The sequence below is a fragment of the Cnephaeus nilssonii genome (genome assembly GCF_951640355.1).
Source record: "Cnephaeus nilssonii genome assembly, chromosome: 1".
Lineage (NCBI taxonomy): Eukaryota > Metazoa > Chordata > Mammalia > Chiroptera > Vespertilionidae > Cnephaeus > Cnephaeus nilssonii.
In genome coordinates, this window is record NC_137072.1 from 36333022 (window position 1) to 36404952 (window position 71931).

General features: G+C 45.3%; 2 protein-coding genes across 2 annotated transcripts; one reads left to right on the top strand and one right to left on the bottom strand.

Annotated features, from left to right (window-relative positions):
* Positions 1–8836: 8836 nt before the first annotated feature.
* Positions 8837–34079, top strand: LOC307097921 (aldo-keto reductase family 1 member C3-like; the record flags this gene model as incomplete). Its single annotated transcript, XM_079768207.1, has 10 exons — positions 8837–8880; positions 21064–21163; positions 24054–24221; positions 25702–25818; positions 26424–26501; positions 27363–27485; positions 29223–29332; positions 30934–31099; positions 31673–31755; positions 34037–34079. Exons 2-10 carry the CDS (start codon positions 21077–21079, stop codon positions 34077–34079), a joined length of 975 nt encoding a protein of 324 aa, XP_079624333.1. The 5' UTR covers positions 8837–8880; positions 21064–21076.
* Positions 34080–41312: 7233 nt separating this feature from the next.
* On the bottom strand, positions 41313–62450 carry AKR1E2 (aldo-keto reductase family 1 member E2). Its single transcript, XM_079768184.1, has 10 exons — positions 62326–62450; positions 60998–61165; positions 58836–58952; positions 56850–56927; positions 48521–48643; positions 45916–46013; positions 43990–44062; positions 43359–43443; positions 41773–41854; positions 41313–41502 (listed from the first exon to the last, which is right to left on the bottom strand). Exons 1-10 carry the CDS (start codon positions 62362–62364, stop codon positions 41460–41462), a joined length of 906 nt encoding a protein of 301 aa, XP_079624310.1. The 5' UTR covers positions 62365–62450; the 3' UTR covers positions 41313–41459.
* Positions 62451–71931: the final 9481 nt, after the last annotated feature.

Genomic DNA, 71931 nt, shown 5'->3' on the forward strand with positions numbered 1-71931 from the left:
CACCATAACCAAGTGGGATTTATGCTGGGGATACTAGGTTGGTTCAATATTCACAAATCAATAAACATGATACATCATGTAAACAAAATGAAACATAAAAATCACATGATCTTATCGATAGATGCAAAAATATATTTAACAAAATTCAGCATTCATTTATGATGAAAACTCTTAGCAAACTGGAAATAAAGATATCATACTTCAACATACTAAAGACCATATATGACAAACGTACAGTGAACATCATACTCAATGGGCAAAAACTTCCTTAAGAATAGGAAGAGGACAAGGACATCCTACTTCACCACTCTTACTCAACATAGTACTCGAAGTCTTAGTCACAGTGATAAGATAAGAAGAAGACATAAAAAGTTTCCAAATTGGAAAGGAGGAAGTAAAACTCTCATTATTCTCAGATGACATGATATTGTACATAGAAAACCCTAAAGACTCCACCAAAAAACTGCTAGATTTAATAAGTAAATTAGGCAAAATAGCAGGATACAAAATTGGCATCTGGAAATAGATGGTATTTTTATACACCAATATTCAACTCTCAGAAAGTGAAACTAAAAAACAGTCCACTTTATCATCACAATAAAAAAAATAAGATAGCTGAGAATAACCTTAATCAAAAAGGTATAAGATTTGTACTAAGAAGAAACTCACTATAGACTGATTCATTTGCCTCTCAGCATAACCATTATTGCTTGTCTCATTTTCGGTTCTTATAAGTGTATTTCTAGTATCACATGAGCTCACTCATCTAGGGGAAATGATGAACAACATAGACTGATGAACAAGAACAGCATCATTCAGACTTTCAGACCTCAGAGGGAAGGTAGGGGAGGGTGGGGATAGGGAAGATAGATCAACCAAAGGACTTGTGTGCTTGCATATGAGCCTAACCAGTGATCACGGACAACAGGGGGGTGGGGGCATGCGTGGGGAGGGGTTTGGGATAAGAATGGGGGGGGGGGGGATGAGGACAAATATGTGATACCTTAATCAATAAAGAAATTAAAAAAAAAAGATTTGTAGTAAGAAAAGTATAGGATGAATTTTTTTAAACTTAATTTAAAAATTTCTATTGCCATTTATACCCTTCATGACCTCTTCCATCTCCACCCAACCCTTCCACCCCCACAATCACTACACTTTTATCCATGTCCATGAGTACTTTCTACTTTTCCCCCCCTATTTTGCTCAATCCCTCCACTCCCCTAATACCTCCACCCCCAAGCTGTCTGCCTGCTCTCTATTTTTAAAAACAGGCTCCCATTCAACTGGATATATCTTTTTTGATGTGATGTCTGAAATTGCTGTTCTATCTTCACAGAGCCCAATGATATTGCTGATACACAGAAGGGAGGGCCAAGGTAATATCAGAGATGGTCTTGACCTCCCATGGATGACACCCAGAGGTAGCTAGCCCTTCCTAAGGACTTCTTCTTGAGCTTAAACCAGTTTGAGATAGCTTTTCGTGGTCTGGTTATATCCTAACCAATGAAGCTACCAAAGTTAGCAATTTTCTTTTTACAACTCCCCTGTACTTTGCACCTAGCTAGGTATTTCAGAGTTTGTGAAAATTGCTGATTCATTCTCTAAGCATGAGCTCCAGTGGATTCTAAGAATTTGATGATAGTATTGGGTGCTATTAAAATTTTTTAAAAATTATACAGAAAAGGCAGAGATCCCCCAGCTAGCCTCAGCTTTCTCCTTCCCTCACTTGAGGACACATTTGGAACATATATTGGTCTTCAAACAGAATTCTCTCCATGACACAATAGTGAATGTACTGAATTTTACTCAAAATTTCCTGGGTTATGAATGCCTTCAAACATCATAATTAAAACTTCACAAATATCTATTTAAACATCTCTGTTCTTTTCTACCCAAGTTCCTCCCAGGACAACAACAGTGTTTCATATCTTCTCTTTACACCCTACTCCCTTTCCTGTCCTTCCTATAATACAGATCTACTATCTGCTCTATTTCCCAAAGCAATGCAATACCTACCTTTTGGCCTCCACAGCCGCTCAGCACCCTCACTCCCCACCCCTTCACACAAAGGCCCACAATAACCCCAATATCACCATAGACGTTTCATTACATAAAATAGGTCACTTCCTAGGGACAAATACTGTTGCCAACATATTTTATTTTTTAACCATATCAAATATTTGCTGAGCAAATATTTGTTGTTCTCTACACTGGCAATTCTCGTCTAGGAACTAAGGAAGGAGAGAATAAAACCAATTATACACTTGTTGAATGTAAGCATATATATATATATATATATATATATATATATATATATATATATATATAACTCAAGGAAGCCCTTTCCTCTCCCTCCCTCCCTCCCTTCCTTCCTCCCTCCCTCCCTCCCTCCCTCCTTCCCTCTCTTCCCCAGTCTGTCATTCCTGCCTTCCTACTTTCTGCCTTCTCCCTTCCCTAATCCCTTCTCTCTGTTTGTTATAGGACTGGAAACCCTGAGGTCTCTTGACACACAGTTTTCTTGTTCAGCCTGATGTGTACAACTGGAGAAAGTTTGAATCCCCACCAACTCTATTAACCCAGAGTAGTCATGCAAAACCCCCCATAGACCAGATAGTTTCTCTAGTGAACCTTGGGGGAAAGGGTGCCACTTTCAAACAGAGCTAGCCAATCCTAAGCCTGCTTACCCTGCCTTTCCCAATCGTTCTCATGGAAGTCACACTAAAGTCACTTGCCTGTAGTTCTGCTCTCTACCTCATGTGACTGGCCCTGGTGTGTCTCCTGAGTGGCCATGTAAGGCATGTTGTGTTGCCCCAGTAAACTGTAACTACAAATGACCTTTCAATTTTCCAGCTCTCTCTTTCTTGATCTGTGCCTGATCTTATTATAACTCACTCAAGGTAATATGTTTAAAACATTGGCAATCATTGGCCTAAATGAACTAGAAACCTAAATGCCTCTTTTGAGGCAGAAGAGAGCAGTGAATGGTGAGAGGGCTAACTAATGGGTGGGAGGGGGCAGATGAGGCCATGTGTCCTCAAAGAGCTGTAAGGAAATTGCATGGTGAGTTCCTGATCACTCACTGCAGTTCTCAGTCTCATAAGATGATGGATTCTTCTATGAGAGCCAGCTCCAAGGAGAGAACCCAAAGCCCAGCACATTTCAGGAATCCACCTGGACTCAGATCAGGCCCCTGCACTGTGAATGCTCACCAGCACAGTGCTCTTCAACAGGCGTGCTGACACTCTGGTCCACGGCAGTCAGGTTTGGGGAACACGATAGCACTGAAGCTAGAATATGAGAACCCTGGCACCTGTAGACATATGGTGCCTGTGCTTTAGCCCAACACTAAATTCTGGGCATATTCATGGGAGTGTTGCACATGTGAATATGACATACCATTGAAAAAGTCTGGGAATTACCAGTGCTTTAGCCATATCTTTTATAAAGAAATTGGTGAAAGAACAAATCTAACACAGGCTGAGTCACTGATACTTCTACTTAGTCTCCCATAGTATTTCAAAGTGTGGGGAATCCAACCACCCCCAATCCAAGCTGCTACAACTCATTGCTATAGATATGGAAGGAAGAACGAGAAGAAGAAGGAAGGGATGAAGGCTCTTCAGGAGGTCAGGGATGAATCATTAACTGTGGAAATAACTTATTTTTCTCACTATTCATGCACCTGATTCACATCATGATATCCATAGTTTTTATTTTATAAATTACAGCCTTATTGTATCTGTATTAGACAGTCAACATTCTCCAACTGGATACCTTGCCTGGATAAATTCTGAATTTCCAAATCAGACTCAGACCTCTTTCTGAAAGACACACTGCCGAGTTTTCCCATCTTTAAAAGTATTAGTGTTTGTCATGAGGAACAGCAGAGGTGGTTTTGTTTCCTTTTTCTAATGTTTAAAATTGTTTTGACCATTTCTTCTTTGATTACAGTACATAATGTGCTCTATGACTTTAATTGTATCATAAGACAGAAGTGTACAAAATAGTACCCTGGCAATCAACACCTATTTGTTTTGCAAATTTCACAATGCAAATATTGAATGGCAGGTTGGGATAATAATAATAATAATAATCCCAGGATCTATTGGGCAATTGTCATCTCTGCTTTTACTTGTGCTTTTCATATTCACAATTGGACATGTCCTAGGTATGCACTTTACATATAGGAAATCATCCTTAATGTCAGGTTTCTCCCTTTTTCACTATGGGAGCATTCCCAGTAACTCAGTGATAAATTATAATGCGCCCATCCTGGTCTTTTAAGGGGTCATATTGAGTGCTGTATCATTTGCTGTCTCTGTAAGTTGATATTTCTTAATTTAACCTCTTTACATGTAAAGAAAACTTATAAATATATAATTTTAAATGAATACATGCTTTCTGGTTGAAATTTTCCTGTTTGCTTGGGTTCACCTATAACCTCTCTTCTTCACTCTTTTCAGCAACTCCTCAAAACAAAAAGGCAACCAACTGTTAATGAATATTAACAGCTTAATGTGGACTTTCTAGATGCTCATATGTATATTATGTGGAAGTATTTGTTGTGGTTTAAAACTGGATCCTGATACAGTAGACCCCCCCCCCCTTATCCACAGTTTTTCTTTCTGCAGTTTCAGCTACTGGCAATCAACTGTGGTCCAAATATATTAAATAAAACATTCCAGGAATAAACAAGTCATAAGTTTTAAATTGCACACTATTCTGAGTAGCCTGATGAACTCTTGCATCATCCTGCTGTATCCTTCCCAGAATGTGAATCATCCTAGCGTATCCACCTCACTTCATCTCATCATGTAAGCACTGTATCATCTCACATTATCACAAGAAGGGTGAATACAGTACAGTATAACTTTTAAAAAATATATTTTTTATTGATTTCAGAGAGTAAGGGAGAGAGATAGAGAAATAGAAACATCAATGATGAGAGAGAATCATTTATTATCTGCCTCCTGCATGTCCCCTACTGGGGATTGAACCTGCAATGTGCCCTTTACTGGACTCCAACTTTGGACCCTTCAGTCTGCAGGACGATGCTCTATCCATTGAGCCAAACCAGGTAGGGCCAGTATGATGTTGAGAGGGGAGAGAGAGAGACCACATTCACAGAACTTTTATTGCAGTATATTGCTATAATTGTTCTATTTTACTATTAGTTATTATTATTAATCTTTGACTGTGCCTAATTTATGAATAAAGCTATCATAGATATGTATGTATAGGAAAAAACATAGTATATATAAAGTTTGGTACTATCTTCAATTTCAGGAATTCACTGCGGGTCTTCAAATGGATCCCCCTTGAATGAGGGGGGATGACTGTGCACACTTTCCTATGTTCAGCACATGGAAATTCCTCCAAGTGCACTACTGAAGCAAATCCTACATGGAGTGAATGCACCATAATTATTCAGTGACTTTTGACTGTTCACTTGGTTACCAGGGTTGGCACTAAGCATCCTATATAATAAAGAGGTAATATCCAAATTGACCATCACTCCAACACACAAGATGTCCCCCATGTGGCCAAAGATGGCCACCCCCATGTGGACACAAGATGGCCACCACAAGATGGCCAGCAGGGGAGGGCAGTTGGGGGCAACCAGGTCTTCAGGGGAGGACAGTTAGGGGTGACCAGGCCAGCAGGGGAGGGCAGTTGGGGGAGATTGGGCCAGCAAGGGAGCAGTTAGGTGTCGATCAGGCTGGCAGGGGAGTGGTTAGAGGGTGATCAGGCTGGCAGGCAGAAGCACTTAGGGGCAATCAGGCAGGCAGGCAGGTGAGCAGTTGGGAGCCAGCAGTCCTGGATTGTGAGAGGGATCCCAAATTGGAGAGGGTGCAGGCTGGGCTGAGGGACACACAACCCTCATGCATGAATTTCATGCACCAGGCCGCTAGTGTTAATATAAAATAGTAGTTTTATACATGTACCATTACACAGGAACTTTTATTCTGTGGAATCAGGATCCATTAGTTAAAGGGTATATGAACTTTTAGTTTCAATAGTTGTTACCAGATTCCTTTTCAAATTCAGTTTCACACAACTAGCTGCAATATATGAGATTACTTTCTTATCCACACTCTTACCCCCAAGAGATAATATGACTTAAATTTTTGCCAGTCAGGTGGCTATAAATGTAAATATCTTTGTTACTCTAATTTGCTTTCTTTTAACTATTAGTGAATCTAAATGTCTTGTACTATGCTTGTGGCATTGGAATTGTTCTTCTGTGTATTGTTTCCTCATAATCATAGTCTAATTTTTACAACTTATTAGTCTATTTTTTGGTCAATTTTTAAGAGCTTTTTTAGGTTATAATATCAGCTGCTTTCATCTGGTTTATAAATATTTTCTAAATTTTCATTTGTATACTAACTCTAACCACACAAAAGTTTAAGTACTCAAATATATTTATTTATTCTTTCATAGCATTTAATTTTCTGCTCTATTTATTTCAAGGTTTTCTCTCACACATGATTGTGCATTGTTGTTTCTTGTATTTTTCTCTTCCCTTTTCACACTTTATATTACTTACATATGTGGAATTTATTTACATATAATATGTGAGAGGGGAAATCCAATTCTATTTTCTTTGTGGTGGATAGCCATTTTGTTCCAGCAACATGCATGGAATAATTCATTATTTTTCTCTGAATTAAATGCCCTTTTAAACATATCTTAAATTCTCATATAAATAAAAACTAATCCTAAATTTTCTATTCTGTTCCATTGGTATTTTTGTGTAACCTGATGCCATTGCTATTGTTTAGATTATATTGGCTTTGTAATAAGTTCTAAGGTCCAGTAAAGAAAGTCTCCTTCATAAATGTTCTCTTCACATTGATATTTTTATATACAATTTTTATCTAATTTAAAAAATTCTGTTGAAATTTTAAGTAGAATTGCTTGGAAGTGTATATTATTTTATAAGAATTTAAATTCTAATGTACTATCCAAAAATTTATATACATTTTTACTTATTCAGATATTATTTTATGCCTTCAATAATATTTTATAGTTTTCTCCCTATAGAAGCTGTATAATTGTTGTGAAATTGATTCCTAAGTATTTTGAATTTTTTATCATTAGAAAAAAGGTGATATTTTACCTGTTTCCATTTCAAGGAGCTTTGGCACAAGTTTTGAGAATTTGTCTTGTATCCAGTCAATGACAAAAGTTCTAGTATATGCTAGTATTTTTTTTTTTTTACTAGAAACTCTTGTGCTTTCTAGTTGTTTCAACATTTCCAAGGTTTCACCAGATTGTTCTTTTTTGGCCCACTTCCTGCCAATGGAAGTCACAGTCCTTCCTATACGTGGTACACTTTCCAAGTGCTCGGCTTACACTCAATTTCCTGCTTATATAAGCAGAGAAGTACATAACTTTATTTTATAACATGATATCAACATAGAAGAAGAATTATTCATATACATTTACCTTCCCTATTAAAATCAGTGAGAATTAAATGTATTTTATTTTTGTTCATTCTTTTTAAAATAAAACACATTTTAACTGTCTTTGCCTAAACTCATCTTAATTTTATTTTTTTCAGTATAATTATGAATGCATAGCTTTTCACAGACTCAACTTTTTCCAATTAACAACGTAGCATGACTTGCATTTTCCAGTTGTCAGGGCTTGTCTGGCAGGATTCTCTCAGTAAGTACCTTTGTTTTTTCAGAGTTGTTCTGGCAGACACGGAATTGGCCTTGGTTTCTGGCAACAATATTTAGTTCTGTCTTAAATTTCCTAATGCAAGATAAAAATAGTTACTCTCTAAGAAGATAGATTTTTTTTTCTTTTTCATCTCATATTTAATATTTATTTACTAAGGCCTGCCTGTTGGGTACTACGGTGAGCAAAGAAAAATGAAACTGGGAGTTTTCAAAACTGTCAAATCATGTCTTGATGTGCTATCCTTTCTAACTCCAGCTGTAAAGTGTACATAATTGATTTTTCTGAAATACCATTTTGTTGTCCTCTGGTGGACTTTCAGTGATCCTTCATCATCTACATATTGTCCAGACTGCGTCCATCTCTTAATCTCACCCTTCCCAGCACTAGGCAGGGATTCCTAAAGGTTTGGTGCTACATTTTGTGACCTCAGGGAGTTGTGCCAGGTGCTGTTCCTGAGCACCCTCTCAGAGCCTGTTCTGCCTCAGCTGGATTTCTTTTAGAATGAAATAGGGTTAGGGACCAACTTCTGGTCACTAGTATTGCCTATGAAAATTGGTGATAGGTAACTGTGCTCCTAGATACCATTTACCTACTTTAGGAGAGGCAGAGTTAGACACATTATATTAAGGGTATGACTTCACATAATTTTTCAATTTAATATATTTTGTCTCTTCCAGTGTAACATATTGTCAACCACTAACATTTTCTACTATGTCGATAGTGACTTTATTTTAAGGAAGTTGTTTAAAGGAAATGAAAAGAAAATGGAGGCATCAGCAGACAAATAGGAACTCAAGTTTGAAGAATGTTGAGAATAAGTATTGAGGGGGGAATTGCAGAAGGAAGGTATCAAGCTGGCAGTTTGTATTGATGAGTGCAAAGTATCAAAAGTTGTTTCAAATTTCACAAGCCCTGATGTTATTGGTACCACTTGCCTAGGTGGCTTTGTGCCAGCTCAAAGTTCTCAGAAGTATTTCTAAATCAACAAGACAGAGACGGAAGCAGCAGTCCTAGCCAGGGGGGCCAAGATCAGATGCCCAACTGAGAGGGCAGAAAAAGGCCTGAACAGAGGTCAGTGGCAAACAAGCTGGGAAGGTGGCATTTTAGGAATCTAAATACACGGAGGCTGAGCACATGCTGAGAAGTTCTTTGTGGCAAATTGTGCAATAAAGACTGCAAATCCAGGTAACTTTAAAATAAATTGTAATTTGTTTTTTCAAAAGTAATATATTTTCACTTAGAAATCTCAACAATTGGTTTATAGATAAGAAAACAAAATCACAATGAAGCAAGTATTGTAGCAATTGTCAACATTTTGGAGTTTTACACTCCTTGTATGCATTGTTTACATAGTTAAATCTGCTTCATTCACATCTCTGTACTCCATACTTTTATGTAATTAACAATGTAATAATTTCCCATTTAATTATAAAATCTGCATAAACACCATTTGTATGTATTTTTTTTTTACTCTTTGTACATTATTCTATCATTATGCTATAATATATTATCCATGCATTATAATTGATGTACTGAATTATGGTGATTTTTAAGTCCTTGGTCATTAAACTACTCTCCAGCTTTCTCTATTATTGGTAATGCTGCAATAAATATCTTGGTATATAAAAAGTTAGATAGTTTAATTAGGATAGAATTGCAGAAATTAGATTGTTTTGTATCAAAGGTATGTTATATTTTTTCCATTTTTTTATTAAAGTATTATATCTGTACATATCTTACCATTGCCCCCCCACCCCACTCCCATATATGCCCTCACCCCCCAGTGTTTTGCATCCATTGGTTATGCTTTATATGCATGCATACAAGTCCTTCGGTTGATCTCTTATCTCCCCCAACTCTCCCTAACCTTCCCACTGTAATTTGACAGTCTGATAGATGCTTTACTGCCTCTGTATCTATCTTTTTGTTTATCAGTTTATAATGTTCTGTATTATCCACAAATGAGTGAGATCATGTGGTATTTTTCTTTCATTGACTGGCTTATTTCACTTAGCATAATGTTCTCCAGTTCCATCCAGGTTGCTGAAAATGGTAAGAATTCCTTCTTTTTTATGGCAGCATAGTATTCCATTGTGTAGATGTACCACAGTTTTCTGATCCAGTCATCTACTGAAGGGCACCTAGGCTGTTTCCAAATCTTAGCTATAGTAAATTGTGCTGCTATGAACATAGGGGTGCATATATCTTTTCTGATTGGTGTTTCTAGTTTCTTAGGATATATTCCTAAGAGTGGGATTACTGGGTCAAATGGGAGTTTCATTTTTAGTTTTTTGAGAAAACTCCATACTGTTCTCCACAGTGGCTGCACCAGTCTGCATTCCCACCAGCAGTGCACAAGGGTTCCTTTTTCTCTGCATCCTCGCCAACACTTGTCGTTTCTTGATTTGTTGATGATAGCCATTCTGACAGGTGTGAGATGGTACCGCATTGTCATTTGGATTTGCATCTCTCGGATAATTAGTGACTTTGAGCATGTTTTCATGTGTCTCTTAGCCTTCCTTCTGTCTTCTTTCAAAAAGTATCTCTTTAGGTCCGTTGCTCATTTTTTTATTGGATCATTTGTCTTTCTTTTATTAAGTTGTATAAGTTGCCTGTAGATGTTGGATATTAAACCTTTATCAGTGATAAGATTTGCAAATATGTTCTCCCATAGAGTGGGCTTTCTTGTTGTTTTGTTGATGGTTTCTTTTGCTGTAAAAAAGCTTTTTATTTTGATGTATTCCCATTTCTTTATTTTCTCTGTAGCTTCCATTGCCCTAGGAGCAGTATCAGTGAAGAAGTTCTTTCGGCATATGTCTGAGATTTTGCTGCCTGTGGATTCCTCTAGTATTTTTATGGTTTCCCATCTTACGTTTAAGTCCTGTATCCATTTTGAGTTTATTTTTCTGTATGGTGTAAGTTGGTGATCTAGTTTCATTTTTTTGCATGTATCTGTCCAATTTTCCCAGCACCATTTATTGAAGAGACTGTCTTGACTCCATTGTATGTTCATGCCTCCTTTGTCAAATATTAATTGAGCATAGTGGTTTGGGTAAATATCTGGATTCTCTATTCTATTCCATTGGTCTGTATGTCTGTTCTTGTGCCAGTACCATGCTGTTTTGAGAACAGTGGCTTTGTAATACAGCTTGAGGTCTGGTATTGAGATCCCACCTACTTTACTCTTCTTTCTCAGGATTGCTGTGGGTATTCGGGGTCTTTTTTTATTCCAGATGAATTTTTGGAGAGTTCTTTCTAGGTCTGTGAAATATGCCGTTGGTATTTTAATGGGAAGTGAATTGAATCTATAGATTGCTTTGGGTAGTATGGACATTTTAATGATGTTGATTCTACCAATCCATGAATATGGTATGTTCTTCCATCTGCTTACATCTTCCTCTATCTCTTTTTTTAGTGTCCTGTAGTTTTCTGCATATAGGTCTTTTACCTCCTCAGTTAAGTTTATTTCTAGGTATCTTAATTTTTTTTGGTGTGATGGTTAATGGGATTGTTTTTTTAGTCTCTCTTTCTGTAAGTTCACTATTGGTGTATAGAAAGGCCATAGATTACTTGGCGTTAATTTTGTATCCTGCTACATTGCCGAATTCATTTATTAAGTCTATTAGTTTTTTGATGGAGTCTTTCGGGTTTTTTATGTACAATATCATGTCATCTGCAAATAAGGACAGCTTTACTTCTTCTTTTCCAATTTGGATGCTTTTTATTTCTTCTTCTTGTCTAATTGCAATGGCTAATACTTCCAATACTATGTCAAACAGGAGTGGTGAGAGTGGGCATCCCTGTCTTGTTCCTGTTCTTAGGGGAAATGGTTTTAGTTTTTGCCCATTGAGTATGATGTTAAATGTGGATTTATTATATATTTTTTATTATGTTGAGATATGATCCTTCTATTCCCACTTGTTGAGAGTTTTTATCAAGAAAGGGTATTGGATTTTGTCAAACGCTTTTTCTGCATCAATTGATATGACTGTGATTATTATCTCTCAATTTGTTTATTTGATATATCATGTTTATTGATTTGCAGATATTGTACCATCCTTGCATTCCTGGGATAAATCCTACTTGGTCATGGTGTATGATCTTTCTGATGTACTGCTGGATCCGGTTTGCTAGAATTTTTGTTGTGGATTTTGGCATCTATGTTCATGAGGGATATTGGTCTGTAATTCTCTTTCATTGTGTTGTCTTTATCTGGTTTTGGTATTAGGGTGATGCTGTCTTCATACAAGAAGCTTGGAAGTGTTCCTTCCTCTTGAATTTTTTGGAATAGTCTGAGGAGGGTAGGTTGTAGTTCTTCCTTGAATGTTTGGCAAAACTCCCCTGTGAAGCCATCTGGCCCAGGGCTTTGGTTTACCAGAAGCTTTTTGATGACTGCTTCAATTTTTTCCATAGTTATTGGCCTATTGAGCTATTTAGATTCTTCCTGATTGAATTTTGGAAGGTTATATTTTTCTAGGAATATGTCCATTTCCTCCAGGTTGTCCAGTTTGTTGGAATAAAGTTTTTCATAGTATTTTTTAACAAATCTTTGTATTTCTGTGGGGTCTGTTGTTATTTCACCTCTTTCATTTTTGAATTTGTTTATTTGGGTCCTCTCTCTTTGCTTCTTGGTGAGCCTGGCTAGAGGTTCATCAATCTTGTTTATCCTTTCAAAGAACCAGCTCTTGGTTTTTTTGATATTTTGTATTGTTTCTTTGGTCTCTATGTCGTTTATCTCCGCTCTGATCTTTATTATTTCCTTCCTTCCGCTTTCACTGGGCTTTTCTTGTTGCTCTTTTTCTAACTCTTTGAGTTGTACGGTTAGGTAATTTATTACCATTGTTTCTTGTTTTTTTGCAGTAGGCTTGTAGAGCTATGAAATTTCCTCTCAAGACTGCTTTGGCTGTGTCCCATAGATTTTGGATTGTTGTGTTTTCATTGTCATTTGTTGCCATGATGTTTTTTATTTCTTCCTTGATCTCTCTGGTAACCCAGTCATTGTTTAATAGCATGCTGTTTAGTCTCCATGTGTTTGATTTCTTTGGGTTGTTTTTATTGTGGTTGATTTCCAGTTTTATGCCACTGTGTTCTGAGAAGATGCTTAATATGATTTCTATCTTCTTGAATTTGAAGAGACTTTGCCTATGTCCCAGCATATGGTCTATCTTTGAAAATGACCCATGTGCACTTGAGAAGAATATATATTCTGTGGCTTTGGGGTGAAATGTTCTGAAGATGTCAATTAATTCCATGTGATCTAGTGAGTCATTTTGTATTGATGTTTCTTTACTTATTTTTTATTTCGAGGATTTGTCCAATGGTGATAGTGGGTTGTTAAAGTTTCCTACTATGAGTGTATTGCTGTCAATCTCTCCCTTGATATCCTCCAGGAGTTTTTTTTTGTTGTTGTTGTTGTTTTTATGTACTTGAGTGCTCCTGTATTGGGTGCATATATGTTTACCAGAGTTATTTCTTCTTGTTGGATTGCTCCCTTTAGTATTATAAAGTGGCCTTCCTTATCTCTTTTTATGTCCTTCACTTTGAGATCTAATTTGTCAGATATAAGTATTGCTACCCCAGCTTTTTTTTTCATTTCCATTTGCCTGAAAACCTTTTTCCATTCCTACACTCTCAGTCTGTGTGCATCTTTTTTTCTGAGGTGGGTTTCTTGTAGACAGCAGATATATGGGTCTTATTTTCTTATCCAATTTGTTACCGTATTTATTTTGATTGGGGATTTAATCCATTTACATTTAAAGTTATTATTGATAAGTACTTATTTGACGCCATTTTTATTCTTTGCCCCTTTTTTCCTTATTCGCTTCCTTTTGTGTGTTTTTTTTTTTACAGCAGACTCTTTAACATTTCTTGCATTGCTGGTTTGGTGGTAATAAATTCCCTTAGGCTTTTTTTTTTGTCTGTGAAGCTCCTGATTTCACCTTCAATTTTGAATGATAGCCTTGCTGGGTACAGTGTTCTTGGATTCAGACCCTTCCTTTGCATGACTTTGTATATTTCATTCCATTCCCTTCTGGCCTAATGAGTTTCTGTTGAGAAATCGGTTGCTAGTCTGATGGGGGTTCTTTTGTATTTAACTTTCTGTCTCTCTATGGTTGCTTTTAAGATTCTTACTTTGTCATTGGTGTTTGCCAATTTAATTATAATGTGCCTTGGCATTGTTCTTTTGGGGTTCATTTTGCTTGGGACTTTGTGAGCTTTTTGGGTTTGTGTGGGGTTTTTCTTCCCTATATCAGGGAAGTTTTCTGTCAGTATTTCTTCAAACAGGTTTTCTATTCCTTGCTCAGTTTCTTCTCCTTCTGGAACCCCTATTATGCGGATGTTATTTTGTTTTCTGTTGTCCCAAAGTTCCCTTAGGCTCTCCTCCTGCTTTTTAATTTTTTTTTTCTAGAAGCTGCTCTACTTGTCTTCTAGCACACTGATGCAGTCCTCTGCTTCTTCTAGTGTACTCTTGATGCTTTCTATTGAGTTTTTTACAGCAGCGATGTCATTTTTCATTTCTTCTTGGTTCTTCTTCATTTCCTCTTGGTTCTTACTCATATTGTCGAATTTGTCTTCCATCCTTTTCATCCACCTTATGACCATTTTTCTGAATTCTTTCTCTGACAGGTTGCTTGCCTCTATTTTGTTTATTTCCTTTTCTGGTGATGCCTGCTTTTTTTTCATATGTGGGCTGTTTCTTTGTCTCCCCATGGTCTCTCTTCTCAGGATGTCTGGTTATGTGGTTCTCTCTCTCCTTCGTTGATTTAAAGGCACAAAATACAACACAACTAGGTACAACACTCAAGGCACTGAACAAAAATTTATTCATGATATTAATAACCCCCAATAAAGGTGATCACCAGAGAAAGGCAACTTAGGGGATAGGAGAGAAAGAAGAAGAGGAAAAAGAAAAAAATAGGAGTGTCAAAATGAAATTGGGAAAAGCAAAAAAAAAAAAGTGAGAGAAAAGAAAGAGACTAAGAAAGAAAAGGGGAGCAAACTATGTATATGGGGAGAAAACTCCAAGAGAACAGCCACTAATCCCAGCAAATGCCAGCAACAAGTACCTGGAGATTAATACAAACTACAACAATAACTAATATCAATTGAGGTGAGGGAAAACAGAAGCAAAAAACAAAGCAAACAAAACAAACAAAAAAAGAATAAGCAAAACAATCTCACCAAAAAAGCATAAAGAATCAATATAATCAACATTCAAGCAAACAACAACATAAGGACAGAGTGAAAGACAATTTTTTGGATAGTTAAGACAGAGGAGAGAGAGGTGTGTATGGACTTGGAGCAGGGGATTGAAAATTAGATATATAAGTAGGGTGAAATTTTAACAAGGGTAAACAGAAAAAATAAAGAAAATCTAAAGCAGGAAAAAGGTAAGAGAAACAGGACAACAAAAAGGGAAAAGTTAGGAAGAGAGTGATGGCATAAAGGTAGAGTTGAGATAGAGTAAAACAATGCTAAAGAAAAGATGAAAATAGAATGTAGAACACTAATCCCAAAGTAAAATAAAGAAAAAATGAAATGACACTTTAAAAAAAGGTAAAATAGTAGTAGTAATAATACTGATTGAAAATAAAAATGCAATAATTAAAAAGGTAAAATCAAGTGAGGAAAAAAGAAAAAAATTAGTTTCTTAAGTAAAAGATGAAAAAAATAAAAATAAAAAATAAAATAAAATGTGCAGTAGTGAAGGTCATTCACTTCCTCTATTGTTCTGTTTGGCACGCCTGTTTCCCAGTCAGGACAATATTGCAGATCCCTCATTCCACTGCTCCTCAGTATTGTAAGCCAATCCTGATTTTTAAGCAGGTAGTGTCTTAATTTCTCGTATTCCTTTATTTTTGATTACTCAAGAGTCAATTTGTGATTCAGTCCCTGGGTGGCAGTGTTTCTGGATTGACCTCCAGGTCTATTGGTCATCTCTAGCCTGTACTTAGATCCTGCTTTCCCTGTGGCACTCAATACTGGTTTGTGGGAGTGGGCTGCCCCAGAGCTGGCTCTCCAACGGTCACTCCCCGCTCCTATCCCCAGGTTCCAGGAAAACAACTTTCCCCTGCAGTCTCCCAGGGTGTCCCCAACTGGGTGATCCTATGTATTGGGCTTAGTAATCAGAAACAAGGATTTGAAGAGGAAAAAGCCTAAGTGTGCGAACAACGGGGCTGCAGACAAGTCTGCACAGTCTGCCTTTCCCCCTCGGGTCTAAACAGCCGGCACACTTTTAAAATTTTTAGTCTGTCTTTTTGCGTCAGATCAAAATGGGTTGCTTTTTAGAGATCCCTTCTGTTAGCAGCTTTGAGGACCCCCTTCCATATTCACGGATCACGCCAGCCCCAACTGCCACTGATTTTTCTAGGCACAGACTTCCCCGGGTCCTCCAACTCCCGCAGTGCACATATTTCTCTGTCCTGCCGGGACCAGAGACCTCACCTTATCCCACGCAATATCTGACCTTTCCGTGGTGGAGTGTAGAGCTCCTCTGAATCTGCGTGTTTGCACCAATTGAGGACCAGTGTTCTGGGGCTCGCAGCTGTTCAGTGGTTGCCGCAGTTGTAGATTTTCAAGCTTCCAATAAGATCCACTTTCCCCTTCAAGATGGCGCGGTCTCTGTGTCTGAGCCCATAGCTCTGGGAGGGGACTCAGCAGCAGTGGGGGCTTCCCGGTCAGGGGAACCCCGTCCAGAAGTCCCCCACCTTCTCCTGGAGTATAGCTGTCCCTTAACTCGCCAACAAATACTCCCCATGCAATCCTCAGCTGTTCTTTTTTTCTGCTCTGGGACAAGGCTTGGGACCTGTCTGTCTATTCCGCCACCATTTTCTATACCTGCTGTTTTTTTCAGTTCCTTCTTAAATAATCATAAATACTAATGGGATGAGTAGGCTCTAGGCAGCTGCTCATACCTTGGAATTCGATTGTGTGTCACCACCTTTGTTTACTGTCCACACTATTTTTGCATGATACTTGGTTTTTATCAGAACTGCCATAACCCAGTTTCACAAAGTTGTGACATCTTTCTACACATGCAACTGCATCTTTCACACATCAATGTTTCTCTCTGCCTCTCCCTTAGACTCTCTAAAAATCAATGGAAAAAAATATCCTTGTGTGAGGATTAAAAACAAAACAAAACAAAACAAAAACTCTGTAAATTAACCAAAGTCAAAATCCAAGGAGTACTCATTCAAGAAAAATCACTAAACCTTATTAAGAGTGAGTTGTGTGGCGTTTTAAGTTGCCCTATCCCTGACATTCTATCTCCAGCTCATCAAATTCTCCAGAACTTCCCAAAGAACTAGCAGTTCCTCACCAGGAGCTCTGATGGGTCTGCCACAGTCTAGCCACCCAGGGTACACAGAGATGGTGGCTTGGGCTAGCAGATACCATAGATCCTCCCTCTGCTCAGCACAGAGCAGAGCAAGATGATACAAAGCCCCAGCTCTCAGCTCCCCATAGGGAAGAACAGAATTAATATATGCATCCTGCTCCATCTTCACTGTGGCTGACCAAAGAACTAGCATCTTCCTCACCAGTCTTGAAATTCTGATGGATTTAGCACAGTTGAAATAACAATATTGTATGTAAGCTCCAAGGTTATCACACACACACACACACACACACACACACACACACACACACACACACACAATACATATAGAAGTTACACAAAAGAAAAAGAACTCAAAGGATATCCACTACAAAAAAATCTACAAAACATGAGGAAGACATCAAGAGAGGAAAAGACAGATGCTTGAAACTAATACAAAATAATAATAAATGTAAATTATCATTGAAATATATTTTTTAAAAAGAGAGATGGAAGAACAAGATTAACAGAAGACAACTATCAAAGTGATATAGTAGAACCTTCCCTATCAGTAATTACTTAAATGTAAATGGTTAAGCTCTCCAATCAAAAGACAGAATGGGACTAATTGAATTAAAACAAACTAACAAACAAATAACAAATGATTCCAAGACTTAACTATATGCTGACTATAAAAGAATCACTTTAGATTCCAGAAAGCAAAGTACACATGGGCTGAAAGTGAAGGGAGAGAAAAAGTGTGCAAATAATAACCAAAAGAGAGCAAGGGAGGCTATACATATATCAGTCAAAATATATTTTAAGTAAAAGACTATCCCAAGAGACAAAGAGGAGAATTATAAAACAACAAAAGGGCCAATCCACCAGGAAAGCATAACAATTATAAATATACTAGAGGCCCAGTGCATAAATATACTAGAGGCACAGACTTCCTCCGGTCCTCCAGCTCCCGCAGTGCGCGTGTTTCTCTCTCCCGCCGGGACCAGAGACCTCACCTTATCCCAGGCAAAATGTGACCTTGCCATGGTGGAGTGTAGAGCTCCTCTGAATCCGCGTGTTTGCGCCAATTGGGGACCGGTGTTCTGGGGCTCACAGCTGTTCGGTGGTTGCCGCAGTTGTAGATTTTCAAGCTTCCAATAAGATCCACTTTCCCCTTCAAGATGGTGCGGTCTCCGTGTCCGAGCCTGTAGCTCTGGGAGGGGACCCAGCTACAGGGTCTCCTCCCAGAGCTACAGGCTCGGACACGGAGCCTGTAGCTTTCGATCGCGGGGCAGCTGGGTGGCTGTCCGCTGGTGCACCAGGCCTTTCAGAAGCCTCCGGCTCAGCGGAGGCTTCTGAAAGGCCTGGTGCCGGAGCAGACAGGCACCCAGCTCCCCCGCTTTTGATGGTCCGTGGCGGGACGTGAGCCCCTTCTGTTCCGCAGCACAGCCATGGCGCAGATGCTGAGCTCGCGCTGCCACTGGCGACGCGAGCTCAGCGTCCTGCAGGCCCAATCAGCTACCCCGGCCACCCCGAGTTCCGCCCCCTGCGCCTCCCTCTGGCCCAATCGTGGGCGTAGCGGAGTGATGGTAATTTACATATTACCATTTTATTGGGTAGGATACTGACCCAACACCAAAACACCTAAATATATAAAGCAAATGTAGGCAGAATTGAGGGGAGACATAAATAGTATCTGTATTTGGAAGAAGACAAGGATGCCCACTCTTGCCAATTCTATTCAATATAGTAGTGGAAGTCTTAAAGCAAGAAAAAGAAATAAAAGTAATCTAAATCAACAATCATTTGTGTTTTTATACACTAACAGTAAACTGTCTGAAAAAGAAATTAGGAAAACAATCACATTTATAATAGCACCAAAAAGAATAAATTATTTAGGAATAAATTTAACTAAGGAGGTGAAAATCCTGTATACTAAAAACTACAAAATGATGAAAGAAATTGAAGACACAAATAGAGGGAAAGCTTTATGTACTGTAAGAACTGGAAATGTATGTCCGCAGGAAAACTTGTACATAAATGTGTACAGAAGTGTCCTATATAATCCTATATAATAAAGAGGTAATATGCATATTTACCCTCACACCCTAACAAGATGGCTGCCTACAACCAGGCTGGCAGGGGGGTTAGTGAGGGACGACCAAACGACTGAACAAGCAGGCTGCGTGTGGTGACCAGGCTAGCTGTGGGGGGTGACCAGGACAGCAGGAGTGCAGTTGGGGGCGACCAGGCCAGTGGGGGGGCAGTTAGGGGCAATTAGGCTGGCATGCAGAAGCAGTGAGGGGCGATCAGGCCAGCAGTGGCGGGTAGTTAGGAGTGACCAGGCAGGCAGGTGAGCAATTAGGAACCAACAGTCCAGGATTGTGAAAGGGATCAGGCCTCAACCGGCAGTCGGACATCTCCCAAGGGATCCCAGATTGGAGAGGGTGCAGGCTGGGCTGAGGAGAACGTGCCCTCCCTGACCCCCACCCCTTGCACAGATTTCATGCACTGGGCCTCTAGTTATTCATAACAGTCAAAAAGTAGAAAAAGCCAAATGTTCATCAACTGATGAATGGATAAACAAAATGTGGTATATCCATACAAAGGGATGATATCCTACATAATAAAAGGGTAATATGTAAATTACCATCACTCCGCTACGCACACGATTGGGCCAGCGGGAGACGTAGGGGGTGGGACTCGGGGTGGCTGGGGTGGCCGACGGGATGCTGAGATCAGCGTCTGCACCATGGCTGTGCTGCGCCACAGAAGGGGCCTCTGGGGCAGCGAGCCCACGTCCTGCTGCGGACCATCAAAAGCAGGGAGCGAAAGCAGGGGAGCTGGCTGTCTGTCCACTCCGGCACCAGCGGACAGACAGCCAGCTCCCCCGCGATCAAAAGCGGGGAGCTGTGTGTCCACTCCAGCACCAGCGGACCCCCTGCCATCAAAAGCGGGGAGCAGGCTGCTAGCAGTGTCCACGGAGCATGCTAGGCTTTGCGGGGCAGTGGATATGGCCTGGATGGCAGATTAGGCCTAGGGGACCCTACACGTGCATGATTTAATCATGTACTGGGCCTCTAGTCTATATATAAAAGCCAAGCGACCAGAATGACAGAACAACTAGAATGACCAGAAGGACCGGTCGCTATGACACACACTGGGGATGCCAACCGGACTTATCAGGGCCCCAATCAGACCCCTCAACTGCCTGTGGCCCCTCCCCTGGCCAGCCCCCTCAACAATCAGCCCCCCTAACCCTGATCGGGAGCAGGGCCAGCCAGCCAACTGCCAGGGGCCCCTCCCCTCAGCTGACTCCACCCCAGATTGACTCCCCCACCAATTGGGGGTGGGGGTGGCCAACTGGTGGAGGTCCCTCCCCCAGGCTGGCCCCATCCCTGATAGGCCCCCACCCACCCCAATCAGGGGCGAGGCCGGCTGGCCAACCTCCCTCAGCCCCTTCTCCAGGCTGGCCCTGCCCCTGATTGGCCCCACCCACCCTGATTGGGGCAGGGCTGGCCAGCCAACCTCCTGTGTCCCCTCCCCCCACCAGCTGGTTCAATTGACCCCCATTGGGGAGGGCCGGCTGGACCCCTCCTGTACACTAATTCATGCACTGAGCCTCTGGTTAGGCATAAAAAGGAATGAAATACTAATAAGTGAAGTATAACACAGCTGGGCCTTAACATGCTAAGTGAAAAAAGGTAACTACAAAATGCTACAAAGTGTATGAATACATTTACATAAAATTTCCAAAATAGACAAATCTATGGAGATAGGAAGTAGTTACCAGGGGTTGGAGGGAAAGAGAAATGGGAATTGTTTCTAAAGAGAGCGAGGTATATTTGGGGATGATAAAAATGCTCCAAAGTTGTATAGTGGTAGCAATCCTATGAATATACTAAAAGCTGCTGAATTGTGTAATTAAAAAGGGGTGATTTTATTATATTAGACTTTTACTTCATTAAAGCTGTTAAAAATAGCAATTATACTGTTTTTTTCTCTCTTCAAATGACTTTTAATAAAGAAAATCTGTTTGTTTAACCGAGAGAGTGAAAGGAGATGCGTGCAATGAGACACTTTTCTGTGAAGCTGAATGATGGGCACTCCATGCCTATTCTGGGATTTGGCACCTCAGCTCCTACTAAGGTAATCATAATGGCCTTGGAGATGGAGGGGCAGCAGATAGGGTCCTGACCAGAACTAGTCACTGCTTGAATTTGGGGAATTCAGATGGGCATCTTATTCTTCATTGGTAGGACACTTTCTCTCCAGGTTAGGTTACTTTGTGCAGTAAGTCAGTGCTTTTCAAATTTTAATAGGCATAAAATATCTAAGGATCTTGTTAGAAATGCAGATTTAGATGCTCTACGCACAAAGTTTCTGATTGAATGGATCTTGGAGAAGGCTCAAAGTTCATATTTCTAATGAGCTACCAAGTGATTCTGCTGCTGCTTGTCCAAAGATCTCAGAGTAGCACTGTATCAAGGGAGATGAAGATTGTCACCTTTCAGCCGTTCAGGGGTCGATAAGTCTGTTTCTCACCTGTTGTCCAGTTGTAGCCATTTCGCAGTATATTGGAATAAATGGAGCACAGTTATCATGTTACCACAGGTCAGAGACTTCGCAGCAAGCTTGCTTGTGATGAAGTTTCTCTGTAATTTCTAATGTCCAAGTTGCCCCTGTCCTTCACTACGTAGAATATTGAGAAATCTCAGTTACAGAAAGACCTGGAGGAAGAGAGACAAGATTCATGGTAGAGTTTTGGTGGTCTGGGTGGAAATAGTCTCTTAAAGCCAGGTTGTTAGTACTGTGCCAAGGGGAGGGCCAAGTGGCACTTGGAAATTCTCTCTCTTTTCGGAAGACTATTTTTTTTTAATTGAATTTATTGGGGTGACATCTATATATATAAAAACCAAATGACCAGAATGCTGTAACGACTGAACCACCGGTTGCTATGATGTGCACTGTGGCTGGCCAACCAACCCAATCAGGAGGCAGCCCCTCCCCCTGCCTCCCCCCTTGATTGGGGGCAGGGCCAGCTGGCCAACCTCCTGCTTCCCCTCCCCCTGGCTGGCCTGGCCCAATTGGTCCCAATTGGGGTGGGCTGGCAGGACCCCACCTGTGCATAAATCCATGCACCACGCCTCTAGTCCTATATAATAAAGAGGTAATATGCAAATTAACCATCACACCCTTGCAAAAGATGGCCACCCCCATGTGGTCACAAGATGGCCACCACAAGATGGCTGGCAGGGGAGGGCAGTTGGGGGTGACCAGGCCTGCAGGGGTGGGAGGGCAATTGGGGGTAACCAGGCCAGCAGGGGAGGGCAGTTGGGGGCAATCGGGCTGGCAGGGGACCAGTTAGGCATTGATCAGGCTGGCAGGGGAGTGATTAGGGGGTGATCAGGCTGGCAGGCAGAAGTGGTTAGGGGCAACCAGGCAGGCAGGCAGGTGAGCAGTTGGGAGCCAACAGTCCCGGATTGTGAGAAGGATGTCTGACTGCCAGTTTAAACCTGCAGTTGGACATCCCCCGAGAGGTCCCAGATTGGAGAGGGTGCAGGCTGGACTAAGGGACACCACCCCCACAGTGCACGAATTTCATGCACTGGGTCTCTAGTTGGTTAATAAAATTATACAGGTTTCAGATATACAATTCTACACTGCATCATCTGTATATTGTATTGTGTGTTCACCACCCCAAGTCAAGTCTCAGTCCATCACCATTTATCCTCTTCTTACCCATATCTAACCTCTCTTCCCTCTGGAAATCACCATATTGTTGTCTGTGTCCATGAGTCTTTTTTTTTTTTTCTTTGCTTAATCCCTTTATTCTTTCTACTCTATTCCTAACCCCTCCCCTCTGACAGCTGTCCATCTCTACTCTGTATCCATGAGTCTGTCTCCATTTCTTAGTTTATTTTATTCATTAGATTCTACATATAAGTAAAATCATATGGTACTTATCTTTCTCTGACTGGCTTATTTCACTTAGCATAATACTTTCCAGGTCCATCAAACACCTTGCATGTTTCTGGTTCAAGCACTACAACCTGACAATAACTCAGCTTCACTGTTTCCTGGTTAAGTTTATGGTGGTTTTAGGAAAGTTGTAGGATAGGTTCTCGAGTGTGAGAGCCATGTGGTGTGAATGTTGAGGACTGCAGCAGGGACACTGGTATGTATTGCTTTTCCTTTGATTTAGCTCTTCAATCTATCCATAGCCAGTTAATCTCCATGGAGATAATTAACTCATCAGGAGTTGAACATTTTAAACTATACCCCAGACCTTTTCATTATAAAATGAGGTAGAAGGGGGTAATGGAGAGGGAATAATTACAGGTAATTTAATAGGTTCAGCCAGATGGGCCAGGAGAAAAGTAGGCAGCTGTGAACAAAGCTGTGAATCAAAAATTATCACCAAAAAATAATTATGAAGTATTTTTGAGTGAAAAGGGAGTTTATTTTCTTTTACAGTTTTGTCATACCTCAGATGTTGTCTGAAGTGTTTCTCCAAGTTTACATAGATAAATCACTAATGTATTCCATCTAAAGTTACATCTTCATTGCATTGATAGATAATTTTTAGCATTGGATTTCTGGGCTGAAACCAACTTCATAATCTCTTATTGAGTGAATTAATTTAGGAATGTAAATCTAAAGGTTGTGTAAATCTACAGATCACATAAAGTATAAATCCAGAAGTAGGGGGTTAAACACAGCAATGTGCTAGGGCCAGCTCATGACTCACAAGATTCACTTGTGAGCATCTTTCCCCCTTATTGGTAGCTTGAAATTAGCCATGGTGGGGGGAGGGAGGCGGGAGTATTTGCACCATAGAAATTATCAAATACTAGAAATCAAGACTTTTCTTTAGACAGTTGTTAAGCATTTATCACATGTTATAAGTCAACAGTTAGCTTTGTCACCTCTAGCTCCTAGACCTTAGAAAAGCAAGAGGTTCTGTCAACTAGCTCTGCTCATGGAATTGGTCATGTGCTTTTCAGTAAGCGAGTCTTTATTTTTTATGCTCTTCTAGGTTGCTAAGAGTAAGGTGGAAGAGGCCCTCGAGAGAGCAATTGATATAGGCTATCGCCATATTGATTCAGCTTATATTTACCTAAATGAAGAAGAGATTGGGAGGGCCATCCGGAAGAAAATTGCCAGTGGCACTGTGAAGAGAGATGACATATTCTACACTTCAAAGGTGCTCTGTAGAGTTGCATATGTACCTGAGGGAAGCTCATTCTTAACTGAATAATTTCTTGGCAACCCTCTCATTGGTTTCATTTTGACTCACTCTCCGACTATGGAAGACTGGTTAGGAACATGCTGGTTGGGAATGTGAGTTCTCTTCAGACTTCCTATATTTGAATCTTTCTCAATGTGTGACCTTGGACTTAAACCTATTTAAATTCCATACCTCAGCTTCCCGAGTTGTAAAATAAAAATGATATTATTTATGTCACAGAATTTTTATGGGTGTTATATAATAAGTACATATAAAGGTTTTAGAAAAACATTTTATATGTATATATATATATATATACACACACACATACATATATATACATACACATATATACATATATACATATATGTACATATATACACACACATATATATATACATGTACTGTATGTGTATACACACACACACACACATACTAGTGCCTTGGTGCACAGATTCATGCACATTGAAAGAAAATTAATTAGAAGATGGCTGGCGGGATGGGACTAGGCAAGAAGGCTGAAGATGCCCTGGAGCCAATCTCCCATGGTACCTCCCCGGTGGCCAGCCACACCTGGGGTGGCACTGCAGCTCAAAGGGTGTCTGTGGAGTGAGCGGGCTCCCCCTGGCAGGTGGGGTCCCTCGGCCTGGCCTGCAGGAATCAGGCCGAAACCAGCTCTCTGACATCCCCCAAGGGGTCCCGGATTGTGAAAGGGTGGTTCTTGGGTGACGCACCCCAGAATTGGGCTCCCTCTTCTCTGGTTCTGGGGTGTATCAACCGAGAACTGCCACTGTCAAGTCACCACAGCTTGGCAGCTCCTGCGTTGAGCATCTGCCCCTGGTGGTCAGTGACCATCATAGCTATCAGTCAGAAGGTCAGACGGTCACTTAGCATTATATATATATCCTTACCAGAGGACATGCTTAGAGAGAGGAAAGGAGAGAGAGAGAGAGAGAGAGAGAGAGAGAGAGAGAGAGAGAGAGAGAGAGAGAATGATTAGTTGCCTTCTGTACATGTCCCCTGACTGAGAATTGAACCAGGAAACTTTTGGTGCACAGGACAAAGCTCAACCAATTGAGCCACTCTAGCCAGTTTCTCCTACAGACCCTTTTTTGTTGTTGTTGTTAATCCCTAAAGAATTTTTTTTTTTTTGGTTGTTGTTGTTAATCCTCACCTGAGGATATTTTTCCATTGATTTTTAGAGAGAGTAGAAGGGAGGGGGAGAGACACAAAGAGAGAAACATCATTGGTTGCCTCCCACATGCGCACCAACCAGGGCCAGGATGGAGACCAGGGCCAGGATGAAACCTGCAACCAAGTACAAGCACTTGAATGGAGTTGAACCCAAGGACCCTTCAGTCCATGGGCTGATGCTCTATCCACTGGGCAAAATAGGCTAGGGCTGAAAGACTCTTAAAGAAATAATCTCACATGCCTTCTCTTTCAACCATTGCAGCTGTGGAGCACCTTTTCCCGTCCAGAATTGGTCCAAACTAGCCTGGAAATGTCACTGAAGAAACTTCAGCTGAGCTATGTGGATCTTTTTCTTATTCATTTCCCAATAGCTTTGAAGGTTAGCAAAAGTTATTTACTTTGGTTATCAATATAAACATTGTAGCTGAGTGCAAGACAGGAGATAGTTTGTAAAATGAGAAGAAACATACATAATACTTTAAGATTCCCTATTCTTTTGGCTGCACCTATCTCCATCTCAGTTCATTATTTCAGCTCCAGAGAGACAACCCCTGTGCTCCTGAATCTGAACCCAGTGCCCACCTGTGACTGGGAATGTCCTGATGTGGAGGTCAGTTGAGGTCCAGGAAATTCAAAGAGGATGAGACTCAGCCCTTGAAAGGCTGACAGGTTGATCTCTCATATGACCACCTCCTGGTAGAAAGTGAGGTGGGAGAGCTCAGGAGAAAGGAGCTTGCTGAGCCATGCTCCATGCCAGGCTCTCTCTAGAATGGTGTCCTGGGTGTCTCAAACTGTCCTTGACACAAATGATATTTATTAAACCTTTAACAGCTAAAAACAATTCTAGGAGGTGTACTTCCTTTCCCTTTATCCTAACTTTAAAATTCCTTTAAAAAGTGAGGATAGATTATTCCATTAGCCTCAACAGCTTGGGTAAAGTCAGACATGGCTTTATACACCTTCTCCTTCTTGCCTGTATTCCAGCCTGGGGAGGAGATTTTACCAAAGGACACAGATGGGAAACTCATTTCTGACACAGTGGATCTCTGTACCACCTGGGAGGTGAGTATAGCTGCCCCTGTGGGGAGAGAGGACAGATGAGAATTCAGGAAAGGTAGATCTAGTCCAGTTCTGCCACCTGTGTAGACTCAAGGAAGTCCCTGAATGCCCCTCTGCCTCAATGTTCTCAATTCATCCACTTAATAATTCAATAAATACTTATTGAGTGCCTATGACGTACTCAGACAACATCAGTGAATAACACCAAGGTCTCTGGCCCCATGGGAACTGAGAGTGCAGGGGTTGGGACACAGATAGGCAATTAAACACAGAATGGGTGGGGTAGGCCTCTTTGAGAAGATGACATTTGATCAAAGACTTGCAGGAAGTGAGAAAATTGATTATATGAATATCTGGACAAAGAGTGATACAGGCCAAAAGAAGACCAAGGCAGAGTTTTTAAGATGGGAGAGAACTTACCATGTTCCAGAAACAGCAAGAGGACATGTGTGACTAGAACAGAGGGAGTTTGAAGGGCAATAATAGGAAATGGGGTCATAGAGAAAAGAGGGGCCACCTTCTTGTTCCCCGTGCTCAGCTGCTCCACTTCCTGCAGATGATTTTGCCATCGTTCAATCAAATTTTACCTGGTGTTCAGCTAAAGACCATCTGGCTCCTTTAGCTCTGTCTTGCCCACTTGCATTCTTTTCTTACTCTTATGTTCTTACCCATTTTTTTCTATTATTTTTTATTCTCCTCCTTTGGCCAATTCCTGTTTTGTTGATTGACACTTGAATCTTTCAAGACTTTCTCTCCTGCTCTGGCTCATATTCTCTCCCATCCCCACCCCCTACTCTCATTGTGCTTCCATTAGGCTTCTCTAGCCAGTTACACACATGACCTCTCACAACCCTTCCTCCCCAGGCCCTGGAGAAGTGTAAGGAGGCAGGATTGGCCAAGTCCATTGGTGTATCCAACTTTAACGTCAAGCAGCTGGAGATGATCCTGAACAAACCAGGACTCAAATACAAGCCTGTATGCAACCAGGTGAGCCCCATCAATGCACCACTGACTTCCTCTCCCTCCTCTTCAGCTTACTTTTTTCTCATTTCCACCAAGTTTCCAAGGGCACTCCCTCTAGTGTATTGTAACTTTGGACATCAGCTGCTTCAAGAGAACAGAATGTATTTCAAGTTGTTGAAGACAGTTGCCAAGACCATGTCACTTTATTAAAAAACAACAACAACATCTAAGGGTCAGGTTGGAGTATATCTACTAGGTGTTATGGGGATTGGTCCTAAAAATTTAGAACTAACACACTACTAAGTTTTCTTATCTCATAAAAGGTTGACAAAGTTGGAACACTCGAGAATAAAAGAAAGTGGGTGATTCATCTTTAAGTCTAACATCTCTTGAGTTCTGTGCATGAGAACCATTGAGCCCCTTGATAGTACAAAATCACTGACAAACAATGTGAATGCACTTAATACCATTGAACTGTACACTTAATAATGGTTTAAGTGGTAAATTTGTTATGTATATTTTACCACCATACATTTTTTTTTTAATTAAGAAGGCTACCTGTTAAAATAAACTCACTTTAATGAACACCACATAACACCTACTTGTCTTGGAGAATAGTGAAAGAAACCAGGAGTGTTGAAATGGCCTACACTCCTTGGATTATCTCATCTCCTTTTAAACATGCAAACTGAGAGGATGGTAGTCAATTGATATATTAAATATTAGTAAGATTTTTTTATTTTTAGATAAAAATACAAATAAGAGTTCTAAAAAGTTGTATTTTGTGTCCCTTTGGAGGTTTACTTCCACTTTGAGATCACCAATTAACAGAAAGGAAAGAACGTTGGTTTTGACTGGAGTGGTTGGTGAAAAATTAAGGGAGAAGCTGGATATATTCTGAGCTCTAATGGGTGATAGTGTTTGGCCAACTTGAGGCTGCTTGGTGGGAGGGAGTTTACATGAAGAAGACCCAAGAACACTACCACAGCCTCCAGCCTGAGAATCGGGGAGATCTGTTCATCTCATCATCTGAACTCGTCTTCCACAAGAGTTACTGGGAAACCCCTGGTTGGGCTCGGGCTGCCTGTTTCTGGGTCCAATAACGAAGACAGGGTTGAATCATATAAGGTGTTTATTGAGAAGGCTAACCAACCAAGAAGACAGGGAGACTGACAAGCATCTAATTCTGCCTTCCAGCAAAGTGCAGGGGACAGGATTATAAAGGGGAAGGGTCTGGGGTGAGGAATGCAGCTATGTGCAGACGTCAGCTATTGTAATTAGCCATCAGGCAATGAGATGATGTTGATGAGATGATGGTTTGACTCCTGGTGGGTTGGCCTGACCATGCTTATTGGTTCTGCTTGATGGATTCACAGCTGAATCACCTCCCCAATCGCTTCACACAGGCCTTGAAAAGGACACTTGAAGAAAAACTTAACCCCCTGTTCACATAAGTATATGTGTTCTAAGATTTAAAATGGTATAATTACTTTTCAGATTAATTCAGTACTCTATCTGTTAGATTTAGGTCCCCCCTATCACAAGCACTGAGCTCAATATTGCGATGCTATCTCTGGGTAGGTAGCCAGAGTTGAGACTTGGGAAGCTCCAGTGGCACAGCTGTGTGTGACAACCATGTGTTTGTCCATGTAGCTGGTATTCCTAAGTATTTTTGACACCATGCAAAACAGCACTGTATGTTCCTTGTAAACTTGGTGTTGGTGGTTCTATAATCCAATGCTTCTGTTTGGTGTTCTGCAGGTAGAATGTCACCTGTACCTCAACCAGAGCAAACTGCTGAACTTCTGCAAGTCCAAGGACATTGTCCTCACTGCATATGGTGCCCTGGGCTCCGACCCCGAAAAGGAGTGGTAAAAACGTTATTCTCTAAAAAGTTATTCTCCTCCTAGATGCCATTCCTCTTGGAGTCCTCTCTCAACTCTCTGGGGGAAATCAGTAACTCATCTTTGTCACCCCTTTCCCTAGGCTACATTGTAAAGACTCTATAAAACATCCTATATAATAAAAGCCTAATATGCTAAGTGTCTCATCATCCAATTGGCCATTCAACCAATCGAAGCATAATATGCTAATGATATGCTAAGACCACTCAACTTCTCGCTATGACGTGCACTGCCCACCAGGGGGCAGACACTCCCACTGGTAGGTTAACTTGCTGCTGGGATCCAGCCAATCTGTACTGGGAAAGAGGGCCAGACACGTCCTGGAGTCCTCAATGGTCCCTCCCCAGCTGGCCAACCTCCTGCGTCCCTCCTCTGCCCCGATCATGCACCGGTGGGGTCCCTCAGCTTGGCCTGCACCCTCTCACAATCCGGGCTGAGGGAACCCCCCCCCCCCAAGTGCACGAATTTCGTGCATCGGGCCTGGTGCATGGAATTCATGCACTCATCCAGGTCAGCTGAGTGGCTGTGGACCTACCCTCTGAGCAGCTGCTCCCCTGTCTGGCATCTTCTGTGGAGCTGGAGCACTCGCCTCTCCAGGGGACCCAGGGACAACAGCACTGAGAGGCAGCTCAATAGGCCTCAGTCCTGTGGTGGCCATGAACCCGCCTCCCAGCCTCCGAGGTCAGTTCTGCGAGCCCGGCTGTAGCACTGCATGGCCTGCAGGCATCCGGAGGAGGCAGCAGAGAGCAAGGGGGAGGAGGAGCCTGGGGTGAGGAGGCTATGATTACAGCCTGGGTTCCTGCTCATTGGCCCAGGGTTCACAGCAGGACCAGCCACTCATCCCAGTCAGCCAAGCAGCGCTTCCACTGTGGTAGCACCCTGACCACCAGGGAGCAGCTCCTGTATTGAGTGTCTGCCCCCTGGTGGTCAGTGCGTGTCATAGCAACTGGTCGACGGGTCGTTCTGATCATTCTAGTCGTTCTGCCATTCAGTCGCTAGGCATTTATTATATAGGACAACATTATGAGTAAAATGTTCATAAATTCCAGGGTTGGCTATGAAGAGTGAAAAAACTAGCCCAAGCCATAATTCTGACACTTAATAGTTGAGTGATGTGATATAAGTGACCCCTTCTGCAAGTTTTAGTTTATTTCTTCAAGAACAATATAAATTATGCACCTTTTAGTGCTGGATGACAGAACTGAGAGAATTAATTGAAACTATGTTTTTGAAATAGTAAATTCTTATACAATAGGTAGTTATTTTTTGTGATGGTGGTTATTGGGTTTTAGTTTGGGCAACCATTTTGTCTTTTTGACTTATTCAAACTTTTACTAAATTTCTCAGAAATGTTGTTTTAAAATATACCTGGTTTCCCTTTCTGTCTTACTTTCTCTTGTTCTTCTTTGGAGTTACCAAAAGAAGCAAAACAGGACCTTGAGGTAGCCAGAGGGTAATGAGGAAGATTCTAGAGGACTAGTCCCCCCAAATGAGAAGCCCTACCCCCCGCCCCCCGCCGTGAAATGGATACGCAGCCTCAGACTCAGAGCCCTCTGTCTCCTTCCCAGGGTGACCAAGAACTACCCAGTTATCCTAGAGGACCCAGTGCTCAATGCCATTGCTGAAAAGCACCAGCGAACCGCAGCTCAGGTGGCCCTGCGTTACCAGCTGCAGCGGGGCTTGGTGGTCCTGGCCAAAAGCTTCACTGAGAAGAGAATCCGAGAGAACTTCCAGGTACAGGGTAGGGCTGTGGGCAGCAGGGACTGACAGCATAACATTTCCCTGGTGTGGTTATCGGTGAGGCTATCAATGTGTATTGGGTCAAATTTGTCTCCTTGTACTCTGTGCATAGAAGTGTTGTATTTAATCATTTTGTCCTCCATCTGTTGCAGGGTGAGGGGGTGCATGAGGGTTGGAAAGAACACTAAACAGGGTCAGTGTTAGTCTCAATACTGATTTCTAATCCAAATGCATGGCGTCAGGCAAATCATCCCTTAATTTCTTCAGCTATAAAATGAAGGAGTTAAATGAGATGAGGTTTGGGCTCAAATATTTCTAGGATTCCTTTGCTACATCAGCACATCCACCCAATAGAAGTCTTTGAGGGTGGTCTGAATTGCCAATCTCAACTATCAGAGTGGATAAATCCCATGACTTTTGCCAAAAAATGACCCCCAAGTTAATGACAATTATCTCATAAAACCTACATAAATCCCTACTTCAATTTGTGTGTCTGTGTCTGGGAGATAGAAGGTGAGGAGCAATTGCCTCAGAGAAATTTAATAGTTCTTCTCACATTTCTACTAGGTTTTTGATTTCCAGTTGACACCAGAGGATATGGAAACTCTAGATGGCCTCAACAGGAACCTTCGCTATTTTAAAAACACTTAGTAAGTAGCTTGTTCCATTGTAGACGTTGGAGAATGTGACAGGGAAGGAATTCTGCTTATTCCCATCCACAAAGGACAAGGTCTTCTCTTCCCTTTTCCTTTAGGACACTTGTTGGAAATCCTTTTTCTTGAAGCCTTTTCACTGTTACCCTCGTGTTCCCTCTGTCCTAATGCTACTTAAATTCTAGGGTCAATTTATTAATATCCTTTGCATAGTGCCTCAACTCTAGCCCTTCTCTCCCCCTGTCTTACTCATTGATCTAAACAAAACCTGGTTAAGTCCCATCCCTACTCACATCATCAGTTTTTCTCTCCTCACATGATTATTCCTTAAGGCATTCAAATGTGTGCTCATCTTAAAAAAAAAAAATCCTCAGTGGAGCTGACCTCACTTCCCAGGTACCCAGGCTCCACCCATATCACCTTTTATAGAAAAGCTTCTAGGAGCAGGCTACACTTGTGCCTCCAGGGTCTCTCTTCTCCATCTCTTTTGAATCCACACAAATCAGTCATTTGCTCTCTACTTTGCTAACACTCTTATCAGGTTAACCACAACCTCATCTTTGCTGAAACCTGAGTGGGCCACTCTCTCCTCCAAGTAACACTTGCTTTCTTTGGCTGCTGTGCTTTGCCCTTCATTCATGTTAATATCAAGTCACTACTGGATTCTCCCTGGCTTCTCTACTTCATCCCTAGAGCCAAGGGGTTACACTGTAGACCTGGTCAGGCACTCCCCCTTGTGGTACCTGGTGGCCTGCCATGTCACTCAGAACAAAGGCCAAACTCCTTACACAGCCTACAAGAGCCAACAGGGTGCTACCTCCCTACATCTCTGCCCCCAAAACCTACCTCTCTCCCCCCTGACTCCATCCAACACAGCTCCAGTGACACGTTGGCTGCTTGTCACATATGCCAAGTCGTCTCTGGGCCTTTGCACTGGCTCTTTTCTCTGCTAGAATGGTCCTCCTTCAGGTGGCTGGATGTTCAGTCCTCCACCTCTTGAAGTCCTAACTCAGATGTCACCTCTGTAATACCTTTTCTGTCACTGTATCTAAAAATGCACCCTCGTCCAGCATTTTCTTTCCCTCTACCCTGATTTATTTTTCTCTTGGCACCTATCCCTAATTAACATGCCATATAGTTCACTGACCTATTTGGTTACTTTTTGTTGAGCACAGAATGCTAGATCCTTGAGCATGTTTTTACTTTATTTAAAAAAATATTTTTATTATTTTCAGAGAGGAAGGGAGAGAGAGATGGAAACATCAATGATGACAGAGAATCATTGATTGACTGCCTCCTGCAAGTCCCACACTGGGCACAACCTGGGCATGTGGCTGAACTGTGACCTTCTGGTTCATAGATCGAAGCTCAGCCATGGAGCCATGCTGGCTGAGCAGATCCTAGGGCAGGTTTTTAAATAAACTACTCTTTTCTTGAATAATCAATAAATATTGATTGAATGAATAGGTAGAAGCGTAAGAGGAAGAGAGAATAGAGAAGCAATAATCAATAATCAGTGATTTAGTATTTTCTTTTTTTATTATTTTAGAGAGAGAGGAAGGGAGAGGGAGAGAGAGAGAAAAAAAAAACCACATTGATCAGCTGCCTCCTGCATGCTTCTCTCCATGGATCAAAACCTTGGCTCAGAATTGAACCAGAAACCTTTTGGTACACAGGAGAACACCCAACCATCTGAGCCATACCAGCTGGGGATGATTTAGCATTTTCATTCTCAAAAATTATTATATATGTAGTGCTTGCTAACTGGAAGCTCTCTATCAAAGTGACTTATTTTATAATCATTGTATCCATCTTTAGGTCTAGTATATACTTTTCTGAGTGCTTGGAAGAAATTGAACAACAGTCATATTTTTATCACATTCCTCATCATCAACTTTAAATGTTTATTAACTTCATATATTTAACCAGATTAACATTGTTTTAAAGGAAGGCATAATTCATTTCTGCCGTTTGGGAGATTAAAATAGCAAACACCAATAGTTTTATCTCCTTAATTTGTAGAATAATATACCTGCAAAAATAGAATATAATAATTTATTTTTGTGTAGGTGCTCAAGTGCAACTAAGTATAGTTGTATTTTACAATGTATGTATTACATTGTAATGCAGCAGCACATGGTTATTATAACACTAGTTGGGTTTGCACTTCCCCATAAAGAAGATTATATTAATTTTCATACTTAAGCCAGTTTAAAAGAAACCTCTCCATTCAGCCCAGAAACAGTGACTTGACTAAGGCTCTCCTTTTACCTTTTAGTTTTGCTGATCACCCAGATTATCCATTTAATGATGAATATTGACAACAGTGTCAGAGGGTGCTCCGGCTTTTTATTTTGGTTGCTGATTGGAGATCAAGGACAAGAAGATATCTGGTTCATTTTGTGCCCCTCAGCTCGACCAGTCACAATATGGCTTGAGTCCCTGGACCAGGAAAGAAAAGTCTCTAAACTCGGTCCTTTCCCCCCTGGAGTAAATAATAATACAGTTTGAACAACCTAAGCTACCACTGCTTTGGCTATTTTGTTTGTTTGTTTTGTGTTTCCCTGTGTCACTGAGATTGAAATGCTGACATCCCAGGAAGTAACCAAAGTGGATATGAACTCTCAAAACACACACACACACACACACACACACACACCAAAAAAACAAAACAAAACAAAAAACAGAAAACTAACCATTTACTATACTTGTAAATGTTCAAAGTTCACTTTTTTACTTGTCTGTAGTTCTTGTTTTATTTTCTCTTTTGTTCTATGAATTTGCCACACCATACAACTTTATGAGACATTTTAAGGAGATCTTAAACTTAACACAAATCCGTGAAAGGTCCAGATTTCAATTAAAAATTACTCACAATACCAAGAACAAGGAAGATACCAAATTGAATGAAAGATAAGCAACAGATTCATGCACCAAGATGACTCAGATATTAGAATAATCTGACAAAGGTTGCAAAGCAGCCATCATACAACTGTTTCATCAAGCAATTACAAATAAAGTTGGGACAAATGAAAAAAGAGATAATTTCAACAAAGAAACTTCAAAGCAATTTTTGCAGCCTGAAGAGAAATGGTGCTGAGGGAAACCAGACACAATGAGGCATGGACACCAGTGGAATAGTATACACATTTGAAGATATGCAAGATATTTCCCTCATGGCTGAAATTCTTTAGAACAACACTGACTATTTAAAGGAAAAATAGGACGAGAAGAGAGAAACCAAAGAACTGATAGTATACTTATATGTATAGGTCATGGACACTGGCAATAGTGTAGTAAAAACCTGGGAGGGTGGGTAGGGTCTGGGAGGAGGGGGGTAGAAGTGGGATGGGAGAAATCTGTAATACTATCAACAATAAAAACATATTAAAAATAAAAATAAAGGAAAATGATAGCATTGTATTGTGTATTACATCTTGGAGGAATCAGTATAGCAAAGCACAGGGCAGGAATGAATGTGTACTGCTTCCTGGTGCTTCCATCTAGATGGTCTCATTTCACTTCAGAGAAGAAGGGATAGATTAAGGTGCAGGGAGCCCCAGAGCGACCTCTTAAATGTCTGCTGGGTAGGGGGCTTAAGCCCCCATTAAGTAGACCCGGGTCTCATAACACAGTTGAGGAAAAGGCCCTCACTACCTAATTTCTGTCTTTTTACTGCTTTCTCCACAATCTCCTGTTTCACTTTATTTGCCCACTGTCTGTAAGGCCTGTCCACAACTGGCCACATCTCCTGACTTTGCTGAGGCTGTTTTCTTCCCTGCTGTGTGTGCCTCTCATTTTCCACGTATCTTTGGGTTTTCCATTCCAATGAAAGGAGAAAATGCCCAGTGGGACAGGTATCCATTGCGATGAGCACTCCCACCCCATCCCATTCCCAAAGTCATCAGGAACACAAACCAGCCATCCGACACAAGTAGGCTCCTTGAAGGGGACCAGTGTCTCCCTTTTCTCACGGAGCCTGTGTCTGCAGGCACTTGGCTGGGAAAGAACTCCCACAGAAGTCAGGTTACCCAGAGAAGAGCATGGCCCCGGGGGAGGAGGGCTTGTGAGACAAGCTGCACAGAGCTTTTCAAGTACCATGTGCAGGAAACTGATGGAGAATGTGACTGCATAAACTCTGTGAAACTTCCCAAGCTTTATACTGTATTTTTCCATGTATAAGACGCTATTTTTTTTTTCTAAAATCATCAGACTGAAAATCGAGGGGCATCTTATACATGGAACTAAGCCAAGGAGGGAGCATGCAGGTGCGTAGCTGCCCATACCTTGTCAAACAGGCTTCCTCCAATCACGAGCCTTATTGTTACTGATGGCAGCTTGATGCCATAATTGGAGGTGGAGGTGGAGAGTGCGCACAGATGCCAAAGAGAATGGAGTGTTCTGAGCCCATAAAGATGTCAAAAAATTAAAAAGGTAAATACTGGTAAGCAATTGTCTTACTCTGCAAAATTCAAACTGAATGTAATCAGCTATGCCAGTGGTCGGCAAGCCGCGGCTCGCGAGCCACATGCAGCTTTTTGGCCCCTTGAGTGTGGCTCTTCGACAAAATACCATGGCCTGGGCGAGTCGATTTTGAAGAAGTGGCGTTAGAAGTTTAAGTTTAAAAAATTTGGCTCCTAAAAGAAATTTCAATCGTACTGTTGATATTTGGCTCTGTTGACTAATGAGTTTGCCGACCACTAAGCTATGCAAAAGAGCATGGAAATAGACCTGCAGAGAGAGGATTTGGATCGCCTCCCACTGAGTATATGTTCAGACAGTGGAGAAGACAGGAAGAACAACTCCTTAAGATGCTAAAAAAGAAGAAGGCCTTAAGAGGAACACCAGCAAAATGGGCAAACTTGGAGCAGAGACAAGACTTGGGTCATGGAGCAGCGCCAGAGTGGCTTGTGTGTGTCAACCAAGCTTATTCAATGTCAGGCAAGAATGTTTGCAAGATAAATGAACATTGTTGATTTTACAGGAAAGACAAAATGGTGCTTCAATTTCATGAGGAAAGAAGGGTTGGCCATGAGAACATGAACAAAGTTAGCTCAGAAAATGACACCAGTTTATGAGGATGATCTCACATATATACTAGTAAACAGTGACTCAGAAGACAGCAGTGTTACAATAGAAATTGGAGAAATTGATATGTCTGGAACTAATAGTGATGAAGTAGTGGTATGTAAACAGTACCTTCGGTAATTACTAAACAAAAATGTGTTCTGTTTTATGTTTAAAATATTGATTTATTAATTTTGGGTTGGAAAAGTGGGGGTGTCTTACATGGGGGTGTCTTATACACGGAAAAATACGGTAATTCCCTTATTTTTGCTACCTGTTGTTTCTTTCCTCACAATGACTCACAAAGTGTTTAAAAATAAAAACAATAACAAAAAAAACCAACCCCAAAACTTAAAAATCTAACAGGCATTGCAAAGGCACCTTCTATAGAAAGATCCTCATTGAGCTTGAACGTTAGTCAGTCTCTGACGCCACCTGGTGGCCAATGTACCCAACAGCTCTGATGCTGGCTGGGACATAAATTGTAAATGCGAAGACAGGTGATGCATGCATTGTTCAGGATTCCATATTTGAGTATTTGCTTACAGGCTAACATTTATTTGTAATACTGAAATCAACATCCTTGGGGATTCCCTGATAATTTTCAGACATGCATAGTGCAACAAAAATGGGGGCCCCCTGAGCTGATTCGCACTGGGCTGCAAGGAGGCACTGCTGTGCCTCTTCCGCTCTCACTGTGTCCCTTACAGGATCTGTTTAGTGCCAAGTGATCCTCATTTGTATGATTCTTGTTGGTGATTTTACTATTTTAAGTTGTCCTAGTAGAAAAGCTATTTAAAAGTTTGTAAAACCTTTTCTATAAAATATAAAGTGATTATAAAAGTGGTAGCTATTATTACAACATGGTACCCAGACACGGTATAGCCTCTCCACACTTGTGTATGTTGTCAGCATCCAAGCTTAAAGTATAAAGATGTGCATTCTCTCTCCAGCCTGCAGGGTTTTTGAAAGGTGTCAATTATTTATGGCAATGAGACAGTGTAACACGTGGAGATCATTTAGATGATACTATGATGAGTTAAAATTATGTAGTTTAAAACATACAAAATTGAAGGCTCCATGATGTTTATTGATGTTGCTTATCAAACCATCAAGTGAACAGTTGCATGAACTGTATGTCCAGTATAGTGTTTGTCTTTTTAAAAGGAAAATTACAAATTACATGTTCTTTGTGACTGGTTTTTGAGATATGTTTATGCATATTTATTACATATTTTATAAAACTGATCTATCTCTGTATGTCATAGACGTGAACAAAGATTAGAAGGATCAAATACAGAAATGATTATTCTTGAATATTGGTATTTTAGGCCACTTTTGTTTTCTTTCATTGAGCTTTTCTGATTTCTTTGCATTCTGGATCAAGTGGAATGACTTAATGATTAATGTCAGTATTAATATAACACTCTATTAGGCAATTGTGCAGAACTTTTGTTATACTTAACATAAAGAAGAAACACCTGTCAATCAATTCATGAAAATGAGCCTTTTTAATCCAACATAATAAAGTATTTTATAGCAGCTTAAAAATGTCCTCAAAGTAGTGCTGAAGTGCTGCCTATTGTTCCTAAGGGCAAGGAGGCTGTGCAGTGTTTTATGGGAAAAGTAAATGTTAGAGAAGCTCTGTCCAGGCGTGAATCACAGTGCTGTTGGCTGAGTTCAGTGCTGATGACCCAACACTTTAAATGCAAAATTAGTTGTCTTTAGACAGAAGCACACATGGAACAGGTGATGTATGATTGGATGATGAAAATGTTGTGACCAGAGGCTCAAAGCAGTAGTTCAGTGCCTGCGAGTTCTGTGTTTGCGGTGACTTTGTAGAACACAAACACTGTGAGGGTTACTGGTGAGACAACAAGACTTGTCTTCTTGAAGGAAAGATTTCAATAAAGAGACAATGTGTAGCAAAGTATGTAAGAATTTACTGGCTGCAGCAAAAATATACGTAGGACAATGGAACAAAGAAGGGCAAACAGGAGAGCCTAGGCTGGCTGCTTTGGCTCGCCGGGAAGTCAGAGAAAAGGGGGTCTGGGAGACAGGTTCAGGAGGTTAGCCCCGGAGGAGATGCCCCTGCCCATTGCTCCCCTGGTGGCAAGTCTCCTGACGTCCCTTAGAGGAAAGAAGTGGGAAGGAAATGATATCTGCATGCTCGCCTGGGGAAGGGCTCCTGGGTCCTTTGTGTTGAGCATATTTCTCTCTCTCTCTCTCTCTCTCTCTTGCAAGTGGAAATCTTAGGGGAGGTTTCAGGGGAACGTCTCAATAGAATATGCATCAGCTTTCCAGGTGTGCTCTTTCAGGGTCATGGTCTCCACTGATTGGTCAGCACCAAGGCAGGGGATCATTAGTCAATGCAGCTGGTCCTCAGTCAGCCACAGCCACAGTGTCACTTGTCTGGTTTTGTTGCTTTTCTGGGCTGGGAGCTGAAATACAACCGAGGCCTAGATATTATCCTTAGGGAGGGAAAGTTCAGGGCTTCCAAACCGTATGACCGGTAATATGCTAGGGGAGGAAAGGTTACTCTGGGGGCAAGGTCCTTCTTTTCCTGGTATTGCCCCTTGCTAGGGATCCGGGGCTTTCTGCCCTGGTGAGTTTCTGTACCTGGCCCATAGTCCTTGCTCTGCTCATGTCTGTCTAACTGCTTATAACACGGGTAATGAGAACCTGCTGTGCCTGAGGATGGGCTGAGACACGGGCTTCTGTCTCTCAGGAACAAAGATCCAGACTCATAGCAGAGCCACCCTCGCCTCTACAGTCACACACTCAGGATCAAAAGAAGGGAAGAACAGAGACTTTGTCCTTGACACTCCAGTAGAGAAAGCTTGTTTTCCTATCACTGATGTTTTAATGTCCTCTGGGTGTCATGCATCAACTGGAAACCAAACAGAGACTCCTAGACTGTGTCTATGCCCCCACCCAGTACAAGGAGAGGGGTCTGGGTGGGTGGGGCCCTTCTCCCGTGAGCTCAACAGGAGAACTCAAGGCCCCAAACAGACAAGCAGAGTGAAAGCACAGGCAGGACATGCGGGCCACACCTTCAGGGCTTGAGGACACCCATGGCTTGGTTGGACCAAACATTTGTTCCCCAGATAGACCAAGGCCAGTGTCTGCTGCTTAAGCCACAGGTCAGGCCAATAGTGAGCTTGGGAAGAGCCTAGGAGACTGCAACTTTGCACATTAGAGTCTGGGGCACGTGCTGCCCGTCCCTGTTCCTGGCACTCTAGACCACCCTCTGCCTGTGGTAGGAAGTGTGTCTCCCCCCCACCAGGTGCATCACACCCAGGACATGTGGGCTCGAGACCCCTGGGACTTTGGCCCTGGACCCTCTCTGGCTAGTTGGCCTCAGGGCCAGATACGGACAAGCTCCTCTACTGCTCCTGCCAAAGGCTGGGGGTTCAGGGCCACATGTCAGCTCCCTGACTAAGCACTGAGGCTTGAACATCAAGGGGGTATGGGTGGTGCACTGAGTCCTGAGCGCACTCAAAACAGCAGGAAGAATGGCCTCACAAATGAGGAAGACCCCATGAGAAACAGGCAGAAAACACGTCTAGTCTGTGACTGGCTGGCCTCCAAAACAGACAGGTACACCACTGGGCGAGGAAGCCCGGCACTGGGTGTGGATGGTAGCCTGAGGTGAGGGTGTCTGGGGCAACAACCAGGAGTAACTAACTCCTGTGGAGTCTGTGACTGGCTGGCCTCCAAAACAGACAGATACACCACTGGGCGAGGAAGCCCGGCACTGGGTGTGGATGGTAGCCTGAGGTGAGGGTGTCTGGGGCAACAACCAGGAGTAACTAACTCCTGTGGAGGCACAGTCCTTGGGGCAGGTGGAAATGCCCAGCGGGTCAAGTAAGTCCCATCCTTGGAGATGTGTGTGGGAGCGGGGTTTGGAGCTGGGCAGGATGTGTGGTGGAGATGCATCCAGAAGCCCTGGCAGCAGGTCCTGGGGCGGGGGGGAGGGGGGTGGAGCTCCTGGGCCTAGCTGGAAGGAACGTGCAGGGGGCAGGAGTCACACACTGCCCTGCATGGGTACCCACCCTGTCCTTTCCTAAGGGGGCAGGACTCCTGTCCCAGATCCACTCCACTGTCTTGGACTGAACACCGAGAGCATGAGGGGAAATGACCACATCCATCTCTGGTTTGTTTTCACAGGTTTATGCCTGATTAAAACTGATTTCACAGAAAACTTTCTCAAACATTAGCGTTTTAAAATTAAAATTTAGATTGTAAGTAAGAAAAAAAAGGCCTCTGTTGAACTAAGACAGCTCACCACTTTCACCCAGTCTTCCTTTCCAGGTGTGAAGGTAAGGGTTTTGCTGTAAAATCATCTGGGGGGACTGGTGGGCGGCAGAGAGGCGGGGCTCATTGCTGAAGCTGAGTCGCAGCTGTAGAGGTTCTTCATGCTGGTCTCCCAGTACTCCGTGGGGCAGCACACTCTCAGGCGCTTCCTCCTTCAATCTCACCGAGTCTGATGATTTCTTGGGGAGCTTTGCCTCCGTTCCTCCCATCCCTGGCCAGGCTGTCTGTGCCTTTGAGGCAGAGCCCTGTGCTGCTGGGCAGGAGCCCTTCGGCCCTGGATTTGTTGGGCGGTGCCGGGGGCGGGGGAGGGAGCCGGCTCAGTACTCTATGTGGAAAGGATAGTCCTTGTGATTTACAGCTCTGGAAATCGGGGAACAAGTCAAAGACAAAAACAAAGAGGGATTACTATTTTTAAGAGAAACATTTTTAAATGACACAATTATATACTTTTATACTCTCTAGTGTCTAAAATTCATCTTTGGGTTCCCTCACCAGCCCATTCCCAAATAGGAAAGAATTCTGAGATGATTTCATAACCTAAAACATATGATAAATATCCATCCAGGAACCAATGGCTCAATCTGAATATTGCTTCCTCTATTTCCAGAGTAGTGAAGGAGCTGTTCTTACGTGGCGAATTTGGTCAGTCGGAGGTTCCTGTCCAGGCTGAAAAGGGCATTCATATCCTCTTCTGGTAATTCAAAATCAAACACCTGGAACCAAAATAAAACGTTCATGGGAAAGTCAGTTCAGTGAACACCTAACCGAGCACGTATCACCTGCTGAGCACTATGCTGGGCGTGTGGGGGACACTAGGATGTAAAAGAAACACTTCATGTGGCACCTGGCACGTTCCCTGGCCCACAGCCTCGGTTCCCAGGATGCACTGGGACTTGGGCCATTTGGGCTACAGCAGGGACCCTTGGAAAGATGAGATCTGTGCTATGCTCGTCTCACAGGAGTGAGGAGAATACCAGGACAGTCAAAGGGTGCAGTGAGGGATTTTTCTCGGTGCTCACAAACACACAAAAAACAAAACACCACAAATCCAAAACACAAACATGTGTTCCACATGCCCCAGCACCCCAGCAGTGAGGGAGAGTCTGGGCCTCAGAGCATTAATTGTAATAATAGCCGTAACAGGTAGGGAGGCTCTAGGGTCAAGCCTCGGGCTGACCTGTGGCAGGGCCACAAACAAGTCCCAGCCTGGAGGGCAGAGCTGGCCTAACATTGTTAAGCCTGACCTTGTAGCCCTCCCTAGTTCCTTCCTAAGTAGCTAATGGGCTGTGGGAGGTGCAGCAAGTGTTGCCAAAACAAGAACATTTGTATACATATTAATCTTGTTATAATCAAACTATAAAATAAATGCGCTGTATCGTCTCTGGGTCTCTGTCTCTCCATCAGAGGACAGCTGTCCCACCCGGCCCCAGCTTTTTCCTTCTATCTCCGTGTCTGTCTCTTTCTTTCATTTTCTCAATCCCCAGCCGCCCCTACTCAGGAACCGGACCGCTCTCTCTAGCCGCGCTGGATGCGGAAAAAAGAGAAATATTTATAGTAACACACTGTACTTTTGAGTACACACTTTCTGTTCCTTCTAAAATGTATTCTAAGCTGCCCCCTTACTTGGCCCCTAACAGGCCTGAGGACTGTGACCTGCTCCTACAAACCACAGCTTTTCACATGGGAGAGCCAGCCCTGAGCTGCCGATAAGGACCAGGAAAGAAGGTGCAGGGTGTGAGTCCATCTTCACTCAGGAGGGGACAGGCCCCGACCAGCCCCTACCCACCGGAGATCCTCCACGGATGCCTAGCGGAAACCATGGGCTCCCTGTTAGCAGTTCTGCCTGGAGGGGGAGCTGGCCCTGGGCAGTGTGGGTTAAGGGGAGAAGCGAACAGTCTGGAAGGGTCCCTCTCATCAGGGTGGGCAGCCCTGGGACAGCACTAGTGAGTGGTGCTGGGTGCAGAGCAGGCGCTGGGTGGCAGGTGGCCTGGCTGGCACCCTGGCCCCTCATCACCTGTCCTTCCCCATTTAAACTTGTCTGCATCTCCCAGGTGGGTGTCTGCCAGGCTCAGCTCTGCGTCCCCTGGGTGTGGCCTGTGCTTCCCCGCCCCTCTGCTGTGTCAGAGCCTCGCAGGCCGGCCTGCTTGCTGCCGTGTGTAGCTGCCTAGCTCATACATGACCCCAAACCCACTGATGTCAGAGAAGGAGAACACCTCCCTGGATATTCTCAAGAATCCGCTTCGGGTTAACGGATTTGGGGATGGCGATCACATTCCTCTGGATCTGAAACCGGATCAAAATCTGCTGGGGAAAACGGATATTATGAGACCAAGGGAATCAAGCGGAGTCAGAAGCCAACTGCTTCCCCTACGGGTCACGTTTCACTGTGCAGGGAAGCCCAGTGACCCGGGCAGTAGGCACTGTAGTGCCCAGCGCTCTAGTCCACAGTCCTTAGGAGAAAAGTGGCATTTCTGCACTGTCCCATAGAATGTCTGGAGGGATGGCCGCTGGCCCCAGGAGCTCAGAGGACCTGCCAACGCCTTAACGGAGTTTGCTATCGTGTCCAGTTCCATGAACCGCTGGACATTAGAGCAAGGAAGAGAGTCATAAACTCCTTTGGGGTCCACTCAACTGGTGGGCTGCGGGAGGAAGCCTGGGACCACGGCATGTAGAGAATTGATATTGGGGCCTGAATGAATGGGACCACAGTGTCCTCAAGGGGCTGGTGAACACCGGACAGTTCTATTTGTCACCTGCTGGGCCACAGCGAGGCATCCGCTCATGCCCACGCATGGCTCCTGCAGTGAGCAGAGAGGGGCCCTCCCAGCCCAGCGGGTACCCACCTACCTGAGCTGCAGACTTCTGGTGCTTCTGTGCAATGGACTGGATCACGGGGTTGTCCATCAGGTCCACACCCCCACTAGGGAGAACAATGCAGGGGCTGTGAGACCAAATCTGTGCACCTCCTTCTTTGAAAACAAGACTTTCTCCAAAATGGAAACTCTAGATCTGCTTTTGTCTGATCATGATACTTGCTCAGTGTGGGAAATCTAAATGGTGCAGAAAAGCTTGTCACCAAATCCTCCGTCTAGTGATAACCACGGCTGACATTCGGGAGGATGCAGCTGAACACTTGGCCTTCACATCTATTTGGTGCTCTGTCTGGAGACCCAGGTGGCAACATCGGAGTGTCTGAAGCACAGGCTCTCCGCTATGCTGTGCCCCTGGGACTTCTGACCTCTTCTGTAGGACCTAGAGTATTGTCTACAGCACCATCAGCATGAATAGATAATGGATAGCATCTCAAAAAAGTTCACCTCAAATCCCAAGAGAAAGCTGAGACAGTGGACCTGTGCAGCCTTTATGCAGACACTGTGAAGACTGACCCTGGGTCTGCCCTTCCATGATGTCAAGCAGCCAGGCCCTCAGCCCTTGGAGAGCTATTGTTCTTAGTGAACGTTTTTTAAGCAGTTACTGTGTTTCAAGCAGTTACTGAGATAAAAACCATCCTCAATGTCTATGAAGGGACCAAACAGAACCCACCCCACTTGGCTGTGGGACATCGGCCACCTCCCTTCTCTCACGTGGCTCCCACCACCGACTCTCTCACTGGCTTCCTCCACCCCAAGCTCAGCTGTGAATACAACCCAGACACTAGGAACTCCCTCACTCTACCAACTTCACACACATCTGCCCCACTTCACATGGGAAACACGCAGGCAATAACAGCCCAATAATCTCAGCCTTTCCTGAACCACTAATACGTCCCAGGCACTGAGCCAGGGGCTGGTAGGAGAGAGATGACTTAGATGCAGTCCCCACAACTCAAATAGTTCTGACAAGTAGAAAAGAATGAGAAGAAAATAATGACAAGATAGTGTGGAAATCGGGATGGCTTCCTGAAGGAGGTGGTGCTGAACTGAGCCTTATATTAGAAACTGGAGTAAGCCAGGTGAAGAAAAAAGATAAGAAGAAGATTTCCAGGTAAAGAGAACTGTATTTGCAAAGGCACAGAGACTAGAAAGCAGGAGCTCCAAATAGTTTCAGATGGTTGGCGCATAGCATGATGCAGGAATAGGTAGAAACAGGCAGGGGCCAGACCAGGAGTTGAAGGATATGTAAGCAGGAGAATGACACAGTCACAATGAGATGGCTCCCTTCAGCTGTTGTGTGGATAGTGGCTGAGAACCAGGCAAACCCGGGAGGTGTTAGGAGGCTGCTGTAATCACCGGAGAGAATTCGTACTTAATGAAGGCATTATGTGAGAACAGAGATCAAGAGATAGAATCCAAGTTTCCTGGAAAAATAACCAGTGCACCTTGCTATCAGGTTGGATTGGGGGTAGGAGGAGAGATCAAAAAGGGAATAAATTTCTGGCCCACGTGGCCAGTGGGTGGTGGCTCATCTGCTGATGTAGGGGGCACAGCACACAGTTCGGGTTCTGGAAAGATGATTCTGTAGAGATCAGGATGTCTGTGACCCGTCCCTAGAGAGGTCTGGCACAGCACGGGAGGTACCAGGAAAGAGCTCAGCAGAGAGGTTGCTTCCTGCTGGTTATGGCCCTTAAACATCACTGCCCTTCTGGAGGCAGCCACTGAAGATGACTGTCCTATGTGCACCAGCTCCTCCCTCAGCCCAGCCCACCGAGGCCAGGGTGCTGGCAGTCCCACCTGCTGGGGGTCTGTGGTCTCCACAGCCTGCCTACACCTTCCTTAAACCTCACTCTGTAAATGAAACTGAGGCATGCATCCATTTCCGGCCACAAACCCCTACCTGGAACCCCCGAGGGGCTGGTAGGCAGTCACGGACACATCTCTGGACTGGCAGAAGCTGATCAGATTCTTCTGAGCGAGATATGGGTGGCACTCAATCTACAAAGAGAATCACAGCTGACCAGAGACCATTGTGACTCACAGGGCACTATAAAAGAGGGTCCACATCAATGCCCCGGCTCCATCACTGATGAGCTACGTGGCCCACCTTCAGGCTCACGTGGCCACGCCTTGGAAGTACCAGGCTGAGCTGAGGGGTCTCCGGGAGGCTGCCCGCTGTAAGCAAGCTCAAGAACACCTTTCCCATCGGAATGCTCAAGAATCCCTGCTCAGCAAGGCTCTCCCTGACCGCTTGAGGTAAAAGTGCGGCCCTCCCACCTCCTCCTCGCCTTTACCTTACACTGTAGCACGGATCATTAGCTGACTTCTTACATGTTGTCATTCTTTGCAACTGTCTATTATTGCCACTAGGGCATAAGCTCCATGAAGGCAGGGATCTGGGTCTGATTTTCTTTTGTTTAAGACATGCCCTCGACTCTGGAATAAGCTAGGCATAGAACAAAAGCTCAGTAAGTGTTGATTAAATGAAGGAAGCTGGGGAGTTACGTGTGACAAACACGTACTACAGCTGATTCCAAGGGATGGTGTAAGAAAATCAGGAGCAGATTCCTGTCTCCTCCCCACTCTCTAAATTCTCATGTATGATTCCAGGCTCTGTGTGAACTCAAAGTAAGTACTAGACTGGTAGAAGCTGATCAGAAGTGAATTCAGAACCAGGGACAGTGCCCTCGCTGATTCCCAGCTGAGCTGTCAGGACCCACAGGCAGAGCTGTCAGGGACCCCAAAGATAAGCCGCTGGCTCTCTGAGAACTCCTCTGAGGGTGCATTCCCAAAGGGTTCCCCAGGGTATTTAGGAAACAGACCCTGCAGACCCTCCTCACCCCAGAGACCAGGCCACACCCCTCCCCATGATTTAAAGTGCCACTCAACAAAAGTCGACACAGAACTGAATGCTTATGCACAGGCAGGTTTTAAAGCAGGGGAGCTCAGGGAGGCTGCAGGTCGGGACACCGACCACTCCTCATGGGTGGTGACCAGAAGAGCTTCCAGAAGGCTGAGGACTTCCTGCTCTTGTCCTTGGGTACTGAAGACTTGAGTCTGGTCACTTGTGGAAATTCACTGAGCTGTGTCCTTTAAGATTCGTGCACTTTTCAATGGAGGTATAGTTGTGCTATACCTCCATTGAAAAAGTTTATTTATAAAAATAATAGAACATGATTTTCTATTATTAATATCCCTACACTGGAAACTACCCACGTGCCCATCACCAACTGACAGGATAGTCACGGGATGGACTACCACAGGGAAACAAGGATGGGCAAATCACACCTGGATATAGGAGGACCTGACCCATACAATGCTGAGTAAGGAAAGCTAGATGCAGAAGAGCACATAGCGTGTCACATTTTCTGTATAAAGTCCAAAGGCCAACCTGTGCTGTCAGAAATTGGAATAGTGGCTGCCCTTGGTGAGGAGCGGGGACTAGAAAGCAGCAGGGCGGGGGCTCTTAGTTGTTTCGTCCTCTGGGTCAGGGGTGGGAACCTTTGTTCTGCCAAGGGCCACTTGGATATTTATAACATCATTCGAGGGCCCGGCAAAATGATCAACTTAAAAATTAACCTGCTGTATGTATTTGGTCAAACATTTAATTAACTCACCCCTAATGCCTTGGCAGGGCCAGACCAAATGATTCCACGGGTCTTATACGGCCCGTGGACCAGAAGTTCCCCACCCCTGCTCTGGGGACTGGTCCAGAACTAGGTCCAGTTATGAGAACTTATCAAGCTCCATTCTTATGTGTGTACTTTTTTGCATGTACGGTACACAACACGTTAATAAAAGTTTAAGTAAAATATGTGACCCTTTTTACATAGGAAGGCAGCTAGTCTAGAAAACACTGTAACCCTTTCCTCACAAGTCATTTCTCAGCATTAAAGTCTCACAGAGGCTGTGATCTTGCAGAGGGAGGGTCCCTGGTGAGGCCCCAGGAAGCCAGCACCACCTCTGACCATCATTAATGAGGGATCAGGACCTGCTGGACCCTTTGCCACTTCTGAGCATACCTGGTGATCACCCCATGGCTGAAGTGAAAACCCTGCCTTCCAAGGACTCCACCTCACCAGATGAGCCTTTTAAAAGGGTCTTGCCTGTACACCTACCATTTGCCTAACTGCTCCATGGTCATGACTTTCTTTGTTGTTGTTGTTAATCCTCATCCGAGGATAGTTTTCCATTGATTTTTAGAGAGAGTGCAAGGGAGAGGGAGAGAGAGAGAGAAACCTCAATGTGAGAAAGACACATTGATTGGTTGCCTTCTGCACGCACCTTGACCAGGACCAGGAACCTGCAACCAAGGTATATGTCTTTGACTGGAATGGAACCCAGGATCCTGCTTTATCCACTGAGCCAAAATGGCTAGCGCCATAGTCATGACTTTTGACAGCCACAGGAGAAAATGCCTACTTCATGTTCCAGTGTAGCCATGTGGAGGCAAGGGCTGAAAAGCCAACTCCATTCGTTTAAGCCGCTTAGCCATCCACACTCACCTGGTTAGTCAATGGCTTGAACCTCAAGTTGGGCTTATTCAGAAGCCTCTCCAGCTGCTCGTGGTTGAAGTTGGACACTCCAATGGCTTTCACCAGCCCTGCAACCACCAGGTCTTCCATGGCCTAGAGAGAACAATATAATTATTTTGGGTGCATGGGCTCTGTCTACTCCACTAGTAATTCGTGACCCCCAATCCTTCACACAGTATTCTAAAACTGGCTCTGCCAAAAATCTTAAAATATCTTAAAATATTTGACTTCATGTGTTATAAGCATTTCTGTACTTGAAGTTTCCCCCCATTTCATCATTATATGACCTCACTAAGCCTCAATTTTCTCATCTGCCAAGTGGGTTACAACCTTACCGTGTCACAGGGCTAAGGATTACATCAAATAAGGAACACAGGGCATTTAGCTCACACTCAGCACATGTACCTATTATTTCTGTTACTCTGAATGTCTGTTGATGTCCACTGCGGACTGTATCTGCTCACCCAGTTTCTACCCAAATGACCATCTTCCTCAGCATGATGATGCACCATCATTCTAACTCACCACCTTTTACCCTGTAAGGGACTTGAGGGCAGAATCCCTACTCTGTGCTGTCCACTGGTCAGCAAACCAGACTAGCCCTCAGATTCAGGAAGAGCATGGTCTGGTGCCAGGCTAAGTAGTCAGCATGAGTCCTAGTGGCCACAGGGCCCGCGGCCAATGTCAGTGTGCACTGCACGGTCACCCTGACCTCACTCATGCTACAAACAGCCCAGAGTTGCTGCCATGCCTTTCAGGAGAGGCAGTGTCTGTGACCCTGTGACCAAAGGGTTGCAGCCCCCCCCCCGCCCCCCCCCCCCGGGCACTGTTCCCGACAGATCAGACACCTCAGTTAATCTCTGTGAAGTGAGGTTGATTCGCCCATTTAGAGGACGGCCTGACCCGGGAGCTCCTCCCTGACTGTGCTCCCCTCCTCCCTCTGCCTGGATGACCTCTGGCACTCCCACCCCTGCACCTGTCCATCTCACACCAGTGGCTCCAGCGTCTCATCTCCCTAACCTCAGCGAGTTCCAATGTGAACCTGCTTTCTTCCCATGCCTCACACCCACCCTCATGTTGATTTGTAAGATTATAGGCGCCTGGTGGCCAGAGTCAGCAGGAACCTCCTCTCCTTCTGCCACACCGTCAATTTGAGGAGGCAAAAAGGGCTAATTCCAATGTAAGCCTGATATTTGGGGCTAGTGATTTGAATCCAGGCCAGTAAGCTCGGTGTACATTCCTGATGACCTAGGATTAAGTCACTACCTCTTTCCCAGATACTGGTCTTGCAGAACCGGTTACAGAGGCCATTGGAATGTGGACAGTGCACTGGCCAGAGGGAAGGCTCCTAACTCTGACGCCAGGCCAGACCACCAGATATGGCCTGGAGACCCCCAACACCTGGGGGCCTTCTTGCAAGACCTGAGAAAAGGACTGGAAGCATAATCCATGCTTGTGGGACAAAGATCACAGGGAGGGAGATATAAGGGAGGGCCCCATGCGTGTTCCTTCACTCAGATTTGGAAGGCTGTTCCCTGAGTCCGCTGGCGTTATTAAACAGTGTCCCTCCAATTTCCTCAAAAGCGTCCTTGGTCTTCTTGGTCTTCTGCAACAGCTGGTTCCCTGACCGAGAAACCAACCAAGCTTGGCATTTTTTTGCCTCCGGTGAGGGGACAGGGCTAGGGGTGTGGGACAGGCCTCCGGAAGGCGCGCCCTGCTGATTTTAGCAGAATTGAACCGGGGGACTCCTGGCGCTCCCAGACCTCAGCTCAGGACCTGGCCGGCATCTGGAGAAAGTGGACGGACACTTCTGGACCTGTCGACAGAATCGGCAATGTAGGGGCCCCATCAGTTCAGCCCACTCCAGTGAGTGGAAGGGGGAGCTTGATCACCTCCCCGGAAGTCATAGGACTTCATCAGGAATCAGGAATCAGGAATCGGGTGGACTGTGTTTTTAAACTCTGAGTGAATGTCTGGTGAAAGTGTGTGAGTGTGGAGGGAGAGGGCCTGCCCTCTCTTATCCTTTGTGTGGCTCCACGACCTTGGTTACGGAGTCCGATTGGGCCCCAACCTGCGGTTCCGCGATTTGTCATATGGCATAACGGTGACTCACCCCCACGTGGAGGTGACCAGGCCCGGGGTTTATACGGATGCACCTTAGCTAAGACAAATCTAAGCTCCCAAGGGACGCGGCCAGGCAGGCATCTGAATGAGGATCTGTGAAAACAGGTCACCCCCTCCCTTGTCTGTCTCGCGCCACCGATCATCATGGGGTCGGGACAAAGTAAACCCACTGTTCTCAACTGCATGTTGAAAAATTTTGAAAAGGGTTTCAATGGAGACTATGGTATTAAAATGAACCCCAGAACACTGAGGAAATTATGTGAAGTAGAATGGCCAGCCTTCGGGGTCGGCTGGCCCTCGGAAGGCTCCTTAGATAAAGGGCTGGTCAGGGCGGTGTGGAATGTAGTCACAGGAGATCCTGGACACCCAGATCAGTTTCCCTACATAGACAGCTGGTTAGAAATTGGTCAAATCTTGCCACCTTGGGTCCAGTTCTGCGTGTGTAACAAGGGACAGAGTAAAGTTTTAATAGCAGAAGTGAAGAGGCAGGCAGGACAGGAGGAAGCAGAAGAGAAGCAGGAAGGAGAAAAGAAACAGGTCCCTCAGAAGGGAACCCAACCCCCTGTTCTGCCAGGACCCCCTGAGGAAGTCCCGCCAGTTTTACCACCTCCATATGTGCCACAGGCAGCATCAAGTGCTCCCCTTGCGGGTCTGGAAGGTCCGGAAAGTCTAGAAACACCGCCTCCCTCCATCTCTCAATAGGGCTCTCCAGAGCCAGTTGGGCGGCGCTTGCGTTCAGCCGATCAAGGGCCCAAGCCACAACCGGCACGTCAGATGCCTCTAAGGGAGATTCGTGGTGCCCAAGTGCTTGGTGAAGATGGGACCTTGCAGGAGGGAAGGCCAGTCTATTATTATCAGCCCTTTACCACAAGTGACATCCTTAATTGGAAACATCACACCCCAAGTTAATCTGAAAAACCTCAGGCCACGGTAGACCTCCTAGAAATGATTTTCCAGACACAAAAGCCCACCTGGGTGGACTGCAAGCAGCTCCTTTTCATGTTCTTTAACACTGAGGAGTGCATGAGAGTAGTAACAGAGGCTCGGAAGTGGCTCCAGACCCAGGCCCCGGCAGGAATATTAGATACAGACAGATGGGCAAGGGAGGCCTTCCCAGATGAGGAACCTGATTGGAGCCCGAACTCAGAAGATGGAAGGGCCAGGCTAGAAAGATATCGGCTGGCCTTCCTCCAGGGGGTCAGGGCTGGAGCCAAGAAGCCCACCAATATGGCTAAAATCTCTGAGGTTTTCCAGAAGCCTGACGAAAGTCCAGCAGCTTTCTATGAGAGACTATGTGAGGCATACCAGATCTACACTCCCTTTAACCCTGAGGCCCTGGAAAATCAGACCATGGTAAACGCTGCTTTTGTAGGCCAAGCCCAGCCTGATATCAGGAGAAAATTACAGAAGCTGGAAGGGTTTGCGGGAAAGAATGCCACCGAACTGCTGGAGATAGCCAACAAGGTTTTCATCAACCGAGACAGTGTGGCAAGGAGGGAGGAAGAAAAGAGAATACAAAGAAGGGCCAATATAATAGCAGCAGCTTTTAGAGGCTCAGGCTCCCAGACAGATCAGAAAGGGAATCAAGAATACAGACCAGGGGGAAAAGGAAGACCGAGCCTGAGACGAGACCAGTGTGCCTATTGTAAGGAGACAGGACACTGGAAGAATGAATGTCCCAAGCGACAAAGTAAGAAAACTGAACCCCCTTTTCCACCCAGTTGCTATCAGCCAGAGCCACCTAAAGCAGATCTCATTGGGCTAGCAATGGCTGATTCTGACTAGGACAGACCGGGCTCTTTTCAGCTAGGCCCCCACGAGCCCATGGTCAAAATGAAAATTGGGGGCCAGACTGTGGACTTTATGGTTGATACAGGAGCTGAGCACTCAGTAGTCACACAGAAAATAGCACCTCTCTCAGGAAAGGAAGTCACCATTATTGGAGCTACTGGGGATCAGACTTGTAGACCATTCTGCCGCCCTCGCCGATGCCAACTTGGTGGTCATCAAGTAATTCATGAATTCTTGTACTTGCCAGACTGCCTGGGACTAATGACTACCGCTCTGTCCAGGATCTACGGGCTGTTAATGAGTTATAACCCAGGAGTTTGGACCCTGGCAAAGACCAGTAGCCTATCTCTCTAAGCAGATTGACCCAGTAGCCTCCGGGTGGCCCCCATGTCTCAGGGCCCTTGCAGCCACTGCATTGTTAATCAAGGAAGTGGATAAGCTTACCTTAGGGACAAAACTTAAATGTCAAAGGGGCAACACTGGCTGACTCATGCTCGAGTGACTCAATACCAAGGCCTGTTAAGCAAGAATCCGAGGGTAAGATTAGAAGCAGTAAGAACTCTTAATCCTGCCACCTTTCTACCTGTTGCTGAGGGGGCCCCTGAGCATGATTGCCTGGAAGTCCTAGAGGAGGTTTACTCCAGCCGGCCAGATCTAACGGATAGGCCCCTGCCAAACCCAGACTTGGTATTGTTCACAGATGGCAGTAGCTTCTTAGATGAAGGAAAAAGACGAGCCGGATATGCAGTAGTATCAAACTTTGAGACAATCGAGGCACAGGCCCTGCCTGAAGGATGGTCAGCACAGAGGGCAGAACTTTGGGCCCTTGCCAGAGCCTTAGAGCTCAGTAAAGATAAGTGTGCCAACATCTACACTGACTCGCAGTATGCCTTTGCTACCCTGCATATCCATGGGGCCATATATAAGGAAAGGGGGCTCCTGATGGCCGGAGGAAAGGGAATAAAAAATCAGAATGAGATTTTAAAGTTACTAGAAGCAGTCTGGGAGCCCAAGGAAATAGCCGTCATCCATTGCAAAGGTCACCAGAAAGGGAAAGACTCAGTGTCAGAAGGAAACCAACGTGCTGAAGCCGCAGCCAAGCTGGCTGCTAAAGAACAAGTGGCACCGTCACAGATCATGTTGGCCCCTGAATTACCTGAACCTCCAAACTACACTCCTCAGGAAGAGAAATGGGCCCAGCAAGAAGGGAGCAAGAGAACGAAGGAAGGCTGGTGGATACTCCCAGATCATAGGATCTATGTCCCAGAACAGTTAGCCCATAAGGTAGTCCTCCACCAGCATGAACTTACTCATTTAGGGAAGACTGCCCTAGAAGCTTTGTTAGGCAGGTACTACCTAATTGCCCGTCTTCCCTCCTTGTGTGCCTCAGTCTCTCAACGTTGCCTCCTCTGTACTCAGAACAATGCCAAACAGGGTCCTGTGGGACCAATAGGAATTCAGCGCTGTGGGCAAGCTCCTTTTGAGGACTTAGAAGTAGATTTTACAGAAATAGGGCCTAGCAGAGGGAATAAATACCTGCTAGTTTTTGTTTGCACCTTTTCAGGCTGGGTCGAGGCATATCCCACTCGCACTGAAAAGGCGAGAGAAGTCACTAAGGCATTGCTGAAGGATATAATTCCATGGTATGGAATGCCTCTGACCATAGGGTCTGATAATGGCCCAGCCTTTGTAGCAGAAATAGTACAACAGGTAGCTAAGGCTTTAGGAATTAAATGGAACTTACATACAGCCTACAGGCCTCAGAGTTCAGGGAAAGTAGAACGCATGAACCGGACTCTAAAGCAGACTATGGCTAAGCTATGCCAAGAGACAACCTTACCCTGGACAGATATCTTGCCTCTTGTACTTCTGAGGGTACACTGTGCCCCAAGGGCCAGGGTAGGTTTCTCTCCCTTTGAAATTCTATATGGTAGACCCCCTCCCTTAATTCGGCCAAAGGGAGATTTGGGGGAAATAGGGAACTTAGAAATCCAGAAACAACTACAAGGACTTGGAAAAACTGTCTTTGAAGTACACAGATGGGTTACTGACCAACTACCCATCTCTCTAGGAACAGCAGTACATCCTTATAAACATGGAGACCAGGTTTGGGTAAAGGACTGGAAAAAGGAGCCCTTCACATCTACCTGAAAGGGACCCTATCCAGTCATATTAACCACCCCCACAGCTCTTAAGGTTGCAGGACTGAATACCTGGATCCACCACTCCCGGGTGAAGGCAGCCCACCAGCCAAGTGATGCCCAGCCTGAGTGGAAGGTGACCTCTGACCAGAAACACCCACTGAGGATCACTCTCAAGAAGACAGCAGATCTGGCCAATCAACCTGCTCCAAGGAATTTAGAAACGCCCTGCTGAATTCTCCCTAACACTAATCTTTCTTATCTCCTCCTAAAGGTAATATGCTCTGGTATTTCTGGATAATCATTGGTTTTATCTTTCTAATAATTCTCATTTTGTCTTTTTATGAGTGCCGCTGGAACCCGAGACTAGTACCTGGAGGGGAACTCATCTGTTCTTGCTGGAACACAGAAGCACCATAAAATTACTGCTTCCCATACAGCAAGGAAACAAAGGCCTCATCATGGATTGCTGGACTTCACCTTGTCATGCTATCCTTGGCTACATCTGCCTTGCAGAAATAGCCATAATACGGCTCTTTGTCCTAGCAGTACACTGTTTTGGACCCCACTGAACAGAAATAGAGGGAATAACATGTTCCCACTAATAATATTAGCTAGCACATACTTGCCTCCCATAGGAACCACTGCCACGTGACCTTGCTTAGAAACTCACTACCCAAATATGCTAGAACAGGTAGCCTATGGGAAAGCTCCATCAAGCCAGATTTTTGTTAGCTATACTTATCAGCCTGCGGCATGTTATGACTCCACTACCAAATGCACGTGGGGAGGGGGGATTGTATTGGATGGAAAAAATGATAGGACCTGTCATAGCCAATGTGCAGCTAATTAATGTTGCTCCTATTTGTTTCAGCAGTACCCAGGCCCAACATCCAACAGGTCGCCACCCAGATGAACTATGCAACTCTATCCTCAAGGCTGAAACCACCTACCCCCAGTGCTCCTCTGCAGGAACATTCTACGTGTGTGGAACCGCTGCTTGACTTTGCCTGCCTGCAAACTGGATGGGAATGCCTTTAAACTTCAGAATTCCCTACAACCCCTCACGGGATGCTAACCCCTTTTTCATCGTCCCTTTTCAGCTGGAAGTAGTTAAGAATGGTCGTCACCCATGTTCACCATAACATCCCGTAGTCGTTGTACCACAAGGCTAAGAGAAGCTTGTGGGACAAGGGGGGGAAATGAGGAGGCAAAAAGGGCTAATTTCAATGTAAACCTGATATTTGGGGCTAGTGATGTGAGTCCAGGCCAGTAAGCTCGGTGTACATTCCTGATGACCTATGATTAAAGTCACTATCTCTTTCCCAGATACTGGTCTTGCAGAACCGGTTACAGAGGCCATTGGAATGTGGACAGTGCACTGGCCAGAGGGAAGGCTCCTAACTCTGACGCCAGGCCAGACCACCAGATATGGCCTGGAGACCCCCAACACCTGGGGGCCTTCTTGCAAGGCCTGAGAAAAGGACTGGAAGCATAATCCATGCTTGTGGGACAAAGATCACAGGGAGATATAAGAGAGGGCCCCATGCTTGTGGGACAAAGATCTGGAGATATAAGGGAGGGCCCCATGCGTGTTCCTTCACTCAGATTTGGAAGGCTGTTCCCTGAGTCCGCTGGCGTTATTAAACAGTGTCCCTCCAATTTCCTCAAAAGTGTCCTTGGTCTTCTTGGTCTTCTGCAACAAATTCACTGCCACACCTCACACTTGCCACTTCCCCTGACTCCCATGCTCAATATTCTACTTCAGGCCTCATCACTTCCTGTGCGGATGCTGGCAGCAGGTTAGAAATGTGGTCCCTTCCTCCATGCATCTCCAAGACACACCCCAATGTCACCATCTGCCCAAGTTTTCATTATGAACTGCTTACAAAAGAGCTAAAGGAACTATAAAGTACTAGAAGTGGCCATGGAAAGTGGACTTTTGATTTTCTTTTTATACTCTTCTGTAGTTTCTGTAGTGACCATGTGATGGTTTTCAATACAAAAATAAACATTTAAGAATAAAGGGAGGTCTGAGTTAGTTATCCTTAAAATACACGTTTCAGAGAGATGAACAAGAGGAAACTGGGCTCTGAGTCCCGCAGACAGGTGTCCCTTCGTGCTGCACACCTGCCTTTTGAGGAGACAACCTGGTATCTCTGAACGCAAAGAGCTCAGGATCCCCGGCTTCCCAATCGAGGCCCATCAGTAGGAGGAAGATGCTGCTGGTCAGCTCAGCTTACCTCCCAGGTGTCCAGGTAATCAGTGTCACTGGGAATCGCCATGCCACTGTGGTCCAGGGGCAGCTCTTTCCCCCCAGGCTGTCAGAACAAGAAGACAGGAGCTTAGTGGGGGCTTATTGGCAGTCACCCTCTAAACAGGAGACTGGATGGAGAATCAAGACATGGGGAAAGAATGCTAGGCCAGAAGGTCTGGGTCCGAGCACAGCCCTCGCCATGTGACTTCCCTTCTCCGAGACCTACCTCCACCTTTACAAGACCAAAGGTTGGGTGGACTCGGTGGCCAGCAAAGTTCCCAACAGCCTGGAAGTTCACTGTCCACCTCTCACATGTCAGGAAAGGAGGACCTAGGATCCTTGCCCGTTGTCAGAACATTGTTTAGCAATTTCAGGTAAAAAAGAGGGAAAGGGGTCTTGCCTTCTTATCCTAAGAGCTTAGTCAACTTTCTCCCAAGTCCACTGTGAGGCTCTTCTTTGCTTTTCTTAGAAGTCACATCACAGTGAGAGATATTGAAGCCAGAATACAAGGAGCTTCAATAATTCTCTTAAGCAATAGTGGGAACAACGTCTAAAATTGCAGCTTGATCCACATTTTTTTAGGAATTTTCATGATGAAACAACTAAGTGTCTCATGTCAAAGCAACCTCCCATGTTGACATATGTCCAGACTTCTGTACAAGTGCTACCTGGCCTTGTCCTTGAGGGCTGCCGACCACCAGGAGCCAGTCAGGGATCTCCTAGAAGGTGAGGGCCAGGCAGAGTAACGCATGTCTGACTGAGCATCCACTTCTGGGCCCCGATAATGACACGAAGTCTTTCTGTGCCTCAGTTGTACCCTCTGTGCAATGGGGGTGTTAACAGTACCTGCCTCACATAATTATTGTGAGGATTAAATGAATAATACCTGTAAGGTGCCTGAAAAAGTGCCTGGTTCAATGCTAAAAGAACACGGACAGCTGACAGTAAGTGTGACACAGCTACTGTCATCACTTACCCATTGTTCTCTGGGTGCACAGACAGATTTTACAGACAGAAATCATTTCTGAATCATCCTCTCTCATTTCATTTTCTGGGCATCTTCTGTTCTCCACTAGCGGCATGACTAATGTGCAGTTGCTACGTCCTTTATTGAAATTAAATACAAAGCCTGAAAGTAAAGCTGTACTAGGAACGAAGTGGTTTTTGTCCTTTAATCTAAAAAGAAACCTGTCAGCTCGACACCCACCATGAGCTCCTCAAACAAGATGCACACGTGGGAGATTCCAGTGCAGCCACCACGCACTCCAGCGTAGGGAGAGCGTCCTCTTTCAGGGCTCGTGGTGCCACCTGTGTGCCTGAGCCCTTGGTCAGGCAGGATGTCATCTAGGCCTGGGGCAGTTGCACAGGGACATCCTGGCCAGGACCAAACTGCGACTGAGGTTGGGAAAGCGGCTGAGCGGGGTGTAAGGTGTGTGGCGGGGGGGGGGGGGGGGGGGGGGGAGGGTGTGAGACACTATCAAATAGACAGAATAACACCAAATGGAGAAATAATCTCCCTCCAGAACCCTCTGGACCTGCTGCAGGTGGATAAGCAGGCGTCTCCCATATGGCAAAGCAGCCTTCACTCCCCAAAGAGATCATAACCTGCACAAGGAGACGGGGCCAAGGAGCTCCCTGGGACCCGAGAAATGACATGAGCGGCAGCTTTGAGTAGCAGTATGTCCTCTGTCCGGATACCTGCTTTCACCTAAAGACCTATGGAAAAAGTGGGCTGCTCTGTTGGCTTGGAGAAGAAATGACTACTTAGAAGCAAAAACCATAGTTGGTTAGGGGTCCTTGAGGCTAAGCCTCTCCTGAGTTGAGGCCCAGAGATAACTGAAGGTGTGTGTGTGGCTGGCGCAGCCCTGGAATCTCTGTGCCCTGGCTGCTGGCCGAGCTCTTTACACCACCCACTGGGGCATGACCAGGAAAGAAGCTGCCAGTGGGGGATCTCACCAGGCCTGGGCAGTACCTTGAAACCCATGGGCCAGTGTATGAGGTAGAGGTCCAAGTACTCCAACTTCAAGGCCTTCAGAGTGTTGGAGCAGGCTGGTCTCACCAAGGACTTCTTATGGCAGGTGCACCAGAGCTACAAGGGAGAGGAGAAGTGTGACAATCGGCCACAGAGCCAGTGTTGACACATCTGCCCCTGGGTCCCACAAACCTAGTATCTGGAAGACAAACAACATCCAAGACCGGGTGGCCATAAATACAGCAGGCCGTGACATTATTCTCCAATGGTCCAGGGCGTCCACAGGGAGGGAAAGCTCAGCTCCTCCTACCTGATTTCTCCTGATGGAAAGTGGGAGGAGAGGGAGGAACACTGAAATTATTTGATGGGAGAGCTGTCTGGTTATTTGGATCCACTGAGACAAATATATATATATATATATATATATATATATATATATATACACACACACACACCCATGGGCAGAAAATATATGAGAAAAAAATCAGAAGAATTTATATATTGAGTTTCCCACTTGAATAGACTCTATGTTAAAGGTTCTCTGTTATAAAGGCCTCATTATCCTGCAGAATACACTAGGTAAGTGAGTTAACACACATGGCCTTATACTTAGTATTTCCATCCACACCCTTTGTGAAGTAAAAAGTTTGTAATTTGTTTTCTCCTCATTGTTTCCTTTATAATACTATTTAGGCACCATCTCAGCAAGAGCAAAACAAACAAACAAAAATAAATAAAAGAAAGAGGATAAATATATGAAACCAAATTACAAGTACAGTATGTTTACAAAAAAGAAACTAGAATACATCATATTGTTAACAACAGCACTTTCTAGATGGTGAGTATATCAGTGATTTTTTAAAAAAATTATATTCCCAAGACTTTCCTAAATTTCAGGAATAATGAGCACACATCCTCTGCTGGCTATGATCTAGCTGGGAGCAAACGTCCCCTCTGCTGGCTAGCCACAGGAACCCCAGGTACCCACCTCCCTAACTGGAGAGTCAGGAGAGATTTGGGTACCTTGGCTAAGGTCACCTGGGCCTTGAGTTACAGCATTATATCCAGGTAACACATAAAAGCACTGAAGCTTGCAATTACGGAAATGCATTTATTTTTAAAATATATTTTATTGATTTTTTTAGAGAGAGGAAGGGAGAGAGAGAGTTAGAAACGTCGATTAGCTGCCTCCTGCACACCCCCTCCTGGAGATGTGCCCACAACCAAGGTACATGAATCGAACCTGGGACCCTTCAGTCCACAGGCCGACTCTCTATCCACTGAGCCAAACCAGTTAGGGCGAAATTACAGAAATTTGGATGTGGCAATCACCCGGGAGATTGTGAAATCCACTGTCTCCTCTTCCAGGAGGGAGCCGGGTTCCTGAGGCAGCCTCGGGAAGGACAGCTGCCATGTAAACTCACTGCTCCTGGCCCAATGGCCTTAATATTCTTATTCAAAGTCAAAAGCAAAGGAATTCTTTAATTCTCCACTCTCTTGGTCTGTCGCCAGCATTTCTTACAGGGCCCACCTCCTGACTGTCTTTCCCAGCCATTTCCTTGCCATCCGTCTAGTGCAGTCCCTAGGCAGGCTGTCAGCCCTCCCACCGACACTGCTGTTAAGGTCTCGTGCCTTCTGCCTCCTGTTTAAAGGCACTCTGCTTTCACCTTCACAATCTCCTCTATACAGAGCAACTCCTGCTCAACAGAAGGTAAAACCTTCAGCAGTGCTCCTTTGTCTGTGATAAGAGAACTCCTGAAATGGCGATCAGGTCTTCTGTGATCAGGCGCGTCCACGGCTCCAGCCTCACTGCTCCTTCTCTTCGCTGCCAACACTGCTCAGTCCAGGAACACCAAGCTTCTCAAGGGTCCCAAGCTTCTCAAGGGTCCCCCCCGGCCCCCCGCCACCACACTGCCCCATGCCTCCTGCCTTTGCTCTAGTTGTCCCTTCTGCTTGTCACACTGTCCCCGGCCCCTTCCCCTGCACCACTCCCAGCACGTACACAAAGCTGCAGAAGCCCTTGTCAGGTCTGGTTCAAATACGAATGACGTCAGCAGCTCTGTGGGAGCCTGGAAAATCATCCCTGTGCTATCTATGTCAGCTGCCTCAACACCCAAGCCCCGAGCAGCCTGCACCTCCTCTCCCTGCAGGCAGAGTCCTACCTTACTGACAACGAACAGGTCCTCCCGCCGAACCACGCCCTCCTGGATCTTGCTGTGGATCCCGGCTCCAACCTCACTCTCATTGTGGTACACGTAGGCGCAGTCAAAGTGCCGATATCCCACGTCTATTGCCACCTTCACTGCCTCTGTCACTTCCCCGGGTGCCGCCTGCAGAATGAAGAAGATCCAAGGAATTGCCCAGCTGACCACCTGCAGCAGTCAGCAACTAGGTGCTTGTAAGCAACCCAGATTTTGTGGTTGGTTGTTATGCAGCACTTCTTGGGCTATAGATTTCAACGGCGTATTTGTAATCTTACAAGATTAAAAATAAATAAAATGAAGCCTTTGCATGGATCAGGGAAAGGTGATTAGGATTAATCCAATTCTCTACCACTGAAGTCCAACAGCTTTCACAGCATTTCCTTACCCTGTGTACGAGAACGTGTGGACTCCTACACCCAGCGGTGTGCAGAAGACATAGTGTATGCGAGAATTAAAGTCAAGACAGTGAAATCCATAGAGTGCTTATTTGAACGGCTGCCAAATGCATGGCCTTGGCTGGATGCTGAGAACCACCAGTGAAACCACATCCTTGGCCTCTAAGAGTGGTTAAGTGGATAGGAGAAATAATTTAAATAATATTTAGATGAGTGGGGGGTTGATCATTCCAATTCCTGCTCTAATAATTTCCTAGGTGACTTCTTAAAGGAACATATATTTTTTTTTAATCAAAGACTGCATTTTTTTAAAAAAAGAAAAGCAAATTTGAAAGTTAGTTAGTGCCAAGCCTCAAAGCACTGGCAGGTCAGAAAGCCAAAGTAGAGAAAGTTCCCAAGGTCAGCGTGCTCCACTATCAGGTTTTACACAGGGGACACGAAGTTAAAAAGTTCCTGTTTAAAGCCAAGGAGACAATGGCAGAATTCCTTTATCTTTTTGATACAGACAACTTTCCAATAATAATTGCCTCTGATCTAGTTAGGTGACTGCGACTCTTTCTGACTATACCCAAGCCTGACAATCTTTTCTTCTGGGCTTTCCCAAACATTATTTCTGAATAATTATGATTTGGCTGCAATATGCAATATCAGAGAGACAACCCCCATTTCCAGATCATCTGCGATCTACAAACTCCATCTTTCAAACACAGGAAGCCTCCCAGGGAGTTACAGGCGACTTAGCTGGGCTGGGGGCTGCAGGTGTCCCCGCGGGTTTCTCCGGGGCGTCCAGGCAGGTGTCCCCCAGGTTGTCCCTGCGGGTGTCCCCTCCACATCAGGGAGAACCTCGGTAAGGAAAGGCGCCGCCTCGCCTGGACCCCAAGGCCGCCTCACCTTCCAGGTGCCCAGGCCCAGAACAGGAATCTTCTCCATCCTTCGGAGCGGCTTCTGTGGCTGCCAGGCTGCTCTGGAGGTGCGCCACCGCGGCGGACTCCAGATTGGCTGGCGGCTCCGAGGTGGCGGGTTAGTAGACATCTCAATTGTGGGGGCGGCGCCTGCGGCGGGGACCACGATTGGCCGGTGGCTCTGAGGTGTCCAGGTAGCAGACCGCGCCCCCCTGGCCAGTGGACACGCCCACATCTCTGGAGAAAGTTGGACGTTAGGAAGCGGGGTGCGCGCGCGCTATGCATTGAGGTCCTGGCAGGTCCCAGTCGTCAAGCCAGGCGGATGGGCAGGGGTCCCCAGGGTCCCAGGGTCGGCAGAGCCACCCCCAGGGCAGCCCGTAGAGGACCCGGTCTAGGGCGCTCTGTGCACCGCTCTGGGCGCCTGGGACTAGGGTAGGTCCCGACCCCCACCCCATGGGGAGCGGCCTCCAGGGTAAGGAGGGGAGGTCCGATTCCTCCTCTACAACTGGATGTGCTTAGGGCGGGGACCCTGAGGGTCCCACCGCTTCCTAGGAGTGTGTAGTGCTTTGTTCCCATCGATGACCTTCTGCGCTGGGGGCAGTAATGCTTTCTACACCCTGAGGTGCTTGGGACAGGGGCGGCCTGGAGGCCGGGGCAGGGCACTGGGCCTCTCCTTCGGGGACCAGGGGCAGGAGCACCCTTGCTGGAGCCTCAGGTCCTCAGGGGGAACTGGGCGGAGTCATTGCCCTGACTGACCAATGGAACTGGGCACCCCACGACCACGACAATAGACGGAATCTGGGGGCATAGAGTATTCCAGGTCTCTCTCACCCCCCCGCCCCCGCCCGGCCCCCTCCACCCAGGGCCTGGGACCCCACTGCCTGGATGACTCCAAGTGTGTTTTGTTGTTTCCGGCTTGTGGCTGCAGTGCTGGGGCTGACCCCCAGGGGGCGGGCTGTGCCCTCTGGGCTCAATGGAGTAACTGGGGCAGGGAAGGGGTCAGTCATTCTGGGCGTGGCCCTGCCTCTGAACCATCTGGTACCTTTAATTGTTAGCTTCCATCTCCTTGATGATGTGAGCTGCTCAGAGGCGGGAGAGGGCTGTGAGATCCTCTCATTGATTTATTCAGTTACTGGGCGGGGAAAAACACACATAAAATTACTTTTTATTTGTGGGAATATCAGAAAATTCTTTATAGACTGCTTTCACTTCACAATATGGCCACAAGTATTTTTGCATCTGGTACTATTTATATTGTTTGATCCGTCGCCCCTCTTTTGTCCTACTCCAGCGTGAAAATAAGTCGTCCCTGAACCTTGGTGAGACTTGCAGGGTGGGGACCGTGCAGGCAGACACACTGCAAAAGCTGGTGAAGTACCCGGTGTCTGCCCTCCAGCGCAGACTACTGTGTCCCGCCTCCCTGTCTATCTACTGAAACTTCTCCAGCACCCAACAGTCACACCTGCTGCGGAAAAGGTGGGTGCTTCTCCCCCACTATAGCACAGTGGTTACTCTGCCACCTCCTAGCTGGGTGTCTTGAGAATGTCACTTCACCCCTCTGGGCCTCAAGTTTGCTTGTGTGAAAACTGGGGTGCTATGAGGACCAAACTCAGAGGGCTATTGTCAGGGACTAAGTGGGATAAGCCATGGAGAGTGCTGACCCTGTGCCTGGCCCTGTGGAAAGGGCTGCTAAGGGCTGTGGTTTTATTTATGATTTTTCTCTTCCCCATGAAACTCTCTACCTCAAGCCTTACTTATTGTGTGGCCTGGGACAAGCTGCTTCCCATTTGTAAAGGAGGTGTCACATTCTACCTGGGCCGTCCCCTGTGCTGTGTGTAGCCAGAGCAGAGACTCTTGGGGGCTTGCTGAGGGGCCTCAGGTACACTCAGATATCTGAGAAGATTCATTCTATTAACAATAGATCTATTAAGTGCCTACTGTATGCAGGCCTCTTTCTAGACACTTGGCATAGCTCAATGAATGGAGCAGACTAAAATCCTTACCCTCCCTTGCTTCCATTCCAGTTGGGGCATCAGCCAGTGTCACTGGACATCACAGCAGGTAGAGGACACAGGATGTTCAATGTGACACCTTGCTGGCCTTCTCTAGATATAGATTCCTCTGCCCTAATCGTCAGAAGGATGACAGACCTCAGGAACAAACTAAAGGAGTGAGTGGGCTTTGTGTCAAGAGAGAGGGCTCCTGTCTCCATGGTGGGGGACATTTGGGGCTGAGGCCAGTGGGGGGCAGCCTCTGGAGGATGTGGACTTCACCGGCCTAAACCAGTTTCTGACTTACATGCAGCTCAGCATGCCCAGCCCAGACCTGGAGCACCGTGCCTCCCTTCTTTTGACCCAGCGGGATGACCAGGAGCCCACTGAGGCAGAGCCCTAGGGTGAGGCGGTAGGGTGGAGGCATGTGAGCCTAAGGGGAAGGGTTGGTGTTGGGGCTACTCAGGGAGAGCTGCCAGAGGTTGTTGTAGGGACAGGAGCAGACTGGCCTCAGAGCACCCATTAGGAGGACTCAGCCTGGGAATACGTCCTTTTCTGGAAAATTCTGGGATATATTCTGTCTTTGGAGAGGCATGCGGGTGACCTCTCCTCCTCTTGCAGCTCCAGCACCATCTCCAGAGTGGCTCTGGCTCCAGCATCAGTTCCTGTAGCATCTCCAGAGCCAGATCCACCTGTATAACTACGGGACCCAAGCCTGTGTAGAGCCGGAGGCACTATTGTCATTAGATTTAATGCCACCTCCAGCAGCAGGTCCAGAGGCAGAGCCAAGTGTACGACCAATTCTAACAGCAATTCCAGAGCTAGAGACTGCTCCAGAAGAAGCTCAGAGCGGCCTGTCTTCCCACATGGGAACGGGAGCTGCACCTGTGGCCTCCCTCCACGCCAGCTCCTGAGCTACACCCGGCACCAGAGCTGGCCTCCTCTGCCTTCTGGTGGTAGCACTTTTTTCTTTTTTCTTTTTCTTTTTAAATTCTTAAAAAACATTTTGTTAAAATTTAGATTCAGTACAATGTAACCTTTTAATCATTTTAAACTGCAATTTAGAGGCATTAAGTACTTCCCTATGCTGTGCAGCCAGCCCCACTGTCTAATTGCAGACTGTTTTCATCTCCCCAAGAGGAAAGCCCATACCCAGTGATCACTGCCTTCCCTTAGCCCCCAGCAACAGCTAACCTGTTTTGCCTGTTTCTTTACCTTGTCTGGATTATTCATATAAACGGAATCATACTATGTGGCCTTTTATGTATGCCCACATATTTTAAGAAGGACTCATTCTGCTTTTCTTAAAATTCAAAATAGCACTTTTTATTTAAAAGAGAAATCCCAGATGAAAAAAAAAAGATTATATGTGAAAACTGAAGCCCTTATAGTAGATACTAGAGGCCCGGTGCATGAAATTCATGCACTTGGCGGGGGGAGGAGGGTTCCCTCAGCCTGGCCTGTGCCCTCTTGTAGTCCGCGGGCCCTGGGAGGATGTCCTTAGCATTGCCACAGAGGCAGGAGAGGCTCCCACCACTGCTGCTGTGCTCGCCAGCCGTGAGTCTGGCTTCTGACTGAGCGGCGCTCCCCCTGTGGGAGCACACTGACCACCACGGGGCAGCTCCTGCATTGAGTGTCTTCCCCCTGGTGGTCAGTGCACGTCATAGTGACCGGTCATTCTACCATTTGGTCATTTGCATATTAACCTTTTATCATGTAGGATACACTGTAGATGAGGCCCCCTAGAACCATAAGAAATGCAAATAATTCACTGTTAACTCATTCTCAAATTACCCCCACTTAAAATCAAATTGCCCCCCTGTGGGGCATGTGCTGGACCTTGGGAACCACTGGGCTTGACACTTTTCCTCTCTGAGCTTCATTTCTGAATACATATGCATATACCATGGGAATTGTAATCTCCGCCTACCTCACTGGGTTGTCATGAGGAGGTTCTGAGCTAATAAACCTAGAAATGTTTCATCAAGCAAGTGATGTCTAAAGGGGAAGGGATTGTGATTTTTAAGCTCAGGGGTACCCTCGCAGGTAGCAGGTGCTGATTAGGGGAGGAGGGCATGATTGTTTCCTGGGACTGTAGCTATGGAAGCTTTGCAGAGGGTTCCGCAGGCCTCAGAGGGGCGGGCTCTGGCCAGCAGCCCTGTAGCGGTGGTCATCCCTGAAGGCGCTGGCGGGGGGGGGGGGGGGGGGGGGCAAGGAGTTAGGAGGGATGCTAGGAGGGTGGCGAGGCCAAAAGGGGAGTAACTGTCAAACCTTCCTGCTTGGTGCCATTCTTTAAATTGTACATGGCTGTTTCGCAGCTGTACCTGCTCAGGGTGGAGCTCCAATCTCCTGGAGCCGGGTGGGGGTCGGGTGGGCTAGGAGGGCAGGTTTAGCCGTATTCCCAGCAAGGTTCAGTGTGCTTCCGCTGCAGAGATGACTGCTGCTGTCGGCAGGGAGGGGGGGCGGGGGCGGGGGGGGGGGCTCTGGAAACGGTCTGACCCTGGGGGGCCGCTCAGGCCTGCCTCCACCTGGGTCTGGAGTTGTAGGGTGGAGAGGCATGCTGGGCCCCAGTGGAGGGGGCCCAGCTGCAGCGGGCCATGGGCCCTGGGTGCCTCGGGGGTGCTGACAGGTAGTCACCAGCGTGCTATTGTTGTGGGGGAGCCAAGTTCCCAGGGGTCTGAGGAGAGCGCCTGAAAGGAGCCCGAACTGTGGGGGGATAAAATTGGGAGTCGGAGGTGTGGGCTGCAGCTATCCCCGAGGCTGGGTTTTCTCCCCATCTGGTCAGCTGCCCATCCCCCCAGGGGTAGGGTGGGGTAGGGTGTCCGTGCAGGGGGATTGGAAGAGCTCCCCGTGGCTGCTTCCTCTTTCTTCTTTGCAGTCCAGGCTCCTTTCAGGTGATTTCCTTAGACCCCTGGGAACTTGGCTCCAGCCTCCCCACCCCCTGCTGTGTGTGCATCAATATGCAAATTGGTCCTAATGGCAATTAGCATATTATCTCTTTATATATATAGATGTTCAAAATCTGAAGGGCAGGGCGGGGGGGGGGGGGGGGGCGCGACTGCTGTTCTAAGTGTCACCAGGAGCCATAAAGAAACAGCTGGCTCTTTGGTGGCCATCTGAAACAAGGAGAACATCCCCAGTGGAAAGACAAATGGAAACTCTCAAAAATCAGTTTTAAAGAGGTCCAGAAATGAAACATGCTGTGCAAACAAGAAGCAGGGCACATGGCCTATGTGCCAGAATGCCCACGTCCCTGCTGAGGACACACAGTGCTAGATAGCATGTCACCAACACTAGCAGGTTTTATGTCGGGTGATAACCAACTTTGGGGACAATGTGAGGAAGCAGAGGCCCCACCAGATCCCCTGGAGAGAACTGTGAAAGGACAGTCATCTCAGGGAGGGTGCATAAAGTCCCACAGGTACAAAGGTACAATCTTTACCTAGCAGTGCTGAGCCTAGGAATGTATCCAGAAGAAATGCCTCCATAATTCTACCGAGTTATATTTATAAGGCTACCCATTACAGTCTACACAGACTATTCATTGTGGGGCCATTGCCCTGGTCTTGGCCCCATCCATGCCCCTGTCTTTCTTGCCCCATAACCTAGCTTTTGAGCAGAACAGTGGGTCTGCTATCCGGGACAGATGGGGGAAATGGCCTGGCTGCCTGCCTGCTCCCTCTTCTTCCAGGCACAAACCCCTTCCTCTCAGGAAAGCACATCAAGGTTGAGCAACAGGGATGACCTTGAACATGTCTAAGGGTTGGTGGTCCAGGGCATGTCGAGCTATCCCTTCCAAGATGAAAGATACATTGCTGCACCTGGCCCCTCCTCCCACCAGAAAAGGCACAACCCTAGTGGCCTCTTAATTTTGGAGGCAACATATTTCTCATTTTGGTATGTCACTCTAGCCCATTTACCCATTGAACTGAAAAGCTGCTAGTTTTGAGCTGGGCCCAGGGCAAGAGAAGGCTCTGCAATAGTCCCAGGCTGCTATGCAGGCTTTTCTGTCCTTGGGCCATGGGCTCCAGCATGTCCAATGGTGCCTGAGTGCCAGGGGCAGTCAGGCTGCTATATGGAGTCCTTGGAAGCTCCTTTGGTGAGTCAAGGCACAGGCCCTTGAGATTTGGGAGCAAAGCCCTGCTATGCTCTTTAGATAACTATCTATACATATAAAGAGGTAATATGCAAATTAGCCAGGACGCCTTAAGGCATCACCGGTTCAGGAGGAGTTGTGCGTGTAGATGGGCCGGAGGGAACTGCATGCCGCCCCCAGCCCCAGTGGCAGCAGGGAGGCTGGGGCTGGGGGCGGGCTGTAGCAGGGACACAACACCAGGGGTGGGGGTGTGCTCCGAGCAGCCACGGCGCGGCTTGGAGCACCCCCCACCCCACCCTAGCGGACACACACCAGGGGGCCCTCGGCATGTGAGCTGCAGAGGAAACACCTTTTCTGACCGCTCATTGGCTAAGCTCCCTGTATGCCACCACTCACAGTGTTCTTGGTAACTTGGGTAATAAGGATCCAAGAAGGTAATCTACAGTTTTTCCACCTCACTTCTGGAGGAAAAAACGAAAGTCCACTGCTGGAGGGGCTAAGAAATGTCATACCCTGTCCTAGTCAGTTTGGTTCAGTGGATAGAGCCTCGGCCTGCAGACCACAGGGTCTGGGTTCGATTCTGATCAAGGGCAGGTACCAAGGTTGCAGGCTCCTCCCTGGCTGGGACCAGGTCAAGGCTCATGCAGGAGGTAACTAATCGAAGTGTCCCTCTCACATTAATGTTTCTCTCTGTCTTTCCCTCTCTCTTCCCTGCTCTCTAAAAATCAATGGAAACATATCCTCAGGTGAAAAAAAAAGAAAGAAAGAAATGTCATATCCTATGAAAGACACATCTTGAAAATGCCTAAAAAAAGTTGTCATTTTTTCATGGTGAAGGGACTGGAGTCCGTGTTGATGAAAACACCTTGGCAGCTGTGGCGGCTGGCAGTGGCAGCAGCAGCGGGGTGATGGGGGTGGTGCCTTCCCCTGATCAGTCCGGTCACCATCTGCAGAGGGAGGCCAGACTGCATCTTAGGCATGAATTTCATGCACCAGGCCTCTAGTCTATAATAATAAAAGCATAATATGCTGGTCCCTCAGCCCAGCCTGCACCCTCTCCAATCTGGAACCCCTGGCTTTTCAGTAGGACATCCCCTGAGGGCTCCCAGACTGTGAGAGGGGGTAAGCCGGGCTGAGGGACCCCACACCCCAGTGCACAAATTTCATGCACTGGCCTCTAGTATTATATATCATACAATATGTAAAATATTCATGGTATACATTACTATGTTATAAATAAACTATTAACCTTTTGCACTCAGATGTCGAGTGTGACTCGACACGGTTAGCATTGGTAGCAGCTCTTTTTATACTCTTTAATGTATCAATAATTTGAAATATAAAAAAATCCAAATAAATAAGTTTGTATGAAAAGAAACTCCAGTTTTTTATTCTACTGCCACGCTTTGTAAAATCTGGGGTATTTAAAAAATAAAATCCGAGTAGAATAAAGAAATCGAGAAAAAAGCAAGCTAGTGCAAAGGGTTAATAAATATGTATAAATATTTTAAATACAGTATTATATATAATGATATATAATATATAATGTATATATAATTAATATGTATATAAATGTATAATATATTTATAAGATAGTGTATATAGCTATATACTGCATAATACAGGATCTTTATATACTATTAGAGGCCTGGTGCACAAAATTCATACACTGGGGGGTCCCTCAGCCCAGCCTGCACCCTTTCGCAATCCGGGACTGTTGGCTCCTAACCGCTTGCCTGCCTGTCTGCCTGCCTGATCGCCCCTACCTGCTCACTTGCCTGCCTGATCACCCCTAACCGCTTGCCTGCTTGTCTGATCGCCCCTAACTGCCTCTGCCTTGGCCCCCAGCCTAAGACGTAGTCTGGCCTCCCTCTGCTGGAGGCAACCTGGAAGATCAGAGGAAGGCGCCAACCCCATCACCCCACTGCTGCTGCCACTGGCAGCCTCCATGGCTGCCTGAGCCTTAGGCCTCGCAGCCATACACAGCTTGCCTGAGCCTCTGGCCAGCCCTGGGCAGCGGCAGCCACCATCCACTGCTTGCCTAAGCCTCCGGCTGGCCCTGGGCAGCGGCAGCCGCCATCCCCAGCTTACCTGAACTGCAGGCAGCCACTGTGGCTTTGTCCAGAAGGACGTCCAGAAGACATCCACCCTAATTAGCATATTATCCTTTTATTAGTATAGACTCCCTAGTTGCTCTGGCTAGAACTGTCCATACTATGCTAAATAGAAATTGGGGAGTGAGCATCCTTGCCTGTTCCTGACCTGACAGCAAAAGTTTTCAGTTTTTCACCACTGAGTATGCTATTAGATGTGGGCTTGTCATAAAAGGCCTCTATTATGTTGAGTAAGTTCCCTTTTATTCCTAGTTTATTGAGTATTTTTGTTGTTAATACTCACCCGAGGATATTTTTCCATTGATTTTTAGAGAGAGTGGGAGGGAGAGGGAGAGGCCAAACATCCATGTGAAAGAGACAGAGACACATCCATTGGTTGCCTCCTGCATGCACTCCAACCAGGGCTGGGGATCAAGCCTGCAACCGAGGTACATGCCCTTGACTGGAATTCAAACAAGGACCCTTCAGTCTGCAGGCCAGCACTCTATCTACTGAGCCAAACTGGCTAGGGCTTGTTGAGTGTTTTTATCATGAAAAGTTGTTGAATCTTGTCACTTTTTTTTTTTTTGCACCCGTTGAAATGATCACGTAGTTTCCCCCTTTATTCTGATAATGTAGAGTTTTCTGTATGTTAAACCATCCTCAGAATAGACTCCCTCATGTTTAGCTTCCGTCCTGACGCTGGTGAGATTCACAAATGTCTGTGTGGGAATCTATACTATTATTTTGCATGTCTATCCTCACATACTACTTACTGCCTTGATCACTGTAGCTTAATGAAAAGTCTGAGTAGCTGGAATTGTGTTTCCTCTAACATTGTTTAAGATTGTTCTGATTACTCTTGGCCTGTCACAGGTCCAGCCTGACGATTGAACCGGGCTGAGGTAGGGAGGTGGGATTTGAGAAGAGAAAGAAAGACAGGACAGCGGGATTCGGGAGGTCCACAGCTCTCGAGAAGCTGTGGCAGCTTTTTTTAGTAATACAGTGCTTTTTATGCATAAGACACTAAGCAGGGAATCAATCACAAGGAAAACATTCTTTGTTTCTCTAAAATCACTACTGGAGGGATAAGTTGAAGGACAGGTTTCTTGTTACAATAAATCTCACTAACTGGAATACATATTTCTTGGTAAGCCATGAAAGTAGCTCTTATCCTACTTAAAGCAGTCATATAAACAAACCCTGGGAAAGCTTTGTAGGCAGGGGCTGCTCTCTTTATACTAATTAGTTGCCATCCAAACAGGCCTGGGAAATCTGTGTGGGTAGGGTGCCAGCCTTGCTAGCCCCTACAGGTGAAAGGATCGTGTCATCTTACATCCCACTCCCCACAGATCCCCCTTCTCTGTCTTTTGGGCTACTAATAATAAAAGTAAAATTTAAATATTAATAATAAA

Bases quoted from the DNA above. Each gene is read 5' to 3' on its own strand.
- AKR1E2 (XM_079768184.1), bottom strand. From the start codon at position 62,364: ATGGAGAAGATTCCTGTTCTGGGCCTGGGCACCTGGAAG. The intron at 48,644-56,849 runs GTAAGCTGAGCT...TGTTCTCTCTAG, and splicing joins ATTACCTGGACACCTGGGAG to GCCATGGAAGACCTGGTGGT. The intron at 43,444-43,989 runs GTAGGTGGGTAC...TTTCCCCAGCAG, and splicing joins ACCAGAAGTCTGCAGCTCAG to ATTTTGATCCGGTTTCAGAT.